Source organism: Primulina huaijiensis, chromosome 4, assembly GCF_012295235.1.
Source record: "Primulina huaijiensis isolate GDHJ02 chromosome 4, ASM1229523v2, whole genome shotgun sequence".
Lineage (NCBI taxonomy): Eukaryota > Viridiplantae > Streptophyta > Magnoliopsida > Lamiales > Gesneriaceae > Primulina > Primulina huaijiensis.
The window spans coordinates 25,539,766-25,596,582 of record NC_133309.1 but is presented as its reverse complement, the minus strand read 5'-3'; the positions used below and the strand labels follow the sequence as shown (position 1 = coordinate 25,596,582).

General features: G+C 33.8%; 9 protein-coding genes across 14 annotated transcripts; 6 read left to right on the top strand and 3 right to left on the bottom strand.

Moving 5' to 3' along the window:
• Positions 1–6,598: 6,598 nt before the first annotated feature.
• Positions 6,599–11,665, top strand: LOC140975774 (uncharacterized). 3 transcript variants are annotated; one of them, XM_073439678.1, is made up of 5 exons: positions 6,599–6,952; positions 7,406–8,401; positions 9,109–9,998; positions 10,846–10,902; positions 11,234–11,665. In XM_073439678.1, exons 2-5 carry the CDS (start codon positions 7,429–7,431, stop codon positions 11,477–11,479), a joined length of 2,166 nt encoding a protein of 721 aa, XP_073295779.1. In that variant the 5' UTR covers positions 6,599–6,952; positions 7,406–7,428; the 3' UTR covers positions 11,480–11,665. The 3 variants fall into 3 exon arrangements, with proteins under 3 accessions (XP_073295779.1, XP_073295777.1, XP_073295778.1); XM_073439676.1 differs by having other exon boundaries at positions 7,242–8,401; XM_073439677.1 differs by having other exon boundaries at positions 6,599–7,164; positions 7,242–8,401.
• Positions 11,666–11,713: 48 nt separating this feature from the next.
• LOC140975775 (F-box/kelch-repeat protein At1g80440) lies at positions 11,714–13,468 on the bottom strand. Its single transcript, XM_073439679.1, has 2 exons — positions 12,326–13,468; positions 11,714–12,199 (listed from the first exon to the last, which is right to left on the bottom strand). The coding sequence occupies exons 1-2, from the start codon at positions 13,017–13,019 to the stop codon at positions 11,820–11,822; spliced, it is 1,074 nt and encodes a 357-aa protein (XP_073295780.1). The 5' UTR covers positions 13,020–13,468; the 3' UTR covers positions 11,714–11,819.
• Positions 13,469–23,154: 9,686 nt separating this feature from the next.
• On the top strand, positions 23,155–25,819 carry LOC140975038 (auxin-induced protein IAA6-like). Its single transcript, XM_073438525.1, has 4 exons — positions 23,155–23,630; positions 24,003–24,030; positions 24,596–24,689; positions 25,488–25,819. Exons 1-4 carry the CDS (start codon positions 23,265–23,267, stop codon positions 25,585–25,587), a joined length of 588 nt encoding a protein of 195 aa, XP_073294626.1. The 5' UTR covers positions 23,155–23,264; the 3' UTR covers positions 25,588–25,819.
• A 4,261-nt stretch (positions 25,820–30,080) lies between these two features.
• LOC140975773 (aromatic aminotransferase ISS1) lies at positions 30,081–34,476 on the top strand. Its single transcript, XM_073439675.1, has 9 exons — positions 30,081–30,420; positions 30,559–30,606; positions 31,440–31,568; positions 31,833–31,892; positions 32,363–32,519; positions 33,173–33,279; positions 33,435–33,493; positions 33,578–33,686; positions 33,883–34,476. The coding sequence occupies exons 1-9, from the start codon at positions 30,358–30,360 to the stop codon at positions 34,333–34,335; spliced, it is 1,185 nt and encodes a 394-aa protein (XP_073295776.1). The 5' UTR covers positions 30,081–30,357; the 3' UTR covers positions 34,336–34,476.
• Positions 34,477–37,235: 2,759 nt separating this feature from the next.
• LOC140975037 (gibberellin 3-beta-dioxygenase 1-like) lies at positions 37,236–38,446 on the top strand. Its single transcript, XM_073438524.1, has 2 exons — positions 37,236–37,750; positions 37,849–38,446. The coding sequence occupies exons 1-2, from the start codon at positions 37,260–37,262 to the stop codon at positions 38,444–38,446; spliced, it is 1,089 nt and encodes a 362-aa protein (XP_073294625.1). The 5' UTR covers positions 37,236–37,259.
• Positions 38,447–38,965: 519 nt separating this feature from the next.
• LOC140975772 (V-type proton ATPase subunit c''2) lies at positions 38,966–41,465 on the top strand. Its single transcript, XM_073439674.1, has 4 exons — positions 38,966–39,155; positions 39,245–39,322; positions 40,785–40,955; positions 41,081–41,465. Exons 1-4 carry the CDS (start codon positions 39,043–39,045, stop codon positions 41,247–41,249), a joined length of 531 nt encoding a protein of 176 aa, XP_073295775.1. The 5' UTR covers positions 38,966–39,042; the 3' UTR covers positions 41,250–41,465.
• Positions 41,466–42,202: 737 nt separating this feature from the next.
• Positions 42,203–45,599, bottom strand: LOC140975771 (uncharacterized). Of its 2 annotated transcripts, none has more exons than XM_073439672.1 (8): positions 45,518–45,599; positions 44,920–45,408; positions 44,695–44,830; positions 44,364–44,445; positions 43,592–43,767; positions 43,136–43,273; positions 42,873–43,012; positions 42,203–42,567 (listed from the first exon to the last, which is right to left on the bottom strand). In XM_073439672.1, exons 2-8 carry the CDS (start codon positions 45,035–45,037, stop codon positions 42,320–42,322), a joined length of 1,038 nt encoding a protein of 345 aa, XP_073295773.1. In that variant the 5' UTR covers positions 45,038–45,408; positions 45,518–45,599; the 3' UTR covers positions 42,203–42,319. The 2 variants fall into 2 exon arrangements, with proteins under 2 accessions (XP_073295773.1, XP_073295774.1); XM_073439673.1 differs by having other exon boundaries at positions 45,481–45,553.
• Positions 45,600–45,700: 101 nt separating this feature from the next.
• On the top strand, positions 45,701–50,422 carry LOC140975770 (26S proteasome regulatory subunit 8 homolog A). The gene is made up of 9 exons (XM_073439669.1): positions 45,701–46,029; positions 46,760–46,857; positions 47,501–47,725; positions 48,310–48,372; positions 48,448–48,611; positions 48,744–48,900; positions 48,997–49,095; positions 49,448–49,558; positions 50,132–50,422. Exons 1-9 carry the CDS (start codon positions 45,831–45,833, stop codon positions 50,270–50,272), a joined length of 1,257 nt encoding a protein of 418 aa, XP_073295770.1. The 5' UTR covers positions 45,701–45,830; the 3' UTR covers positions 50,273–50,422.
• Positions 50,423–50,727: 305 nt separating this feature from the next.
• LOC140975769 (cytochrome c1-1, heme protein, mitochondrial-like) lies at positions 50,728–53,846 on the bottom strand. 3 transcript variants are annotated; one of them, XR_012175033.1, is made up of 3 exons: positions 53,530–53,615; positions 51,544–52,527; positions 50,728–51,102 (listed from the first exon to the last, which is right to left on the bottom strand). XR_012175033.1 is itself a non-coding variant. In XM_073439668.1 (3 exons), the coding sequence occupies exons 1-3, from the start codon at positions 53,817–53,819 to the stop codon at positions 52,284–52,286; spliced, it is 507 nt and encodes a 168-aa protein (XP_073295769.1). In that variant the 5' UTR covers positions 53,820–53,846; the 3' UTR covers positions 52,280–52,283. The 3 variants fall into 3 exon arrangements, 1 of the variants encoding a protein (XP_073295769.1); XR_012175032.1 differs by lacking the exon at positions 53,530–53,615 and adding an exon at positions 52,780–52,918; XM_073439668.1 differs by lacking the exons at positions 50,728–51,102; positions 53,530–53,615 and adding exons at positions 52,784–53,006; positions 53,780–53,846 and having other exon boundaries at positions 52,280–52,527.
• Between the last annotated feature and the right edge of the window lie 2,971 nt (positions 53,847–56,817).

Below are 56,817 nucleotides of genomic sequence, written 5' to 3'. Positions count from 1 at the left end.
ATCCAAAGGAGTAGGTCTCTTGTGAGACGATCTCACGAATATTTATCTGTGAGACGGGTCAACCTTACCGATATTCACAATAAAAAGTAATACTCTTAGCATAAAAAATAATACTTTTTCATGGATGACCCAAATAAGAGATCTGTGTCACAAAATATGATCCGTGAGACCATCTCTCACAAGTTTTTGTCTATCCAAAGTAATGATTTCATACCAATTTTGTATTATATAATTTATTTCTAATTTTATTCTCAACTTCTTGAATTAACATGTATACATAGAGGGTGTTTGGACACGAAAACTTTTCGATTAAAATCGCTTTTGATAAGTTTTTCTGCATTAAAATTGGCCCTGAAAGCAAATAGTTTTTCTTCTAAGAAGGAAGATGTAATCTTTTTGTTCTTTAACAAAAATATTATTTTGCACAGATTTCTGATCAATGAAATCAACCACAATATTTAAAGAACAGAACAAATTTATGGTTCAACCAATAAAGTGTAATCGAATTAGTTGCGTCACCGAACAATTATTAGAATGGTTATTATCCACATTTAGAATTATAAATTTCTTTTTAATTGGCACAAAAAAGTTTTTATAAAAAAATTAAAATTTACAGATTTTGGCTGCCTTTTTTTTTTTGACTCGCATAAATACACCCTCTCTATTATTATTTTTTAAATCTCTCTATCAGATTTAATATATTATCCATAAAACGGTGTCCATCTAAGTGCGGTGAGATAGCATTCACCTAATAGATATATAATTTTGATATGCTTCGATATCCACTAAATGAGTGTCACCTCAGCGATAGACACAGATGACACGGTTAGTGGACAACACACACACACACACACACACATATATATAGACACACACAAAAAAAAACTTTTGTGAGACGGAATAATACATTACCAAATGAATCATTTGATGGTAGTTTACATACATTTATGCATTCAAAATTTCATAACATATAAAACAAGAACACACACTACATTTGATGCTGTATTATTGTTTACTATTTAGTTCAAAATAGGAAAGACTATGCATTCAACTTGATGCACTCGTGGGAGCACAGATCCAAGCATCCTTCNGAAATCAACACGAAAATCTCAGACGTCGTCAACATCTGATTTAGTGACATAAACTTCTGTCAACAGAAAAATATGTAGATTTGATTCCACGTTAAAACACAAACCTTCGACCCCATTTTAAATATTAATAACAGATGTAAAAACCTTATCGTTTATCTGATATAAAAAACTTATCGTTTACCTGATGCTAATTTTTTGCAGCGAGCTTTTGCACAATCATTTGTGCATTGGAAATTAGGTTCGGAGATTTGCGGGGGTCGGCAATGTTTTATGCATTCGGAATCACACATGGGTCTTCGAATAAAAATGCACTCTAATTCACATTTTGTTACACATAGAACCCACCATCCTTCAACACTAGTCTCAAATCCACCCAACAAAAGTATCAAAATTGCAGAATAACCCCAAAAGATTGAATTCATGCTATTGTTGCCCATTTGGATTTATATATGAAATTATTCTGATTTATATATATATAGTTCTTGGAACTACTCGTTATTTATAGAGAAATATTGTGACACGATCAAAAGTGTAATCGAAATTATATTAATTTCAGGAAGATATTGCTTTCTAAAATTTCGGCAATTTATTATGAAATTTTTTTACTTTTAATTTACTTTTTTTTCTTAAACAAAAGTTTTTTTATAAAAAACATTGAAATTGATTTGCACAATCCAAATAAAAACCTTATTCGATTTAGGATTTTTTCGTAGTTGATTTACCAACCTTCTTTCCGACGATATTAATGTTTTCACAACAGTCCAACACCAATTCCGAACAAAAAACAATTGATTTGCACATTCTAAATTTTCAATATTTGTTGATCTCATTGTTAGTTATCTAGATAAAGATAGGAGTTCAGAAATTATCATATGGAGAAATAATCACTCTCTCCAACAAATTCATTTTATTCGGTCGAGTCGGATCAGATCAGATCAGATCAGATCAGATCGGTCTCATAAACGACCCGTGAACACATTTATATTTCTTCAATTTCCTACAATAATAATTATAAAAAACAAATGTTGCCACTTCCATTCCATAGCAAGGAGCAGAGTTGTTTCCAAGTCAAAATCAAATAAATTAAATTAATGTTTTGATAATGATATAAAGTACGAACAACGAGAAAAAAAAAACGAGTAGGACATTCAAGTGATGGTGTGATTGGGACTTTTAAGTTTTTCCATTTATCTTATCTACGATTGCTTAATTAGACTATCGATTATTTCCCAATTTTCTACTTGCCAAATAAATAAGCCATGTATAAGTTTGTGAATAATTAGAAGTATATATATACATAAAATGTGGCAATTGATGTTTCCGTGAACGGAAAGTGATTATCAGTCGATAGAGTACGTGAACGTTTGATTAATATATCGCGCATGATATGCACAATGCGGTTGATTTAGCTAGTTTTGTTTGTAGACTATTGCATTAACACAAATATTTATCTATCTTACATCGAAAAATAACAACATATACTAACAAGTAAAACTATCTTATAAAATTTTAAGAGGTAGAATTATAGTTAATAAACAGGAAAAATAATAATTATTAAGTTTCCTGCCGACAAAGTTGCTGCCTTTAGACAACAGGATAAGGCATTTATGATTTAATAATAATACCTAATTTCAATATTTAATTTTAATTTAATTTTGGCTATATTTTCTACCATCTTCATTGTTCTATTTCACATGTTTTATTTATTGGGAAAACTCAATGTCAACTCTCATATTTAGCACAAGTTCCGATTTGATTCATATTATCCTAATCTAGTCCTTAATCTTTCAAATTATGTCTAATATGGTCATTCAAGCTTAAATATTTTCAAAAATCCCCAAACAAACCCTTGTTGACAAAATTACTTAAAAGGGACATGCAAATGGTATCATAAAATAGGTTGAATATTTCAGACATATTATATTATTATTGGTGTATAATATATTTGTCCGATGATGAGATATTTCTCAAATTATAGATCTGAATATACATTCGAGATTTTTTTATTTTAAAATTTTATTTCAATATTTTAGATATGTAAAAAAAAAAAGATATTTAACTGATGTTAAATATTAGAAGCAACTAGGAACGTATAAGAGTATTAAGGTAGAATATGATTCAAAATAATAGATACATAGAAATAGTCCAGGATTCTTCTAGACTCTAAAGAGATCTTAGAGAAATGCAAAAGACAAAACAAAATTATGACAATCATTTACACTATGTACCACAAAAGGTTGAAGAAATACTCGAAAGCAAGAAAAAATTCTTGAAACATAGAAAGATATCCAAACAATAATTCAAAATCTAGAACAACCACCGAGTTCTAGTCAAAAAAAAAGAGAGAGGGCGATTATCACCATCATTTGGTACATAATCCTTATTACATCAAAAGAAGAAAGCGAGAATAATGCAAAAACCTCTAATCGATGAAGAAAAATTATCGATATTATCAAAATGTCTCATGAAATAACGATCATATAAAGAGTCGGTCTCAATGATCTTCAAGATATTGCATCATCTTTTGCAAATCTCAATATCATAGATCTAAAAATGATACAACTGAGGGTGATCAATTTCTAGTTACCCCTAGAAACATTTATCAAGAACCATACAGAAGTAAAAGTGTGGGATCCCGTAACACAAACATAGGAGAGAACCACATTGATTTCCAAGTTGGAGACGAATCATATCCAACGAGAATACAATGAAGAAAAAAATCAAATTCCCTTGAACCAATCACTCTATGAGAAGAGTGTTTTAGAACCAGTACATCATTGTGAGGTTATTCTTGACCTAGATGTAATGGACTTAAAAAACAGATGATATCTCATATATGATTGAACATCGGCTGTAAGAATGACAACATGAACACTTGATCTCAACATAGAAAGATTCATTGAAATTTTAGAAATGAGTCATATGATATCAGTTAAAATCATTTGAGACATGACTTTGGCATAAACCAAATACTCAGTCGTAGCCGGAGAATATCTTAGCGAGATACCTAGAAGAATGACTACACTATTTAAAACATAATTCATAGAGTTTGACTATCTTAATAAACAAGATACACAAAATAAAAATAATACTCAAGCTCTATATAACCTTTAATTTCATGACATCTATTTAGTGAATGAACACAATATTTTATTCAATAAATATAGATAGAATTAGGAGTCAAAGAAAGTACATCGATGCAACTTTTCTTCGCTAGAGGGAAATGCTAATAAGGGAATACATATCTGACAATCCAGATACTCTGGCTAGAAGTGCCTATTTTCTAAAAAAAAAATTGGCTGAACAATGTCATTTGATATAATTACACAATAACTATAAAATATTAAGGAGTATTAACAAACATACTCTATTATATTGTAGAGAAAATGATATTTCGACAATTATTGAAAATAAACCACAAATGAAGAAGATGAAGAGCTTTAAATTTAAATCTTATCAGAAGTAGTAGAAGTGGAAGAAGTTCTTGGAAAATAAAAACAGTACAGTTTACACAGAAAAGTCAGATTTTATAAATCTGAACAAATAAATAGATCATCATGAAGTAGGATGTTGTCCCAGACATCAAACTCATCTCAAATCATAGGATGAACACCAAAAAGAAACACTTTTAGGAGAGCTGAATCCAGAACTAATGAAAGTTTTAAAGATTGCAATTGCTTGACATATGGAACAAGATATCACATTTTGACCAACTATCCAGAAAACGATAAAAAATTCACTTCGAAAAAACTTCGGATATCGAAGAAGCGATTTATTGTCAAGACTTAATTCAAGTATTACCAATTTTAGGATATTCTCTCATACGAAAGTATATATGAAGAAGAAGTCCTGAATCAAGAAGAGTCAGATGTAGCGACATAATCAGAAACCGAATGAAGATGACGTATTTCAACCCGAAACACATGAATATTTGTCTGGTTTCTTTAGCCATAAATTATACCTCATAAAATTATCCAAAATATTATGAGAGAAAATCCTAGTCTACATATATATTAATGGTTCTATGCAGGACATTTAAAGAAATTATTTAAAAATCTTGGCCTAAGAAAAAAAATCATCATGTAATATATAGGGTTTCCAGAAGGTGAATTTCAATCCAATGGAACTTATGAGAAACTATATGGAGATGTACATTTTTTTTTTTTTGAAGAAATAAAATAGGAACCACAAAAACTCAAATCGGGAATAGCACATACCATGTCCTCGATTCATATTGGAGCAATTTAGATCATGATATAAGCTACTTTCAAAGAAGAAATAGATTTACATATTGATGTTGTTGTATGAGATAAACGAATGGGTAGTCTTCAACATTCGATATTGAGAACTATCTCGGAAAATATATGTCGGAGAAAAATTGTATGAGTACTTTATCCAAAAATTTCCAACAACTTAGTAGATCGGGATTTCAGTCGAGCCTTGACATTGTATCAAAACTTCAATGAAAAAAGGTTGATAAAAGAAATTAATAGACCATATTATATTATGTATCAAATTTCATATGCACTTTCATAATAAGTTGAGGGCATAATTCGTTCTCTTTTTCAAATAAACACTGTAATATTTCAAGTTTATGTGTATTGTATCTATAACTATAATAAGTAGCTGAACAAGTTATCTCCTCCTCTACTAGAGCTTGCTTATGTAATAATATTTATTATGTCTGAATAAAATTATCAAGTTTTTTTCCCTTCTCATATTGAATTCATGTATGTATAAATTAAATCTGTTACTACACACCTTGAGTAGGAAATAAAACAAGTTTGTGCTAGGTGTTATTGAAAAAAATCTGCGACATGAACCATTAGTTGCGACTAGGTGATTAAGCTGTAAAAAACAATATGTAAAATCTGTTTGACACGACCCAACGATATTTTGGTCAAAATGTGTAAGATTTAATTTACTATTAATAAACATGTTGGGTTTTTTTTTTTGAAAAGTAAATAAAAACTAAATTCAAGGATAAAAATAGGAACAAAAATGACTATTTTGGGTCATTAGGGACTAAATCGAGAACAAGCTAAAATATTAAGGACTAAATAAGAATTTCCCTCTCTTTTTATCAAAATCTTTAAAGCAAATAAAATCCATTATCAAAATTTGAAGTGTATGAAAGTAAGTACGAAATAGAATATGATATTGAAAATATTACGTATGAAAGTGTATTGTTTGATGGTTTTTATTTGAAAAATATCAATGAAAATAATAAAAATTCAAGATTCGAAATACTTGATAAAAAAACTGAAATTAAATATCTTTTTTTCTTTTACAAATTTCTTTTACAATGATTAGTTGACTTAAATGATTTTGTGTTCAATTTTTTACTTGTGTGAGTTGTATAACTAAATAGATTTCTTTTCACTCCTTGGGATCAATGTAAATTTGATTCGAGGTCAAATTTGACATTTAAAGAGGCTTTGCTCTGGCTATACGAAAATCGTTCTGGCGTTATCTTCAGCCTAATCAAATATCACTAATGACAATAGAACTTTACACGAACGAGCTTATTCACACATGCCACCCCATCCTTCTTACTGCTTCTACTTCAATTCCATTCCACAACGGTGTGGAGCAACTCCTCCTCTCTGTAGAACTCGCCGGAATTTTAGTCTGAGCTGGGAAATTCGGTGCTAAAGTTCTACCGATGGAATAATGTGAACATATTGATTGGATTTGTCGGTATTTAAACTCAAGATCTTCAGTTCCGAGATCTTCTTCTGTGTAGTTTTTTCAAGATCGAAATTTACTTTGTTTGTAATCTTGTTTACTTGCTGAAACTTTGTGCGAAGATCGCTTGGTAGCTGCTGCTGGCACAGCTTAATCCTATTGCACACCATTCCGTGAGTTCCGATGAGTTTTGGGTTCTGACGGTTGTTTATTTTCTTTTTTTTTTTCCCGTCTTTGTGTTGTTTATTAGTGGATCGACATTTCACCGTGTGCGTTTTTTTTTTTTGCAACGCTGGTTTGACTATTCAAGAATTGAGTGCTGTTTCTTGTTGGTAGTTCTTGCTGGACACCTTGATTTCGTATTTGCGTGAACTGATGTTTTCTGGTATAGTTAGGTCACATTTTCTTGAGGTATTGCTGTTTTTATTTCTTGATTTTTGGAACTTTTGCTTTCTTGGACAGGCAAGCGTTGTGCATTGCTGTTTAATGTTACAGAATCATTATACTGGTGTCTTTGGATGTCTAGTTACATGAAATAGTCGAAGTGATTGTCACAGTTTTGGCGTTTGTGATGATTGGTTTTTCCTTTTGAAATGTTGTTGTATGCGCATTTGGAATTGTGATAGTGGGGTGATCTAGAATTTCAGCGATGGAGGAAGGAAATGTGATTCGTCCATCACCTTTGAGGCCTGGGGGTGGTGCGTTGAAGTCGAGTTCGTCAGGGAAGTCAACACCGAGGGGTTCTCCGTCTTTCAGGAGATTGAACTCTGGTCGCAGTCCAAGAAGAGAGATTAGGAGTGGTTGGATTAGCTCTCAATGTTTCAGAAGCAACCGCATTGTGCTTTGGTTGCTTTTGATCACTCTTTGGGCTTATGCTGGGTTCTATTTCCAGTCAAAATGGGCTCATGGAGATAATAAGGAAGATCTTTTTAGTGGTGGATATGGCGGTGAGTCGAAAGGTGAGTATTCCGAACCACAACAGAAAAATAGAAGGGACTTGATTGCTAACGTCAGTTCTATGGCAGTTAACTTGCAGACTGATAAGAATCAGTCTAGTTTGAAGAATATGGATGTGGTTCTCTCAAAGAATGGAAGTCGTATTTCATTGAAAAAAAGCAATTCAAAGAAAAGAAGCAAGAAATCAGGACGAAGTTCTCGTAAAAAGAGCCCTGGTCAGCCAAAGGTGGTTCTGAAAGATATAGAAAGTGAAGATGATGTGGAAGAAGAGGAAGTTCCAATGCAAAATATGACTTATGGGCAACTTGTTGGACCATTTGGCTCTATAGAGGATGCAATTTTGGAGTGGAGCCCTGAGAAACGGTCAGGTACCTGTGACAGAAAGGGGGCATTCGCACGCCTGGTTTGGTCTAGAAAGTTTGTTTTGATCTTCCATGAGCTGTCAATGACTGGAGCTCCACTTGCAATGTTGGAGTTGGCTTCAGAGTTTCTGAGCTGTGGAGCCACAATTTCTGTCATAGTTCTGAACAAGAAAGGTGGTTTGATGGAAGAACTTACTAGAAGAAAAATCAAAGTGCTCCCGGACAAGACTGATCTAAGCTTCAAAACTTCTATGAGAGCAGATCTCATCATTGCAGGGTCCGCTGTTTGTGCATCCTGGATTGGTGAGCTTATACAGGAAGCAATTCTGTTCTCAAAGTTTACATTTTCTAACTATTTTCTCTGTTCTGTCATTATTAGTTATGTTATTCAAGGTAATAACGTGCATGCTACTTAAGTGAAAAAGTCCGATATCAAGGCGTGTGAGCTATTCTTTACTTTTACCTGATTATTCTAATCCACTATCAAATTGCTGAAAAGTATGATTATTTATACCATAATTTGTATGTGTCTTAAAACCTCATTTTAAGCCTGCAGTTGTAAACAGAAAATTCATTAAACTCTTCCACTTTCTGATGCTGTGAATAGAAAATTCACTGAACTCCGCCCCTTAGATTCATGTCTACTCCAACATGTCAGGTTGTGGTCCAAATGGTCGGCACTTATATAGTGGTTGAGGTGCAGTTGCACCAGAATTACTAGATTTCAACTTCCTTGTAATTTGTGATGCTTTCAGTGTCATAAAATCAAACTTGTCGTCTATACCTAACCAACTACTTGCTGTGACATCATATCCACATTTTGTTGTGCCTGGATTTATCAGAGTTATTATAAGTGACTCTGATCAAAAGCAAGTTATTGAGTTTTAGTACCGATTGGTTTAATATGACTTTCTTAGAATGTAGCTGTAAAGGTTTTCCATCTAAGCTAAAGATTTGTGTGGATAAATATTTGACATCCACTGTTTTTATCTTGTCAATCATGGTTTCAGAACAGTATCTCTCACGCACTGTACTGGGTTCTAGTCAAATAATGTGGTGGATCATGGAGAACAGAAGAGAGTACTTCAATCGAACAAAACTTGTCCTCAACCGAGTAAAAAAGTTGATTTTTCTTTCTGAATTACAGTCCAAACAGTGGCTAGCCTGGTGCAAGGAAGAAAATATCCACTTGAAAACTGGGCCTGCTCTGGTGCCACTGTCGGTCAATGATGAGCTAGCCTTTGCTGCAGGCATCCCCTGCTCTTTAAATACTCCATCTTTCACCCCAGAGAGAATGCTGGAAAAGAGACAATCATTGAGAAGTGCAGTTAGAAAAGAAATGGGACTGACTGATGACGACATGCTTGTTGTTTCTTTGAGCAGTATAAACCCTGGAAAGGGTCAATTCTTGCTTCTGGAATCGGCACGCTTGTTGTTCGAACAAGGTCAACTGCTGAATGATTCTGAAATCAAAGATCCAACAGCAATAGATCATGATTATTACTCAAGAGCTCTACTTCAGGATTCGAAAAATGTTGCTGGATCCACCAACAGGCGCAGTTCTTTTGATGTCTCTTCCTTACATCACAATACACTCGGGAAGAGATATAAAATGTTGCCCAAGATCGTCACCAACAAGAATAAGCCTGATCCGCGGGTGTTTGACAGAGATGCTGGCATGAGAAAGCTGTTACTCGAAAGCACTCGAGAGAAGAAACAGAATCTGAAATTTCTCATAGGTTCAGTTGGATCTAAAAGTAACAAGGCACTTTATGTCAAAACACTTCTTAAGTATCTATCTTCGCATTCAAAGGTGTCAGAGTCTGTATTGTGGACTCCTGCAACTACTCGAGTTGCCTCCCTTTATGCTGCAGCAGATGTTTATGTCATGAACTCTCAGGTACTTCATTACACATATATATCTATTTACGACAAGTATTTCTTGCTCTCATCGTATGATCCTACTTAACCTGTCATGTTGAAGAAATTATTATTATTTTTTTTTAACTTTCAAGCTTCGAGAAAATAATTCTTGTTGTGCATCAAACGACAAATTAAGTAGATATTAGGCAAAATAAGGATAACTGAAAATTCCAAAATGCAAAGGAATTTAACATGGCTGGTTTTTGGTCCACCCTATGGCCAGAAACAACGAAGGATGTTCCTCTATAAACTTTATTCGACCATTTAAATATGCGCCAAATTTATAGGCAAGAGAAGATCTAAAAAATATGGGCCTTGGTTTCAAGCAAAAATATTTGGGCTTAATTAAAAATTTAAAATCATAAGCAACTCTTCTTAAATTCTAGAAGTTTTTAACATATTGCAGAGAAAATCAAACATGTCACAAAATTGTGATAGTTATTGCTTGCATTGATTTAGATGCACTGTTATACCAGTATGAAATTCCCATGGTATAGATAATTTTTTGTCTCTTCGTAATCTGCTATTATGGTTGATCAATGAAGCGCTCATATCACCTCACACTTTAGTTCTTGACTATCACATTGCATGAACACTTCTGAAATTGATATTTCTCACATTTATGAAAGCTTGTATGTGCTCTTTCAGAGGCGACTAAATGATTGAGTGTAGACCGTACATTTATTTGTTTTTATCACATTTCTTGTAGCTTCACGCTCATTTACTTCATAGCATTGAAAATAGGTGAAATTTTTTCTACCTGATGAGATTAGTATTTAACTATTTATACAATTCTGGATTGTCCTTGCTTTACGTCTGTGCAGGGGCTTGGAGAGACATTTGGAAGAGTAACAATCGAAGCTATGGCATTTGGACTTCCTGTATTCTTCTTACTTAATTGTATTCTCTTTATACGACGGTGGTTATTTTTTGGGATGGTTGAAAATATAACCCTGGTCATTCTATTTCCCAAAAAATTAGTTGAGATTGTCCAAATTTCCCTTTTTTTTAATTCAAATAACACAATGGTCCATAATTTACTCTTTTGGGCAAGCTGCTTTCAAAGCATCTTCACAAGTCAATGCCATTCTTAGTAATAGATGGATACATGGTCTGAGAAGTCATACAGTTCCTTTCTTGTAGTTCTGTGGAGTTGTAAAAAATCGTGTTTTGTAATTTGACGCCCTCGACGAAAACTTTCTGGAATTGTAGGTTTTGGGAACTGATTCCGGTGGCACTAAAGAGATCGTTGAGCACAACATAACCGGTCTTCTCCATCGATTGGGACGTCCGGGGGCTCAAATTCTTGCAAGAAATCTTGAATTTTTACTTCGAAATCCCACAGCAAGACAAGAAATGGGGGCGAAAGGTAGAGAAAAAGTAAAGAAAACGTACTTGAAGAAGCACATGTTCCAAAAATTTGGTGAGGTCTTGTACTCGTGCATGAGAATAAAGTAGCCTTCGCCACAGGTCTACCCACAGATCATTCTTTTGTTGGTCGAAAATTTACAAAATTCTTTAGCCGCGGAAGTTTTCTTTGCATTGTTATCAAATTCAGCTCGTTCTCTTAATAGTGAGATATCTTGTGCTGGTTTCTTGATTGCCATACTTGGCGAGCCTGAACAACAGTCTATATTCTCCTTCCTGGTGTTCTAATATTTTAGGTAAATGATACTTGTGTATTGAATTGCTTTATATTTATCTTAATAACACTTCATTTATCAATATGAAACAGAATAGAATCCAATTTTGGAACAAAGTTATTGGCCTCGACTCGGACACACTGCTGAATATAACCTTAAAGTTCTAGACAACATCCTGATTGAACGTGGCCCGAAAATTCATCTGTCGCATTCACTCTTTCCGATCTGCAACTCTTCAGATCCAATATAAACATCTGGTGCCGTTCACCGGGCCTCCTAGAACCCATCACGAACACCTTGTCTCTGCACGTTGTCATGTGGGTCGTATTCTGCACATTATCTGGCTGCTTCGCCACTCCTTTCCATTCCGATCCTTGCAGTGCCTCCACATTACCGCTGCAAGACAGAAAGAATCTCCCATCTGCATTGCCAATACAGTTTCTTGGACAAATTGCACTGTTTAAGAAATCTTTTTGAACTGAACTCCATTGCCAAGAAGCAACATCAAATGTTTCGGCGCTTGTCTCGAATCTACCTGTAAGACCGGAAAACAGAGCAATATTATCAAAATTCAATTATCTGTCGAGAAATTATAATTTGACGTTCTTAAGAAAATATGTTCCCACATGTTCAAAAGAAGATCAAATCCCTAAAATGCTACCTTGCATGCTTGTGACATATCCTCCGACGACATAAAACTTTCCGTGATGGAATATCCCGGCTGATTCATCGCGTTCTGTTTCCATCTCCGGCAGCATAACCCATAAATCTTCCGTCAAATCATACGCCATGGCGCTTTTCAACGCAGATTTCTCCGTGTCGTGTCCTCCAGCAACGAACACGAATCGCCGATCATCAGACGCACATGCAAAGAAAGATCTCCGGCAACCAGGCATGGGGGCGCCTCGTCTCCATTTAGCAGAAACAAAGTTGTAAACAAACACATCATTGGAAACCTTCCATGTCGTCGGGTCCCAGCCGCCAATCACAACAAGGTTCGACCCGATTCCAACGAGCTGGCAGAACATTGGTAACCCATCATCCTTTTGATCCGGTATCGCCGGAAGTTCAGCCCAACGACCCGTTTCCGGTTCGCAAAGCGTTAACCTGTAAACCTGGGTGGGTGAATACTTCTTGGTTCCGGGTTCTTGCCCCAAGTCACCGACCTTGGCTTGAGAAAAGACGACAATTTTCTGTGCCAAATTCGCAGCTTTCCGCCGCTGCCAAAACTCCGGCAGGTGAATCGTATCCTTCCATTTCATGCAAGCTGATGCAACAAAAGGAAAATTCTCTTGAGAAATCCGAATCAAACATTCCAATCCAACATCATCCGGCAGACCCGGAATAAGCTCCATGTATCCCACAGGCCGAGTCTAAATCAGAATCCACCAAAAGGGTATGAGTTAATTTACTTTCTCTTCACAAAACAAAAAGATCAACCTTCTTTATGACAAAAAGAAAAAAAGCCAACAGAGAGCATACATAAATTTAAAGTGGAGACCTTTCTCTAGGTCTTTCTAATTAATTAGGCGCGAGAAAAATACAAAGCTGGTGATTTTTTCTCAGTCGAGTCAATTCTTGGCTTATGCTGGTCCCTAACTTTTTCCTGTTTTTTTTTTGGACTAAAGGGAACAAATCTTTTTCACGAAAATGAATGAAAACAAAGACAACACAGAGGCAAGGAGAAAACTTTTTGAGGTCGATTAGTTTTCAGTATTGTTCCTTAATATATACAGAAAAGAAAGCAGATACAGTGATTAGTTCTCGATAGCAGACAATCTGGCCAATAAAAAGTGCCAACTCAAACATCAGCCATTTGCAAAAAGTGTCGTTTGGAACTTCTGAACCAGTCGCAAACTTGGTGCACTATATCTCTCACATATTCGTTCCATTTGAAATATCTTTGGCCGTTTCTTAAATCTTTTCAAAGATCTTATCTTTATTTTATGACTATATATTTTACATGATCTTTTAGAATTTAAAATAAAAATCAGTCAATCATTTTTGACAAAACTTGTGTGAAAAGTTCACACGAGTCGTATTTTGTGAAACATATATCTTATTTAGGTCATCCATGAAAAAGTATTACTTTTTATGCTAATAGTATCTCTTATTTGGGTCATCCATGAGAAAATATTATTTTTTATGTTAAGAGTGTTACTTTTTATTTTGAATATCGATAGGGTTGACCCGTCTCACAGATAAAGATTCGTGAGACCGTCTCACAAGAGACCTAATCATATTCAAATAAGCTCATTCATTGTATATGTTACTCGAAAATCAGTATCAATATATTTCCATTTAGACATTGTATTTAAATATTTATTGTATTTAATGTTAAATGAGAATTCGGAACTTTATTACATATTCATTGTAAAATTGTTATAATAACAAACCTTTGATCCAATTAGGAAAACTCTTGGATACTTTTAACAAAAATAGAAATATTATCCCAATTTTCAAATTTTTTAAAAAATATTCGTCGTATCACACGATATATTTTCCAAGATAAGGAATTAACTATCCATTTTTTAAAAAATAAAATAAAAGCGCCAAACAAGCGAAGTATGATGATGATGTAGTCCTAACCAGCATGAGGCAGTTCTATAATCAATAGATAAATTCTATGGGCAGAAACAGTGTGCCCATTATATATATATATATTAGATAATTAATTGCACCAATTTTTAAAATTTATTTTGAAATGTTTCCGAAACAAATTTCTTCGATTTGAAATTGAAAAAGAAAAAGAAAATATATAAAAAAGGAGAGGTTTATATATTTTCGAAGCTTCAAATTTTTTAGGAGAAAATCCATTTTTGGTTTTGTATGATTGTTTATTTATGACTTTATTTTTATGTGTTATCAAATTTCAATTTTAGTAATATATATTTTGATTTTTGACAATTTTGGTCATTTTTATCGAGATTGTTGTTGTGTTAATACATAAATTTTTCATTATTATGTATCAGCATCACGTCGAAAAATGACTAAAATTATTTTAAAAAACAAAAATAACATATTGTTAATGTTGAAATCTGACAATAAAAAGATCAAATGATAAAGAAACCATTCGCGGCACAATAATAGTGACAAAAGCATTAAATTAAACAAAATAATAACAAAGCTGCGTGCTTCTTCACATAGAAATCCAAGTCAAAACCCTTCGGATCTTGTTGGACAAATATGTGGGTCAAAAAAAAAAACAAGTGTTTAACTTTTATTACTTTTTAAATCACTTTTGAAGCTTGTTAAGTTTTTTTAAAAAAATAATAAACAGATTCTGAAGGATTGTGATACTTAATAAATACTAGTTACTCTGCACACGCGATACGTATGTGTACAGTCTTTTTTTATCAATATCGATAGACTAAAGTGAAATTTGAAAAAATTATAGAGGGACTAAATTGATATTTGAATTGTTGAAATAAAAAATTAAAAATAAAATTGTGCGTTGAAATTTTTTAAAAAAAATTATAATATTAGTATCATATAAGGGTAAAGTTGGAAGAAAAAGTTGGTGTCCTCTCTAAGTGGTTACTATCATGTCCTCAAATTTAATAAAATAGAATAGATTAATGCCTAGATGTTATATTCATCAAATTAATTTACTTATACTTTGAGTTTAATATGCTCAAATGCTTTGGCATAACTCCGAGTTAAAAAGATAAAATATCAGTTGATTATACGTCTTTGTTTCATCTAATATTTAACGATATATTCAAATAACAGATATCCATATATAATGTACTTTCTTTATCATTTGTAGGCTTCTACCACTCTTTATTCTGTCTTATTCCCATTAATTCACACTAAATTTTCGGATATCCGATTTTTTCCCTATTCTTCTATACAATGGTTTGTACATTTTTTATTTTTATTTTTTTGAAATTAGATTAAAAATAATTAAATCATTTTCAAAAAAGCAAAAAACTTTAGTGGGCTTGGAAACGGGTTTATCCTTAATTTGTAAGAGGTCCAAAATTTCCTCTATATTAATAAATGGGCAGATCTTATAATATCTGAATTCATGGGCTGGTTTGATCCACACATTGACTATGAGTGGGCCTACGCATCAACGATATAGGCATGGCCCATATTACGTGGGCCCACAATTTCTTCACTAGATGTTACTTTGATCAATAAAAATATCTCAATTGTTTTCATATATCCCAATATAATTATTAATTTGAGTTCACATTTTCTCAAAAATATCAATATTTATTTAGAAAATTTTAATTAGCAGTAAACACTTGTATGACTTGACTATTACAGGAAATATGTTTTGTTTCTTCAAAAACAAAATGAAGAAATTAAAATATTTCTTCCTATCAATGGTATATTTTTGTTTTTACTACTGCACTTTATTAAAATTTGGTAATTAAGTCGTCAAAATATCGACATGACACCATATATGTTAACAAAATATGACGTCTTTCACTAATCATTGGCATAAGTCATAAATATCCAGTGTCATTACGTTATTATTCCAATAGAAAATGACTAAAATTAAAAAAAAAAAAATCAACTTACTGAATTAAAAATGAACTTTAACGACTTACACGACCAAAAGCAAAAATCGAGGGGCTCGGGTAGGGGGTACTGGATGATCCCGGGTCATGGGTTAGGTCCTGACAAGCTTTGGGTCGATTCAATAATAGCCGAGAAAGTAACTGTCCGAGACATCATCTACCCGGGCTGCCAGAAGTCGGGCTTCCAGACGAGTTACCGTGTGATGGTTCTTTATCCGGGTTACCTCAGTAAAAGCACCTCACTCGAGTGCACAAGTATACGATACCTTATCTTGGTAATCATTAGTGTCAGAATCGCATGGATTTGACAAGGCGAAAGGACAGTTTGGCGTGTCAGAGAAGTTGGTGTCAGAAAGTAGGGTATGTGTAACCATCTTACCATAGTTAGTAAGTGGACAGTGAAAATAAGGTCATCATTGATTTTCTTTCTATAAATATCAGGTTTGTCTAAACATTGATCCATTCACGATCTCGTATATATTTTACCCCCACCATTTACTCTCCCAAAAAAGACACCATTAATACAGCAGTTCTCCTTGCTATATTAATTCTCTTTATTCACCTGTTGATTTTGTCATCGGAGTGACCGCGCTGGACATCCCTCTCGTGTCCATTCACGTGGTTATCTTTGTGTTTGCATATAAGCATGAGATTTTTCTCACGAAAAAATCTCTAGTTTGGACACATCTCACTGTGCTCTCACATGTCATCATTTGCATAATCTGACCCAGTGAAATTGTCTTTGTCCACACATCTTGCACCCATTTTTATCCGATCACTTCAATATACAAAAGTCTCACTCTCCATATTAAAAAAAAAAACTTAAATTTATAGTCGAAATATATACAATTTCACAAACACAATTTCTCAAAGAACACGTTTCCAAAAAAATCAAACCAAAAACATATAACTAAACATCATGTGACTTCCAAAAATCATATTGAGAAAATGCTAAAAAAAATAATTTCAAAATTTTTGGAATAAAAAAATAATTGGAACCAACTCTCAGGTATGGCCAAATCGTGTCCTTTCTTTGAAGGATTCGTCCAACCATAAGCTAACCGTAGACTTTGTTTGGACATGACAATAATTATGTGGGTTTTTATAATAATAATTAGATTCTTAAACATATAATTCAAGGCTTGCATTGTTGTCTACATTTTAGCAGCCAAACACAGCCGTAACCCATGATGTGCTNTATGTGGAGCACATATCGTGTGACACTCATCTATTTGACATACAATTTTTTCACGTTTCATCACATCTAATAAACATCATTTATGAATTTTTTTTAAAATTTTTGGTTGAGATAATATCATTTATGAAAATCGCGAGTGCAATATGTCATGAACGTCGTAATGACTTTCATGCATGCAAATTTCTAATATCATTATATATTTAACTCCAAAGTTAATAGCATATAAAATATTATATTTTATATTAAAATTTAATATGTGTGTGTCCACTGTCCACACACCACAAACCGAGATTTACTAGGATACATATATTATTCTTAAATCATGTGATCCTTGTTTTCTTTTCTGTCTTTTGGTTATTGAAAAGTTTTTTTCTAAAAAAATATTGTGTTGCTCTGATCAATTCAATTATTAGCTATTCTTGGGTTGTGTGTTATTCCAAATCCGAGAAGATATATGTATATATTATTAACAAAATTTGATTCGTGAGATCTTCTCACAGAATTTTATGTGATAAAGTACCGCTCAACTGTGGAACTTTTGATGTGAGTTCCACATCAAAAGTGGGATTGGGTGTATTATCCAATAATTATTATTCTCGAAGTTCTTGATGTCTCCTAAGTTGTTCTATCTAGGGAGAGCTGTTGTTATCTCATATTGTAGTAGAAATTATTTGTATCCGTTATCGATATAGTTAAGATTTTTTTTGATGGACTTCAATCTCGTTGTTTTTCCCTAATTTGGAGTTTCCACGTAAAAATCTTTGTGTCGTTTTTTCTTCATAATTATTATAATTTTTGATATCGTGCAAAAAATTTGTTCCGAAATTATCGATAAAAGAAAAAAAAATCTATGCTTTCACTATACCAAAGTCATGTAATTGGCTATCTTTCCTCCAAAAAAAAATACACAAAATGTCTTATGTTTTAGAGTCGGAGATAGATCGATATAATCGTTCCAATGAAAATTCAGAGATTGCCCTTGTATCAGATCAAACGACCCAAATATATTTGAGGTTGTAGGGCTCTTTGTCTGGATATGTAGACCCTACAACACCAAATGTTATTAGGGTCCCTAGACCTACCAGGGTAGAACTAACCCTTGTTCCAAATTGATCTATCAAATAAAAAAATGAAAATATAAGCATTTAAACGAGTATCACATTTCTGTAATACAATATTTCACATCGGAACACTGGACAACATGAACATATAGATATAAGGGTGTTGGCTGATATTTCATGTCAATTTAGATTAATCATTTTCATAGATATAATGAAAGCTAATCATACACCATTTCATTTTCGCGAACTTCCGTCCCCAATCTAGGACCAGAATGTTACATGTTGAGATGGCCGTGGTAAGACAACTCCTCAATCCAGTTTGTGACTCGGGCCGTACCCCTATCTCATCATATATATATGGATCCCAACTATATATATATATTTATATATGCAGGTGACAGATAAGATTAATGTATATATAGATCCCTCTGCTTCAAAATAAATGTACAAATAAAATTGAATATATACATGGAATCAGATATATATGGGAGAAAGTGGGATGGACCCGACCCGTTTATTTTTGTGTACCATGTTGTTGCTTGTATGTGAGACATGCGGTTTTCAAAAGCTGCTTCGACCGCCCCCCTACGTCCAAATTCTACGCGCAATTCAATGTTGCATACGGTAAAAGATCAAGTCCAAGAAGTCAAAAGCCCGAACCCAATGTCCAAGCATCCAAAATTTCAAGCCCATAACAAATGTACATCTATGTCGAAAATCGATTTTGTTACATAGTCGAATAACTTCTATTTTGGATGTATTTGAATATCGTCGCTATTAAAATTGTATATTTTGATATTGATCGAGTGGATTTGAAATTCACTTTATCGTCGAGTATGTTTAGATGCAAGAAAGAAATCAGAATCACTCCTATAATTAATATGAAATGTGTAAAAATAATAATAATAATAAAAAAGTTATTTATCGGTCGACCTCGATGAATTAAGCAAATTAAACCATGCACATGCAATGTCGCGTAGGAGCACATCCAACGGCCACGATGAGGCCGTGGCAAAGCATTACAAATCGAGAGCCCTCGGATGTGCCCATATCCACCTTTGAATCTTGCCGGCCCATTCTTGTGTTTGAAGCAGCACACTACCTAAAATTAGTTGACCAAGAAGAATTCATAATTAATTATGTCAGGTTTGTTTGTTTTTTTTATTATTATTTCATCTTGGTCGATCAAACCAAGAAAAAATTCTTCTTGGTCATTTATTTTTGGTCGACCAAAAATGTTTGGTTGACAAATATGAACGATAATTACTTAATTTTGAAGGATAATTACACAATTTTGATCAAGGTTGCCTGTTTTTAACATATGAATCACATATTTAGCTGGGTCGACACAAAGTAGACTTTGTTTTTGGGTCGATCTTGTTGCTTTGCTTTTGGGTCGACACAAAGTAGACTTTGTTTTTGGGTCGATCTTGTTGCTTTGCTTTTGGGTCGACACAAAGTAGACTTTGTTTTTGGGTCGATCTTGTTGCTTTGCTTTTGGGTCGACCAAAAAGTATATCCTAAAAAATTCAACAAAAATTAAGATAAAAAAAAAATTAAAATAGAAAAAAATTAATAATAGTAAAAAAAAAAAAAACAGACATAATGATGGATTCTTCTTGGTTAACCAAAATTAGTTGACCAAGAAGATTTCATAATTAATTATGTCAGGTTTGTTTGTTTTTTTATTATTATTATTATTAATTTTTGTCTATTCTAATTATCTTATTCTCTTAATTTTTGTTGAATTTTGTAGGATATACCTTTGGGTCGACCAAAACAAGAACTTGGTCGACCAAGCGCTTGTTTTGGTCGACCCAAAGGTATATCTTACAAAATTCAACAAAAATTAAGATAAAAAAAAAATTAAAATAATAAGAAAATTAAAATAAACAAAAATTAATAAAAGAAATAAAAAAAAAACCTGATATAATTATGGATTCTTATTAGTAAACCAAAAATAAATGAAGAGCTTGGTCGACGAAGCCTCCAAGCCCAAAGGCTTGGTCGACCAAGCTTTTGGGTACATGGTAGACCAAGCTTTTGGCCTCCAAGCCCAAAGGCTTGGTCGACCAAGCTTTTGGGTACATGGTAGACCAAGCTTTTGGCCTCCAAGCCCAAAGGCTTGGTCGACCAAGCTTTTGGTTGGTCGACCAAACATTTTTGGTCGACCAAGCCTTTGGTTGGTCGACCAAGCTTCAATCCAAGCTCTTGGTCGACCAAGCTCAACTGGTTGGTCGACCAAATGGTTGGTCGACCAAACATTTTTGGTCGACCAAGCCTTTGGTTGGTCGACCAAGCTTCAATCCAAGCTCTTGGTCGACTCAAATAAAATGTTGTGTAGATCTACGACTTGTAGGTCGACTCTTTTTTCTTCAAGCGAGTCGAAGAAACAGAAAAATAAATCGAAATAAATGTTAATATTATCAGATTTTTGTCAGTCATTTGTTCGATTGAGTTTGCTTAGATTGGAAGGATCTGTATCGAAAATTGATAGGAAGAAAAAGACGATTTGCATGGAGAATCGTCGTCGGAAAGGAAATGAAAGGAGATCGACGGAAGAAAAACCTAATTTGAAGTCGACTGAATGAGATGGATAGATTTAATGTTAAAAATTTAAGTTAATGGTGTATTTACACTTAAATAAAAAGACATTTATGTAAATTGACTTGTGGATCCTTTTTTTTAAATAAGTCACGGTGGAATCCCATTTCCCTAAATTTCCCACCATGTTGTTGCTTGTATGTGAGACATGCGGTTTTCAAAAGCTGCTTCGACCGTCCCCCTACGTCCAAATTCTACGCGCAATACAATGTTGCATATGGTAAAAGATCAAGTCCAAGAAGTCAAAAGCCCGAACCCAATGTCCAACCATCCAAAGTTTCAAGCCCATAACAAATTTACATCTCTGTCGAAAATCGATTTTGTTCCATGGTATTGTAATTTTATACCTTCAAAAAATAGAATATTATAACTTTAGGTATAACAAATTTTTGTGTAGATATTTAACTAACTACACTACATGTAAAACATGTACATGATATGTAAAACAACTTGAGGTTATGTTTGAATTGATATGTTTTATTTAAAAGTAGGGATTTGATTAGTTAAGAGACGGATTTCGAATAACTCCTATTTTGGGTGTATTTGAATATCGTCGCTATTAAAATTGTATAATTTGATATTGATTGAGTGGATTTGAAATTCACTTTATCATCCAGTGTGTTTAGATGAAAGAAAGAAATCAGAAAATCGAGTGGATTTGAAATTTACTTTATTGTCAAGTGTGTTTAATATGAAATGTGTAAAAATAATAATAATAAAAAAGTTATTTATCGGTCGACCTCGATGAATTAAGCAAATTAAACCATGCACATGCAATGTCGTGTAGGAGGACATCCAACGGCCACGATGAGGCCCTGGCAAAGCATTACAAATCGAGAGCCATCGGATGTGCCCATATCCACCTTTGAATCTTGCCGGCCCTTTCTTGTGTTTGAAGCAGCACACTCTTCCGATCCCTACCATTGCTTCTCATGTGACCGACCACTAAGCTTGCTTGACCTGGCAATGTCTACTGATCTTCTACGCGTGGACTCATGAATTCAACTAATTTTATATATTTTTTGGGGGTACAACAATTATAATATATGGAAAATTACATATTTATAAATGTTAGAACTTTTATTTTCTGTTGTTAGCCCTTTTTCGACGATGTACTGAGGTGACGTTTGATATTAATATGTGACATCCGATGTTCTTACATGACGTTAGATATTAATGATATGATATTGGATAATGTTGTTAACACTACGGTGAAAAAAATCATGTATCTTATTTTCTTATAGTCATGGACAAAACCCAACTCTCTATTTGACCTTATCAACACCAATCCATGAGTATTTGAAAGAGATGATTTGATTTATTCAAAGGGAAATAATTGTGTAGATCATTAACTTGTTTTATTTTGAATTTTAGTCTACTAACTAGCTAGTATGAACAATAATAAGATATTCAAAGAAAAAACTATTTATTTGGCTCATGGGCAAAAACTTGTGTGGGACGGTCTCACCGGTCGTATTTTGTGAGACATATATCTTATTTGGGTCATCCATGAAAAAATATTACTTTTTATGCTTAGAATATTACTTTTTATTGTTAATATCGGTATGGTTGACTCGTCTCACAGATAAAGATTCATGAGACCGTCTCACAAGATACTTAATTACTCTTGGCCTTGTCAAGACACTTGTGAAGTGCTGATGTACGTAGCATTAAAAAATATATTGATGTGACACAAAAAATTGTTGATATAGTGTCGGAAAATATTGCTAGCGCGTTCAGTGTCACGTCAACAATTGAATTAAAATAAAAAAAATTAAAAGTTAATGCATGCATCAAAACCAAAGTTTGACAAGCGAACGAATTAAAATCCAAAATAACACAAACTATAGTGAACCAAAAAAGTTATTTCGATATTTTAAAATAGAAACTTATTCCTTAAAAAAAAAAACTGCAGTACATGAATTTAATTAATCAAGATGGTCAGAGGGATGACTTGTGTCCGATCCAGAAACACAAAGTACGTACTAGCTAGACGACTCGATGCATTCATGACCTGCGAACCCTATATATATTTCAACAAAATTCGAAGTATGAAGTGGAGACAGCCCTTATTTACCATACGGGTCCTACGTGTTTTGTTTGATTCATTATAAAACCTACTTTTTTTATTGATCTCTCAGTGAACATATTTCAAAACCAAAATACTAAAGAAAGGAAACCAAGTATTCCATCCATCATAAAAAAATGGAGAAAACCAATGGTTTAGGTATGGTACTCGAAACCGAGTTGAGGCTGGGGCTTCCCGGCGGCGGTGAATTGGGAGAGATCAAGAATGAGAAGAAAAGGGTGTTTTCCGAACTTTCCAGTGACCGTGGTGATAGGGAGGAGAATAAGAATCCGTTGGTGGGGTGGCCGCCGGTGTGCACTTATCGGAGGAAGAATAGCTTTAATGAGATGAAAATGTACGTGAAAGTGAGCATGGATGGAGCTCCTTTCCTTCGCAAGATTGATTTGAGTGTGCATAAAGCGTATTGTGATCTTGTCATGGCTNTTCTTTTTTTATATATTATATTCAGAAAAATGAGGCCAATTGATTTATTTAGGGAAGAAGTAAGCTACAATTTCATATTGAAAGAACTATTTAATTTGGCAAATTCCTGCCATGCAAAATTGGAATAATCGATGATCTAACGTATGTAAAACATCAAGACTATTCAATTTGTGATAAAAGGATTTTAAAATTATGTGAAATAGAATTCTCGCAATATTTAATTTTTGATACATTAATCTAAACTTTAATATTATACAACTTATTTTTTAAAATCATTCGATATTGGATTGCTAGTGTTTAATTGTTAGCATAGATAATAGAGATTTTTTTCCTTGATTATAATTTAAAAAAATCACACACACACACACACACAAATGTTAAACTTCATAGATTACCAATATTTTTGGAATAGTGCTTGCAACTTGAATTAGATTCAATATAGATCGGATCGGTCCGTCAGTAAGTTTAATTAGTTTTTGAACTAATTTTGTGTGAACACCTTTCATTTGGTGAGGATGGCTTTGGATTGTGACACAATTCTTGTGTGAAAATTATTATTTTCATATAAAAAATTATATTTATTATTTAATTTATTTATTTTTTGGTATATATAAGAAGTATTTAAGAATTGGGTTATTTAGAATGAGGCCAATCATGTCCATTTCGAGTCCAGAAAATTTACAAAAACATGTTTCCAAGGTTCCAAAATCCAAGCTGCAACATAGGATGCAGTTAACGTAGGACAGAACGAAATCAACTTTACCATCAATTTTTATGTAGAAATGTATGGGATCGTAGATAGCCATCGATAATTTGCGGTACTAAAAATTGGTATAAATATTTGCGGTACTCAATTACGAATGAAATCTCGTTTTCGAGATCCAATTATAACAAAACACTCTTTTCTTTCGATTTAAAAAACTAATTTAAATGTCGGGGACACGTGGTAATTTATAAAATGGTAAATTCTTTCAAAAAAAATAATTTTTTTAATTAAAAATTATTTGATTTATTGAAATATTAGGGGAGGGATCCAAAGATACAGACAATTGTGAGTACGTTCCAATTTACGAGGACAGAGATGGAGATTGGATGCTCGTTGGAGATGTCCCATGGGAGTAAGTCTCTCACTCAAAATTTATGTATTTATTTATTTTAAATTTAATTTAAATAATTTAGTTAATATTTTAAATAGATGTATTTATTTATTTATTTATTTATTGCCGACAGAGTTAAAATTGGGTAATAAATTTGATTAATTACAAGACAAGAAATGTGGAGAAGGACAACAATGTCTATTAAAGACAAACATTATCATGTACATATAGAAAGTTTTTAAGACCATTCATCATTTCCTTACACAGCCACATCATTCCCATGTAACACATTTATTATGAAATATTGTCACCAAAAAAATTTAATTTCTTTGCTGTAAAAACTAATAATCTAGGGTTAAAAAATTATAATAAATTATTATATAATTTTCATTTTCACTAAAAATTGGTTTTACTTTTACATATTATACATTTATTGGTATTCAATTTTAAATCAGATCAAGTTAAACCCACTGTATAAATTTCACGAGCCTGAAGATGTTTTTGAAAAATTAAATAAAATTAATACTTGATTCGTTTACATATCTATTTACGTTTGAACGGTACTTTATCATATAAACTTCCGTGAGATGATCTCACGAGTGAGACAGATATGAATCTTTATGCAAGATGGTCTCACTGTCAATTTTGTGACATAAATATGAATCTTTACATAAAATGTAAATTTATTTCAAATTTGTCATGATCTTTGCCGTTTAAGTGTACGATCGAATAACTCGTGTTACGACCTACGTACGTATTCTTCGTAGGTGGATACGAGGTTTACCTAAAAATAACATTTGGTAACTATTTAATATGTAGGATGTTTATTGAGTCATGCAAAAGGCTTCGGATTATGAAGAGATCGGACGCAAAGCTTCAAGCAAAGGACCTTCTCAAGGGACTCTCCAAGGACGAGTAATTAAACCCTAGGCAAGGGCATATCAGTCTTTTATTATATAAATTTTCCATCAGGGTTTGCTCGTAGACCAAGTAGTAATAATATATTAAATTTGTATTAATTAATTAATTAATTAAACTCGCGATATATTTATGATGAGTGATTGAGATATAACTTGATTACATCTACACTTTGGTACCTATATTCAAGATTATTGCTTGTGTGCTATATATTTTGATTGATATATAATTCATTATTAAATTAATGTATTTGCCAAGTTTGATAGTTAACTAGGGTAACTCACAATTTGGTCCTCAATATTTCAGGTAATTTTTTAATTTAGTCATCTTTCTTTTTAGTGTCTTAAAATAGTTCTTTTTGTTTAGATATCTGACTCATTTTAGTACGAATTCCCATTTTACAGCTGTTTTTATTTTTTATTTACTTTTTTAGCTCATTATTCTTTCGTAAAATAACTTAAACTTCATATCTTTTGACCAAAACGTCGTCGAGTCATGTCTACCAGATTTCATAGACTTTTCCTCATAACTTAACCACCTAGCACAATCTTATTTTGTTTCTTATAAGCACAAGACGTAGAGTAATATATTTAATCTGAAATAAGCATAACATGAGAGGGGTAAAAGCCTGATAATAATTTATTCAAATATATATGTTATTACATTAATAAACTCATGTAGATGAGGAAATAATTTGTTTTAGCTGAAAGATAATACACGTAAACTGAAAGAGAATATTACAATTTTTAGTTGAAAGATAATAGTCGATGCTTTCAACTTCTTCTGTCTTGATATAAATAGAGGTCTTTGGTGAATTTAAATTCCGCACTGCAGATTTGATTGATAATTTTACATTATTGCTTGCAAGTAATTGTGACAGCTACTTATAAAGTGGCCTCATTTTCTTTTGTTCTCCACATTTGGTAGTGGTTGAGTGATCATATCTTCAATTAATAGAGTGATTGAATCACATTTCTTTATTTGTCGGGACATCTTTTACTTTTTAATGGTCACCGAGGAAAATGTATCTTATGTGGCTCTTCACCACTTGAACTTGTTTATGCAATGTAAGATTTTGGCCTATTTTCGAAATCTGAGTCTTTTTGGTTTGGAAATTCTTGGTAGATCCCTTCTAACTATCTTTCAATGTGAGGCATGTTACCAAATTTTCGACGAGTCTTTTTGATCTCCGATAGTTTAATGTTTAATAATATTTTTTTTCTTTTTAAAATATTTATTTTGCAAATCCTGTAGTTTTTCATGTCATTTTACTTAACATGAAAAATCCGTAAATTGAATTTTGATAAAATTTAAACTGAAACTTGACTTTGTCTAACTATATGAACATGACCATAATACACACTTTTTCTGGTGGAAATGTCATATTCGGTAAGTGAATCAACAAGGGATATTTCATTTATTGGAGTATCGTTGATGAATTTCAGGACATTAATATATATGGGCTCCTGAGCTTGATGAAATGGAAAGTCTCGTGTGAGCCTTTCCCAGCTGTTCTGATACTGCACTAAAGACGTATAGCTCCAACATATCTCCATCAGATAATTACTTGTTATTTTCCCATATTTCATGAATAACTTTTTGGACCCATTTTGGTACTACAAATATCTATGAAAACTGGGTGTTGTGGTGTAGACAGAGGTAAAACCTCAAATTCATACCATGACTTGAACTCCTTAGGATAGGCATTAGGTTTCATCCACATCATTGAATATTTTCCTGTTATGTCAAACCTGACATGTAGTTGGGTTAATTCATATTCTATTTTTTAATTTCTTTAGTTCTGCTGATATACCTAGAATGGAAAAAACTATAGACTCATCGGTATCAACTTTAGATTTTCTCTTGTCTGTTTGAAATGGTTTGAGATCTAAGTTTGATTTCTCCCTTTTTAGTAACCGAGGTGAAGGGTTGACTTGATGACCTGAGATAATGCTATGAAGTCTCAATTTTTGCTTGAATCGACTCATTTATAGACAATCCTAATTTAGCACTTACGTTAAGGGTACTTGAATCCCCTTCTCCAAGTATAGAGACATGTACTCGAAAATTATCGTTTTGAGAAGTCAGTGGTTTCTCAATAGCATGGAGGGTAAACTTTTGCAATACAGACCATAACTGAATGTAAGCCTATAATCATCATGTAATTCGATTAGAGACAATGCTCTTATCAATTTTTTTATCATACCCGCAATTTATGCATTCACGATAAGCTTTTTGAACTCGTTTTGAAGCATCTCCAGGTGTTCTCTAAAATGCTTTTGCATTTTCATGATGACATCGACATCAATGTTGTACATCCCTTATTAGAAATTCTGAAAGAATATTCTCATGAGATTTAACAATAATAATATTAAAAATATAATTTTGAAATAAAGCTTGCCATATTAATAATATAACATTCTCGAGTTTAGATTCAATTCTATTTTTCAAGAAAGATTTAACATGTGTATTATCAACTTTCAAAGTAAATTTCTTTGCATGTCTAAATAATGACTATTTTTTCAAAAGCACTTTTTAATGCATTCTTTTTCGTTGACATGAGATCGTATGACTTGCATTTAAAAATAGTTCATTGCACCATCTGCATGATTTTTCTCATTCTGATGTGAGCTTCGTAAGAACTTTTACTAACCAATTATCAATTACATCTGTGTATAATACCAGATCATCTTCATTTTGAGAAGTAACTGTTTTTGGAATATTTTTGCAAATCTCTTTCAGTTGGCCGAGTCCTTTAGCGTGTTCTTCTGTCCACTTGAATCTTGCATTTTTATTTAGTAATTGACTAATACTTTTTTGTGTTTTGCTAGATTCTTGATGAACATTCTATCAAAGTTAACAACTCATAAGAAATTTTGGATTTGTTTCTTGTCTTTGAATATTTCTAGAAATTTCTTTACATCAATGTGTTCTTGCAAAATTATTTCTGAATCATCTATTTTACCCTCAAGAAATTAAGTTTTCCTTGTAGTGATATTATTGTATTCTTTTAAAATAGGACAAATAATCCCTATTTAAAAATTTATAAAAAATCTCTAAATCTTTTATAAGTTCATCCATATTTTTAAATTTAATTAAAATATCATCAGTATAGAAAAATATAAACTCGATAATTCTTATCCATATTTGTTTAAAATATCTGGAGTGCATTGATCAATATTAGTAATATTTACCGAATAAAGCGACCTAGTGTTGTAGAGAAAGTTGTGAATTTTTTCCCTTCATTCGAATTTGATAGAATCCGTACTTACAATCAATTTTTTTTTAAAAATAATATAAAAATAACATTAGTTAGAAAATCAATCCAAGAGAAACTATATATTCACCTTACATATATAGTTATTGGTATTTGTTACATATTTGTTAATATATCAATAAACACATGATTTATAAAATTCAATTAAATTTTAGCCCTCTCGTCTCTCGATATTGTAAACTGACGTTATATGGAGTATAAGTTATCGATGATATTATATATGATTATATATATAAAAAAATATATTTTTTTATTAAATTTATGGACCGAGTCGGAAATCAATTTCATAAAATTTATTCGTGAAACATTTTTACAAAAGTTTTTGCAATTAATATTATGATTGAGGCAAGAATAAATAGTTAATCCTCAGCTACAAGTAAAACATATTCAAAACCTCCATAAGTTAAACCAAATCAAAAATCGATTGAGGACTTGTTCCTCGAGGAAACCAAGATATGTCCTATACTTAACATGTTAGAAAAAGACATGAAGAGAAAGGATGCCTTTATGCTTGGTCAATTCAGTTTCTTTGTGTTACTTGAGAAGTGATGTTTTTTTACTAATTACTGATCAACCATTTTGTGCGCTTCCGCGGGTGACGAAGTATATATGTTTATGGATCCTATGATAATTCTGATTCGAGTTGTTTTGATATACGCAGAATCTTCGCGTTGTGTTGCTGTTTTTGTTGTTATGAAACCTGCGAATGCTGTCTGGATATCTGCTGCAACTGTGCCTTAGTCATTAGATATTATCTTTTTCTTAGGATTTCTTGTTTCAATTTTGTTCTTGGAAATCGTTGATTGTTTTAATTTCATCTCATTGAGTTCATTTGTAAAGATGAAATAATACATAAATAAAAGTTTGCTGAAATTATTCAGAAAGCCTGAAGTTTTCAGAGATTTTCATCGATTTTTTTTTATATATATACACGAAATTACCGTCGTTAAACTATATAAGCTCGCGGCTCCTCAAAAGAACACAAACCGTTCAATTAATAAAATAAAAAAAAACAAATATTAAAAAAATGTATTAATTTCACGTAATTATATCAGAGAAATAGGCTCTACACGCGACTTTATTGAAAATTTATTATTAATTTTTTTGAAGAAAAAAATTTATTTGATATAATTGTAACAATAACAAAGTAATAATGATGAAGATGATGATGATAACGGAAAAAGAAGAGCGGGTCATCTTTTTGCTTTTCTTTGACATGACTTTGATGGATTTCAAACAAAATGGTTGACGGTGATGATAGGTTTTATAAACTGAAACGAATCTGAATTTAAACTTTTTATTTAATCTTTTCTGAAACTAACAATTTAATATGACGCTTCGCCAATCTTTAGGCGTTGAATAGCAATAATCTTTTGATGGGTAGCTGAGAATAGGCCAAAAGTTGTAAGCTTGGTCAATATAATACTTCCGTTTCTCATTTGGAATCATCTGCGTTATCGGGTTAGAGAAAAAAGGGTGAAAATTTTCAGCGAAATGGGTTCTTACGGGATTCTCGCGAGAAGGGCTTTGCTTACTGATACTCCTGTGATGGTTGAGGTAATCAATTTGTCGATTTAAAATGAGATCCATCTCCATTTGTTTGTGGAGCAGTTGATTGTCAATTGCTTTACTATTATGAAAATGGAGTGTGTTTACTTGAAGTGAAATAAATGGATTTTATGTTTCGAATCTCAGATACAAGAATTGATCCTTGGTTTGAAGGATTATGTTTCTCTAGCTCAGGTTAGTTTCACTTTTCCCTTTTTTTTAAATTTTTTTTTTTAATTTTGTATGACTTTGTAGAAAACATGTTTGTAGTGATATTCATGTGTCTGCGTATGGAGTTCGAGATTTAAGAACTGTGAACAGGCCTTCCCTGTTGTTTTTTTCCGGGGAGTTGATACATGAAGCCTATGGTGCCGGATTCTTGGGAAATTTTTTTTTTTCATAGTAAACAAGGATTCTTGGGAAATTTTATTCCTTAATCTTGGCATTTGTACAATGGCAGTCTTCTTTCTAAATGATGAATGTGATTAAAATAATTGTCTTTCGACTTGTGTTGGATTGCTGTTGACAAGATGATTTATTCTTGTCAATGATTTCGTCGAGTTATTGATCGCATCACTGACTAAGATATATCCAAATTTTCCATCCGAAACTGTATTACTTGGCTGGCTAATGGTGGTGCGATGGCTTGATCCATGAGAAAAGATCTTGATCTGTTGACTTCCTACTGTTGTTCTGTACGCGATTCCAAAATGCTCGTAGTTCTCTTTCTTTATGTTCGAAAACTAGCTCATCTCTTTTTTTCTTTCCAATTTTCTTTGAATATCCAGACATGTGACAGAATTGCTATTTAAGTGTCAATCACTAGTAGATATAAAAAAATATTGTGCCCCTGATCATCGTTTGATTATGGTCTTGGTACATTTGCTTGTGCAGTCTATCTTGTACCACCTGGCCATCCAATCAAAGATTTCATGAAAATAGCTGTTTTTCCATCTAATTATCTATTGGCATTGCTATCAAATCATTTTGCCAGGTGCTGACTACATCTTGGACATGTTGCTCAACAGGGCATTGTGTATTGGCAACCACCAAAGAAGGCATTAGAAAAGGTGCAACAACTCGTATGGGATCCTTCAGTTAGTCGATATGGTGCTGATGAAGGTCTGCCTGAGCTGAGGGAAGCATTAACTAAAAAGGTGGCACTTGTTACATTGTTGTTTTGTGCTAAACTTTGTTTCCTTAATCACTTATTGCCTAAATAGGCGCGTGATTCAGAATACTGTTTCATGCCCTTATTGTTAAAATTATTTTCGTGTACCCAAACTGACTTCATGGATTTATTTTAATGGCATGTCGTCTTCTCTCTAAATTATAACAAGTGAAATAATGTAGAGACCATCTTTTTTAAATCTTTGTCTTAATCAGTCTTATGTGACAATATTTTTTACCTTTCTTTTCAGTTGCTCACTGAAAATCGGTTGTGCAATTCCTCTGTGATGGTCACTGCTGGAGCTAATCAGGTGGGTAGGCTGTTTGGATCTGAAAATTTTACTTTAAAGAGTATAAGAGGCCTAGCTTGTCATGTCACAGCACTAAGGATTCTAACATTTCTGTATGATACCTTTGATATTTATTTGCCTTTCTATGATGCTCGTCCACTTGTCTCTGTGCCCTTTTTCTTTGGACCTCTGTACAGATAGTATGTCAGTTTCTTGAGCTTGAAAACCGTCAAATGAGATTATTCTTGAATTGGTTTTAATCTTGCACGTTATGATTTTCCCACATCACTCCTAACTGTTAATTTGCGCATTAATAAATTTTGATGATGCATTCCAAAACTCTGGTCACTTTGTGTCTTACATAGTTTCACTGACACATGGTAATTTTTGTATTTCTCCAAACAACTGTGTCATTCATTTAACATTCATAGCAGTCACTGGGACTTCATATCCAAGTAACTTGAAGAAATATCATCGCCAAATTGATGCAGGCTTTCGTGAATATCGTTTTGACACTGTGTGATGCTGGAGATTCTGTCATCATGTTTGCGCCATACTACTTCAACTCATACATGTCATTTCAGATGACCGGGGTAACTAACATTTTGGTTGGTCCTGGGGATTCAAAGACACTCTATCCAGATGCAGGTTAATATCTTAGTTCCATATATCAGACAAAACTGATTGTAATAAGCATGCTTTCTTTGATTTCCTTTGTTGCGCTGAATTTGTCTGTTATCGATGCCAGGCTTATGATTTTGCATCTACTGATGAATTTGAATTTTTTTTTTAATTTTAAGTTATCAACTTCCATTTTTCCTTTGGCCAGAATTGAGGGATCCCTTAGACACGAGAAGGTTGATTTTGTCGGTTTTGGACTTGATATTTCTTTATTAAAAATGTGAATCAAGGTTTAAAGAAGTGGAGGGACAAAGAGGCCTTGAACACAACATATATAGAGGATTTATTAAATCAGAATGTTTCAAATCCTTGAGTATGGCAGTTCCCGTACGGGTTTTCTATCGGGTTTTCTATTTGAATTTAGTGGAAAGCCCTGTGCAAATTATTGAACAATATTGTTGGGCATTTAAATAATGAAATTTGCTAAATAGGAATGTAATCACATTACACCTCATCAAGTATACAGGCAACAACGTTGAGGAATGAAAATTTTCTAAGACGAATTCATGCACAAAAACTAATTTATTGTATCGTTCCCGTGCTCTTTTTATAGCCGACCACACTTAGTAGGACAAATGCTTGTTATTGTTGATAAATTTCAAAGTTTTTTTCTTCTTCAGACTGGCTAGAGAGGACCTTACTGCATACCAAACCGACTCCGAAGCTTGTATCTGTTGTAAATCCTGGTAATCCATCAGGAACCTACATCCCAGAACCTCTTCTTCAGGTCTCTCTCGCTCTGAACGAGCTTAAATTTCATTTGAATATTTATCAAAATGAAGCTAGTTTCAAAGCATTATTTGCTATGTGGATTATATATTGTCTAATTTCCAATTTACTAATTATGCCATTTTCTTGTGTGGATTTATTGTCTTTAAGCAGAAAATATCAGATCTTTGCAGAAATGCTGGATGTTGGCTTGTAGTTGACAATACATATGAGTGAGTCGACGTTTTTTCTTTTTATCCTTTTCGTCGATACATTTCTGGTGTGCTATTTTTCAAACTAGTAGAATCGTGTTGCAGGTATTTTATGTATGATGGTCGGAAGCATGTATGCGTTGAGGGCGATCACATAGTCAATATTTTTTCGTTTTCAAAAGCTTATGGGATGATGGGATGGCGAGTTGGATACGTAAGTGAAAGCTCTCCAATCTCATTGTTTTATTTGAAATCTTCAAATTAATTAATTCATTATAGGCTTTTCCCTTAAACTCAAGTTTTTACCCCTTAAACTTGTATGTCATGAAATCAATCTTGACTTAAAATTTTCGAAGAACTTGGTTTTTTCATATCTACACATCATAATCGAACTGTCTTTCCCATTTCAGATCGCGTACCCTACACATGTACAAGGTTTCGCAGCTCAACTTCTTAAAGTCCAAGACAACATACCCATCTGCGCGCCTATAATCTGCCAACGGCTAGCTCTCCACTCTTTGGAAATGGGACCTGAATGGGTCGCCGATCAAGTCAAAAACCTTGTAAAAAACCGAGAACTATTATTAGATGCACTGTCCCCGTTGGGGGAGGATGCCATCAAAGGTGGAGAAGGAGCAATATATTTGTGGGTTAAGCTTCCGGATGTGTATACAGATGATTTTGAAGTAGTTCGTTGGCTTGCTCGTAAACATGGGGTGGTTCTGATTCCTGGAAGTTCTAGTGGATGCCCCGGGCATCTTAGGATCTCGTTCGGGGGGTTGGTCGAGGATCATTGTCGTGTCGCTTCGGAAAGACTCAAGAGAGGGTTAGAAGAATTGGTGAGTGAAGGAATGATCCCTTGATCTAATTATCTAGCTAGAAATGGAACAACTTTGTGCTTTTGCAATTTCTAACGTTTGATCATTACAGTGTAAAAGAAATTATTCAAATACTCCAAATTATATTTTCATCAAATGAATACACACCATTAGTTCGCGACTTGTGCTTTGTTATTTAGAACAAATGGCATATACTAAGTTTTTTTGGTTTCTTAAAACATCCCTTCTCGCTTTTGTTTGTGAAGGATAAATATGAACGAGATTGCTAGGCTCTTTCTTATTAAATTTTTTTTATTTATAAGTAATTTAAATTTGAAAAACCTATGCACACAAAAGAAAGAGGTATTGATGTCTTCATAATTTAAGATTTTATTTAGAGAAAATTTTGATTTTGATTTTGATTTTGTATATTTGTCTCACAATTTTAGCATTGTTTTGACGTGAGTTCAATGTGGTGCTGATATAGAACTATGTAATGCTAATATGATGCTAATGTATTTAGCGTTATATCAGTACTCCAAACGAAAAAATGACCAAAATGGTAAAAAACCGAAAGGTGTATAGCTAAAACTGAAATTTAACATAAAAGTACCATAATGGATAAAAATCAATATATTTTTCTTTGAAAAAATTGCCAAATTTTCCTTTTGTTTATTTTCTTCTCTAGTTTGGTTCTTGATATTGACAAAACTCTACACACAAAATTGTCATCCTATTAGGCGATTTTGTGCGCGTATATCATTCGAAATTTTTTGTTCTTTTATTTGGTAAGATTAACAATATTCAAGCATACAATATAATCAGAACATATTATTTCTATATTTGTCGTCCCACTTCCCAAAACTTCCTTCATGATGATAAGATTCTCAGAATACGATGCTACAAAAACATCTGGGAAAGGATAAAATGTCAGAAAAATCGGTGGGAGTGATCGTTAAATGATTGAATTGCAATTTAACTAAATATTTCTATTTTTAAAACAAAAATCCAAACATTTTTTTTTCTATNATGATTTGAAAACATCCCATTTCATTTTTTGTTACTTTCCGTTTGATATCTTGGAAATGAGTTCATGTAAAAACAAATTCACCTATGTATCTAACTATCACAAAATTCTCCATATATAGAACATGGCATATTGTTAAATTTAAAAAAAAAAATTTGTTCGATTATTGTGCAATTAATTAATGAGTAGGTATCATATGAGAATGTTTCTCATATTCATATGTTCGTAAGACAAGTTGACCAAATCTATAAATTCAACGAAAAATAAAAATTTTGACATAGAAAATAATAATTTTCATGTGTTGAGTCGGGTCAGAGATATGTTTCACATAATCGACTCGTGAAATAGTCTCACAAAAATTTTAGTATTAATTAATATTGCTACCGATTGATAGCTATTTAATATATTAGAGATTTTTTTTTTACAATGAAACATACAACACTATCCTTTTGTGCACACTGAATAAACTTCGAACGCAATAACTTGCAAACTAGGTCGTGAACTCATAAAAATATCGAAAAGTAGATATATACATGCACATAATAATAAGCGTTCCGATCGAATTTTCCGGTACTTGTATAGATAATAATAATATATAAAATTTTGAAAAGAGAGAGTAAGTGAGTAACCAACCGTCAGTGAATTTTAAATTTGTGGAGCCTCAACCGGAGAAAGTTGAGTGACCTTCGGTGTTGTCCAAGGTACACAAAGTCAAAATTTGGTCAATTTGTCCATATTTCTACTTTGTCATTTTCGTGAACTGATATGTCTTTCGTTTGCATATGGTCATTTCCACTTTTCCCCTCTGCCTAAGCTACTCTACAAGTGATCATGCATTTCCATTGCTTCTCCTACTTATATAGTATATATTTCTCTTGTAACTAAACTTAAATATTTTTCGTTTGCACAAACTCTCAGTTGAGTAGATTCGTCGCTCCTCCACAAGCCAGGGCGAAGACTCTTTTCAGTGCAATTTTTTTTTTATTTTTTAAATCGATACATAGATTATGATAATAAGTTCCGATAATGAAAATTTATCCATCAACTAATCAATACACTCGATAAAAAAATATTATTACTGAAAATAACAAGATATAAGGCTAAACTTGAAATTTGATAGATCAAAATTTTAAAAAAAAACATATATACAAAAATAAGAAAAAGAAAGATATTTAAAAAATAATAATAAAAAGAGACAAATGTCAATTAATTAGATAGAGAGGAGAATAGACTCGTTGACCATCTTGTACTAGGGTTCTCCCAAATTCAGGAGAAGTAGTCTTCCAAAATGGTAGTGACAAATTGGTCTTTTCATCATGCATAGTAAGCAGACAAAACAAAGGCACATATATGTACAAGAGGGGCCCTTCCCATGCCTCGCTTGCCTTCGTTTTCTGGAGCCTATCACGTCTACCTTTCCTTAAAGGACAATATGGTCCTTTCGCCTTTTGCATTTTCATCCGCTCAATCATCTGTACTATTTTTACCATGAGTAACAGTCTCACGAATTTTTATATGTGAGACGGGTCAACTTTACTAATATCCACAATAAAAAGTAATACTTTTAACATAAAAAATAATATTTTTTCAATTATATAAGAGACCTGTCTCATAAAATACGATCTGTGAGACCGTCTCACACAAGTTTTTGTTNCAAAATCGAGGGGGCGATCGAATTCACTGCCTCCATTTGGCTCCGTCTCTTTTATATGAGGTATTAATTTTAAAAAAATTCAAAATCAAACTCAACCCTAATTAATTAATATATAGACACCAAAAAAAAAAAATTCAAAATCCACCCTTAGATTTTACCTATAGAAGTACATAGACCTTCTCGATATAAACACCATAGTCAACAACACAATCTCTTACATTGATAATCAATTCTTTCTCCTACATATAATAATTTACGAACAATTCGACTTTCCAACGAAAAGAAACTATGCCTTCTAAAGGACTTGCGGATGTATTTAGCGCACACTCACTCAATCTTCAACACAAAATCCTGGATTTTAGCTCGCTCAACGAGCTACCCGACTCTCATGCATGGACACCCCGAGAACTCGACCACTACCCTACCTACGGAGGTGGCACGTGTGATCCTGAAGCAGTCCCGGTCATCGACCTACACGACGAAAATGCTACCGAGCTCATCGGCCATGCATGCAAGAGATGGGGTGTGTTCCAAGTTATAAACCACAATATCTCAAGGAATTTGATCGATGAGGTTGAAATGGAGGGGAAAAGGCTTTTCTCTTTGCCGATGTATCAGAAGCTTAAGGCAGCGCGGCTCCCGAATGGTGTATCGGGATACGGGGTGGTGCGTATTTCTTGTTTCTTTCCCAAGTGTATGTGGTCTGAAGGGTTCACCATTGCTGGCTCAACGATCGAACATGCGCGCCAACTTTGGCCAAGCGACTATCACAAGTTTTGGTATGTGCTGTATTAATATTATTATTCTATGATTTGAGATGTGTAATCCTCCATGCACGTACAAGGTTTGAGTCATATTTCTTCTCTCAAATTTTCAGTGATACAATAGAAGAATGCAAAAAAGAGATGAAAAACCTAGCGCATCGCCTCATGTGGCTTATGCTCGGGTCGTTGGGCATAACCAAAGATGATGTCAAATGGGCCGACCCAAAAGGAGAAGTGGAAGGTGGAAACGACGTCTTACAACTGAACTCGTACCCGGCATGCCCGGAACCAGACCGTGCCATGGGCTTGGCGGCCCACACGGACTCCACCATCCTCAGCATTATCCACCAAAGCAACACAAGCGGTTTACAAATGATCCGGGAGGGTGGCTCGAGTTGGATCACGATCCCACCCCACCCGGGAGCCTTCGTGGTCCACGTAGGTGACCTCATGCAAATTCTGTCAAATGGGTTGTACCCGAGTGTGCTCCATCGGGCTGTCGTGAATCGGACCCAGCATCGGTTATCGGTGGCCTACTTTTTTGGGCCCCCATCAAGTGTCAAAGTTGGCCCGTTTAAGAATCTTATTGACAAGTGCCACCCCCAACTTTACAGGCCCATCACATGGAGCGAGTATCTTGACATTAAGTCTAGGCTTTTCGACAAAGCCCTTTCATCTTTGCGGCTTTTCGACCCTCATCAACGGTCGTGAACTGATTCCTATAAAAAAAAATTGGCCTATAATCAACAGTTTCCTACACATTTACAAAATTCTACTGTAATAAAAATGAACTAATTAGCAATTAATGTGTCATTTTTTTAAATAAAATATTCATGACTATTTATTTAATTTTTATATATTTTCATAAAAAAAATTTTCGTTCAAAACATAAATAAAACCTCGTGAATTAATTTTTAAACCAAAACGACGGATGCTTAATGAGGATTGAGCTATTTAAGCTTAAAAATATTGAAAATGATTAATATATACTAAATAATAATTTATCAAATTCTTAAAATAATTATTTTAGTGAACATAAATAGTATTCAAAAAATTTATTATTTACTATTTATAAAAATTAAATATCAATTTATCTTTATATGTACGGGAATTGTCGAGCGCGTAGATCACGGGTCGCATGCTAGCTTTTTAGGATACAATCGCAAGCGGCCCAAATAATAGACAGGCCCAATTAATCAGCCCACCCAAATTCATGGTGCTCTCTCCCTCGTTCGTCTGTCTATCCACTGATTATTTTTCTTCCTCATCTCACCCCAGAGAGAGAGAGAGAGAAACTGTATAGCACGATGGTGGCGTCATCGAGCTCATGGTCACGAGCTTTGGTTCAGATCTCTCCGTACACCTTCTCCGCCGTCGGAATCGCCATCTCAATCGGTGTTTCAGTTCTCGGCGCCGCCTGGTATGTTCTTATTTCCTTACGAGATCTATCTGAGTTTTATTCTTCAGTTTTGCCCCTATTTATCGTATTTGAATTGTTGAAATATACAGGGGAATATATATAACCGGGAGCAGCTTAATAGGCGCTGCCATCAAAGCCCCTCGCATTACTTCCAAAAACCTGATCAGGTATTTCCTACATGATTGTTGTGCTAATTTCGTTATAGTGTATAACGGATGAGTTTAATTTCTTGTGTCCAGTGCTCTTGTTTACTTATTCGATGTTAGTTCGATGCATCTTATCCGAATTGAATTGCTGCAGTTTTGCTGAATGTACTTGCCATCTATTTGTGTGTATATTATCTGTATTGTTAAAATCCGAAGTCATGCCTTGCAGTATTGCTCGGTTCGACCAGGTTTTATTCTAAATTCATTGCTAGAAATTTTGGACTAACGAAAGGTAAATAGCAGAAAGCCAGAAACTACTAGCTGCTGGCAATAACACTATTACAAGATTCAAAGAGCTCTGTGCTTGGCCGGAAACTATATTCGACAGCCTTTCAATTTTTTAGGATTCCCAGAATAATGCTTTATTTGCTAAAATAAATTTTTGGCAAAAGATACTTTTGTGCAAAAGTGGATGCACGACCAATATGTTTGAGCCAGGACTTTTTACTTTTCCAATTTACGTAAAATTTCATGTCAATTCATATTGATTCTTTTCAAATTGGATGGGAAGTGAATCATTATATTCAAGTCTTATACTTGAGTCTTCAGAAGTATTGAGTTAAGAGAAGTGATGGAACTTGAATGCTCATCACTGTTATGAACGTCATCATCTTCGTCATCTCTCTTTCTCCTTCTCTTTGTTTGGGGATGATGTTCATTGTCCGTCCTTCTCTTTGAGTGTAAAACATCCACAATATTATTAAAACAATCTCAGAGTTTTGACTGCCTAGCCACGCAAGTTTTATTGACAAAAATGGAATTTACTATTAAATTATCTGGAAATTTGTAGCTGTATGCTCAAACTCTCTAGGATAAGGGATTAAGTATATTTTATGCATTTTTTCAGGATTTTTTAAATATAATTTCTGGATCCATGATTTCTTGGTATATATATGCTGATTATGTCCAGTGCCATTGGCAGAGTTGAATTCCAATGTGTGTTTAGTCTTTTTTGGTGGTGTCAAACTTATGTGTTGACGGGATCAAGGGTTTTGAAGAGATGTATTTGAATTGTTTTACCAATAATGTAATATAAGGACCAGCGGGAGATTCATCTGCATGTAGATGATTGACTACCTCAATTTGATATCCAAAGTAAGGTTTTTGTCACATCTGTGATTGCTAAGGAAATTTTGTCAAGAAGCCCCCAAGTCCTTGGTAATTTTATGTTTGAGTTTTTACCCAGGATTTATTGCTGTTAAGAAACTAATATGGAGCAAACCAACAGTCCCATCATTAAAAGCTTGCATTTTTGCTTGTAAAGTTTTTTATTCGTCTTTTACTGTAGGAGCCTAGTTGAGTTGCAGCTATGTGTATCTATTCCTCATCATAATTCACATGAACGCTTTAGCTTGAAATACGTTACTTTTTTAACTTATCGATGATTACTGTGGAGTCTTCTAAACATGAACCATTCATTCAGTGTTATTTTCTGTGAGGCTGTCGCCATCTATGGAGTTATTGTGGCTATAATTCTTCAAACAAAGCTGGAGAGTGTACCTTCTTCAAATATTTACGAACCCGAGTCCCTCAGAGCTGGTTATGCCATATTTGCATCTGGAATAATCGTCGGTTTTGCAAACCTTGTTTGTGGGTGAGACTCACTCTCCTCTTATGAGTTATGCTTTATGTCAGGGGCAGTTAATAGACTTGACACTTTGTTTAAAAGAGTATCCACCAATTTATTTAAATTCATGTTCTTTTTTGGCTTTTGCAAAGGCTATGTGTCGGAATCATAGGAAGCAGCTGTGCGTTATCTGATGCCCAAAACTCGTCACTTTTTGTTAAAATCCTTGTTATCGAGATATTTGGCAGTGCACTTGGATTGTTCGGTGTCATTGTAGGCATCATCATGTCAGCTCAAGCAACATGGCCATCCAAGGCATGATCTCTTTTTTCTCACTATAGTGTTCACTAGTGTTGTTTGTTAGTCATGTTTTACGATTTTTTTTCATTATCAGCGTTTGTATTTATTATCTTGTTGCTCCCGTGCAATGTTAAGCGATGAAATTTTGGGGGTAAAACGAGACGAGAAAACAAAAAATCTTTGGTTATAATGCTCTGCTTGTAATTTACTTATGTTGAATAAGTTTTANTCTCGAAATGTAAGAGTATTTTTCTAATTCTGGTTATAATTTTGTGAATGTTCGGTTTTTGATTTGGATCTGAAATTGGAACATTTATGGTTCTAGTTTTTCTGAGATTATTTTGGTTTAGATTCACATTTTTATAAAGGAATCATGCTTGTGTCTTAGACATACATTTCCACCCGCAACAACCAACCACAAGACCGGTCAGACCTAACTCATTTCGAGTAGCTCTATTTATAACACTCAACTTACAATAAAAGACTAATCTACCAATTAATTGTATCAATGGACTCAAATTAGCTACATATAATCATGATATTTGGATTTTTTTAAATTGAAAAACATAAGTTTTGAAAGTGAGTTCTACGTCAAGGAACGGAATCATAATTTACGTTTAAAATTAGAGTGAAGATGCGAAGTAGCGTAAACTTCAACCCAAGCACACCATTTGTGAAAGTTTAAAATCGTTTATTGTACCCTTCAATCAACAAGTTCGTAGTATGATATAATCACAAATAAGGCCTCTCGACTCACAAAAGGGGATAAAAAGTAGCTGCTTCACGTAATTCTTGTAGTTTCTCCGAGTGTACATAATTGATACAAAGTGACTCATGCATTCTAAATCCGTAAATGTTCCTTATTTTAGTATATAAGAACTCATCAAAATGCTTTTGTACCACAAGTAAATATAGTGTATAGTCGTAATATATGTTTGTGGTGCGCGCGAGGTGCGTAAAAAGTTGGCCAAAGATGTGTAAAAGCTTACTAATCATAGCACGTTGAAGCCCCCACACTGACAACTCCTAAACAGGCAAACCATAAGACGAGACATGCTGACACTGAGACGCACACAAACATTACATATAAACTACTGAGCATCCAGGGTCTTTTCATTGATAGTGTTCTCGCTTGCATCTCTCATCTCTTCTCTGGCGATATGTGCATCCTCAAACCGGTGAACAAGCTCGCCGTCTACAGGAATATCTTTCTCATTGTCACCCAATGGACCAGTCTGCCATATTCTGATAGTACCATCTTCAGATCCAGAGGCATAAGATTCACCTCCAGGAGAGAAACGCACACAATGAACTGGACCATGGTGTCCCTTGTTGCATCCTGTGTACCACAAGATTTAAAAACGTTGGCTCCTATGCACACAGACAAATGAAATCTGTACTAAAAAAATGACTAAATAGAACATGTATCATTCTTCTATGAACATCGACAACAATTCTGAATTGGGAAGAAAAAAGATACTTCAGAAATGAATTGAAATTTGGACACTTCGAAAAGGCATGAAAAGGAACATGTAGAAGGACCCCACAAGCAAATAAGAAATTCAATCATAAAAATAAATGAAGAGCTAATTTTTATATTTAGCAATAGAATTTTTTTTAAAACAATCCATAACAAGTACTTACCAACTTCTACTCCTGTGTGAAAATCGAAAACATGAATCCACATGTCTTCTCCGCCTACAATGAACTTGCTACCATACTTTGGTTCCAATGAAGCTGATTCCGCAATGCAGGGCATATCATAGCTCTTTACCAATCCAAAGCTGGTAAAAGAAAAAAATTGGACCATTGGTAACAAAACCAGTTTGTGTAAATTCATCAGTGCATATTGAAACAGGATAAGATTGATGCATCCAAGAAGTAGATACAGAAAACGGGAGACATACTGATTTGCATCCCAAAACTTGACCGTTGACCCATCTGCAGTTGTTATATAGCGGCCATCTTGACTCACTTCAGCGCTGGTTACCGAGGACTTGGTTTCAAGAGTTCTAACAATCTCACCAGTTCTCACATCCCACAGCCTAGTGTTATCATCGAATAAGAAAGACTTGGATTAGACTGACATCAGTATATTACTAGCCTATTGCACATTGAAGGACAAAAGGATTCAAATGATTTTTGTAGCAATGAAATATCTAATATCTTAGGTAACTGCAATAAAAAAATATTACTCAATGATCTGACTGTTAAACACATTGAAGCAAAAAGGAGAAAAATGTTTGAGCAGCACTTCTCATCCTGTTCAATTTCGAGCTATTTACAGAGTGCACTTATTCTATAATCAATTAACATATTAAAGAGGCCATGATCACCTTCAAAATTATCAGATTATTACGTACCTCACCCCTCCCACTTCAGTACAGGAACCTAGGATCGTTTGATCACTGTGGAGCCAAGAAAGAGTCCTGACAGAACCAGGAGATTTTTCGATTTCCCGCGGAAGTCCATCAGGCCGATTTAGATCGAATATGCGAAGAGTTTTTTCCATCCCTCCAGTTAGCAAAAGATGTGTATCCTGTAATTCAATCAAACTTGGTATAAATAGACAAAAATGCCATAATACAATAACCACCAAGCCCGACACAGCACAGTAAATTCTAACAAGGACCGAAGTAATGCAACAGACACCTAATACCTGGGCACATTATAGCATATTAATTCTTCATTCTGTGAGACATAAATCTACATATGTTGCAAACTGTGAAACAAGTGTTTTCAGCTGATAAATGGATAAAGGATTGGAGATTCAAACTAAAAAGGAAACCATTTGTCCATGTATAGGACCAAGACAAACTAATGAAACGTACTAAAGAACAAGGATGAAGATGTTGTTCATAAACCACTTTGATAGATGAAAAAACATAAAATAAATAGCACATACTGTCGAGGTGAGCAACCAATCCCTCACATAGCCACATTACAATTATATTTCTTTTTTGAACAGGTATTGACACAGAAAATGTAAACTGGTGCATAGCAGCAAATATAAAAATTTTGAAACCTTGATCTTTTAAATTACATACAAAAATTGGAAAATAATTTACACCAGAATCACTAAAACTACGAATAGGTAAAAAATTAACAGAGATATTTGAAATACATATGGCTTACCTCTGAGAAGGCACAAGCACGAACAATGTGCTTGTGCTCAAATGAATGCAGTTCATCCCCAGTTATTGCATCCCATAATTTCCTGCAGTCAATAAAATAAGAAAAAAAAACCATCTCACGTGTTGATAAAGTCAAATATTTCAGAATAAGTCTCTATTATCTCTGTGTTTACTGCAGACAATTAAATTAATTCAATCAGATAATGAGATTTAAGATACCCTGAGTATAGAAAAGTTCCAAATCCATATTTAAATGAGGATGCCTATTATGAAATGCCTTGATAATTTTTGGTTACTAAAAGCGACAAGAATCTTCATGACTCCCCACTTACGCAGAAAAATCAGCTGAAGCAGAGGCAGCACGCAATCCAGGTTTATCTAAGCAACAACTCCACACTGCACCTTTATGCCCTTGAAAGGTGCCAATCCAATCTCCAGTCTCCCCATTCCTCAACATCGGAGTCGAATCTGGAAAAAGCCACCAACGCTCATGAAACTTGGTATGATTTAGATCTAGTTGCAGTAATAATAACCAACCATCGCAGGTAAAATCTTACCCTTGCTCGCGCTAACAAGAAAGAAACCATCAGGTGTTATGGGGCTGTAGAATACATCAACCACTGGACGCGAATGCCCGTGGCAAACCAGTGGAGCTACAACCTTCTTCTTATCCATATTCAACTAGTTTAAACGCAAGTACAAAAGCAGACTTTCGTTCCCAAATATAAATAACAAAAAATTATCGATACCACTTTCCAGGCCTCAAAATGCAAAAAATGGCTTAACTTTAACAGTCGAAACAAAAAAAAAATCCAGGTAAAAATGGTCAGAAACTCAGATTACAAGAACGAAACTTATTCTAATTTCGGTGCAACGATTAGAATTATAGTCTAAACTCAATAAAGTGTCGAAACTTCTTCAGTAGAAACTAGAATCTATAAGCTTATAAGTATAAAGTATATTGGCGGTAATACACAGGTGGGAAACCCTAATCTTCGGATAATTCCAAAAGCTTACAATTCTCCGCGGATCCACACCTCCTAACCCTGCAAAGATCAAAATCAACAATTAATTTGGCATAATCAAGAATAATTCAAGAAAAAAAATGTAGAAAGAACCGAGCAATGGAAATGAGAAATTTCTCTCAAACGTAACTGTGCTACAGGGCTAGGCGCAAGAAAAAACTCGGACATTGTCTTCTTATTTATAGAACTTTGTATGTAATTTCATTTATTTTATCAATTAAATTAAATTATTAAATTAAATTAAATTAAATTATTAATAATAAAATATTAATGATATTATATGAGAAAATATTATTATATTTGAACGATTGGGTTGAAACGAGAAAACCTATAAAATCCAGGTGCAGAGGAAGCGATCTGAGAACCTATTTAGCTTGAAGAAAAAGAAAAACCAAATTCCGTCATCTCCGATCCCAACATTTTACCGTTGTTTATCACATAAAATGGCGACGGCGGCGATAGATTCTCGGCCGGCGGATAAATCTAAGCTGAACCACCAGCAAGGCGTTAGTGGCCCTGGTGGCGGTGAGGGGCTTCGGCAGTACTATCAGCAACGTATACAGGATATACAGCTCCTTGTTCGGCAAAAAGGCCACGATCTCCAGCGCCTGGAAGCGCAGCGCAACGACCTTAATTCCCGAGGTTTGACTTGTGCTTTAATTGTTCTGTTTATTGCTAAAACCCTATAAGTTGGAAATAACTTTTATTTACTTCATGAAAACTTGTGAATTTATGGAATTATTACTCGGTAGTGATTTATAGGGTTTCTATTGGTTATTTTATACGTGAATTGTTGAGTCTTCTAGGCATCATCTTGTTAATATTGTTTTGTAGAGAAGGTGCTTTTGTGTAGCTAAGTCTATTCACCTCAGTTTTATGCACATTGATTGATAAGGCTACTGGAATGTCCATTGATCCCATCCCATGTCGATATGAGGGGGTGGTAAGTGAAACATTCTAGCAATTTCCATAGGGCATGGGCCTTGTCAACGAGGAATAGGAAGGATCTTTAAATAAAATTGAAGATGAGTCGGATGAAATAAGTAATCATCTCAAGCTGGAATTTTGAAATGATTGAAGATTTTTAACACTTTGCTTAACTCATGAATGGAATAGGTATTCAGTACTCATCTCATACTGTAATATTGAATAATGAGATGGTAAAGGAAACTTTCTTTGGCTTGTATATGTCTGTGAGTATATTATTGTGTCTATTTATTTTTTAATTGATAGTTAGTTGCCGTATCGTTCTTCATGTCCTAAGTTGAAGTTGAATCAAAGACTGGGTTTCATAAAAGTAACATGCAACCGATAAAATAAGATTATGAGACAGATTTCAAACATTTTTTGGTTCCAATCGTTTGATGTTCAGTGCGGTCACTGAAGGAAGAGTTGCAGCTCCTTCAGGAGCCTGGATCCTATGTTGGCGAAGTTGTCAAAGTCATGGGGAAGTCAAAGGTCCTTGTCAAGGTTTGTGATAATTTATTCTGTTAACATCATCTTTTGGTCATGTGACTGGTTTTTTTATTGTAGTTTAACTTTTCCTCCTTTTATTTCGCTGTCCCAGGTTCTAATATTTTTACTTAGTGTGAACTGAGAACATGACGGGGTGATTCCTGGTTTCCTTTTTGCATCATTGTTCATCCTAAGTGCATTTATCATTTCTCATTTAGACTGGATAGCCTTTCAAAAAAATGGTGTTCAACTTTGTATCTCAGTGAATTTGGAAATTGCTATAGTTCTTTCTCTCCCTTCTTTATTCTTTTTTGTTTTTGTTTTTTTTTCTGGGGGGGTGTTTAATATCTGAAATCTTTTCTCAAACGCGTAGTATTGGATCCAAATTTATATGGTTTAATTTGAAATGGTTGGGGGTCTCATTATGACACTTGAGGTTGAAGGAAGGTAATCTATTTGTTACCTTTATGAAGGATAGAAGATTGCTAACTTTCTGTTTCAGTTATTGAATTTTGTTCACGTCTTCTGTTCCTATAAGTTTTGGTCCTGCATAACTTCACTCTATTCAAATTTAGTTATAAAGATGTGCCATGTACTGTCTTCTTCATTTCCCAAACTGGATATTATATTCTGTCATTTTGTTCTATTTTATGTCTAGGTTCATCCCGAGGGGAAGTATGTTGTTGACATTGACAAGAGCATTGACATCACTAAGATTACACCATCAACAAGGGTCGCCTTACGTAATGATAGCTATGTGCTCCACTTGATTTTGCCAAGTAAAGTTGATCCACTGGTGAACCTTATGAAAGTTGAAAAGGTTCCAGACTCTACTTATGACATGATTGGTGGTCTTGACCAGCAAATTAAAGAGATAAAGGAGGTCCATATTTTAGAATTTTTGTTTTTTTTATGTTGAGGATATGCTTACATGCAGTTTCAAATTGCTAGTATCTTGATTTGGTTGTCTTTTTGTTCATTTGAATTTCTCAGTTTCATCATTTTAATCTCTGATGAACAAAATTCAAATCATATGAATTACATCTCCATGAGAAGTATTAGTTTCTGTGTTATGTTTCTATAAGCTTTCTAGTCAATAAAGCTAAGGTGGTGTATTATCTTTGGCTTTGATACATTTCTTAGGAAGAACTGCATTAATGATTATTTAAGATTCCTTCGAAGGTGACAAAAATCTTCATGGTGTGAAATGGGAGTTGAAGAGTGATTATTATTGTAAGGGAACTTAAAGGTGCTATGAAGGGAGCATGGTGCACACCCTTGGTTATTATTTATTGTCTTTAAGGAACCTCTTATTAAAATTAAATGGTAGCTATTGATGATCAAACTAGGTCTTAACAACTGAGAGCTGGTATATATTGGATTTTCCTTTTTTAGTTTTCTCAGCAGATTTTGTGTACTTGTGTTGCGTATTACACCAATTTTAAAATATGGCATCTTTTTTAGTAGGTGATTGAACTTCCTATCAAGCATCCTGAATTGTTTGAGAGTCTTGGAATTGCTCAGCCAAAGGTACAGAGAAATTGGTGACGGTCATTATTTGACATTTGAAAGCATTCATGAACTTGTTATCCTTTTCATGTGAAGGGAGTCTTGCTATATGGGCCTCCTGGCACAGGTAAAACTCTTCTTGCAAGGGCAGTGGCTCATCATACTGACTGCACTTTTATCCGAGTTTCTGGGTCAGAATTGGTTCAAAAGTATATAGGAGAAGGCTCCAGGATGGTGAGAGAACTTTTTGTGATGGCCAGGTTAGTTTCATCTAATGTTGTTGTTTAAGCATGATTTTGTTTTCGTATTCAAATAGTATAACGTTTATTTTCAATTTTTCTATGTTGTGCACCTGATTATGGTTTTCTTTTTCTTTCTTATTTTTTTGACAGAGAGCATGCCCCTTCCATTATCTTTATGGACGAAATTGATAGCATAGGGTCTTCACGTATGGAATCTGGAAGTGGCAATGGGGATAGTGAAGTTCAGCGGACTATGCTGGAGCTTCTCAATCAACTTGATGGCTTTGAAGCATCTAATAAGATTAAGGTATCTTAAAGTTCTTGTCAACTTTATACCTTGGCTATTGTTTCCTTTTGGTTCTGCTGTGAAAATATCGTGGTTTTATGTATGATATCTATACAGGTATTGATGGCTACCAATAGAATTGACATCCTGGACCAAGCTTTACTTAGGCCTGGAAGAATTGATAGGAAAATTGAGTTCCCAAATCCCAATGCAGAGGTATACATACCAGTTATCGTTCTTGATAATTCCTTTTTTTTTTTTTGTGTTCTCTCTTGCTTGCATTCCCTTATACTCTTAGTTTTGATGAATTTGTTAGCGGGATTGAGTTACCAAATATAAATGACGAGGCATGCTACTTTTGTCCAGTGATTTCACTTCAGATATTTTGCTTATGTTCCCTATCCTTCGTTGCTTTTACGTTTTAAACTACATTTAATTATCACAGCAATCACAATTTATTGCCCCTCCTTTTCTTTTTTCTATTTCTATCCAAGATATTTAAACCACCCTCCGTGACCGAACTACACTTAGTTGACTTTCACATGGCTAACGTGAAAATTCTTTTCAGTCTCGGTTTGACATTTTGAAGATACACTCGAGGAAAATGAATATGATGCGAGGGATCGATCTGAAGAAGATTGCTGAGAAAATGAATGGTGCGTCTGGTGCAGAACTTAAGGTATTTCATGACTTTTTGTGAACTTTAGTTAACAGCCACAATATTATGAAAGGCATGTTTTTACTGGCAACAACGCATCTGTTCCTGTCCATGGTCATTTTTTCCAATAACAATCAGGTCATCTACCTATATGCTTTCTAGCAATGATTGGTGTCAGATTTAGTTCAATATGCATTATTTCTTCGTTGAAGGGAAGCCTGGGATGCCATTCATTTTGGGGAATAAAGTTTCTCAGCACGTAATAATTATACTGAATTTGTGTGGGATGGGTAGAGCGAGTAGATCTATCATTTACTTTTGGCCGAGGCGAAACCTTGTCGAAATTGATAGGTATTTGATGAGTACCTGTCAAGTTGTTGCATATCTAAAAACATAGAATCACGGGTATAGCTTAGCTGCACTTCTTGACATAAACTTGAAATGATGCAACAGAATACGAAGGATGTCAGTAAATTCCTCATAATCGAAATTAGAATTCAAAGCTGCTCTGGGTTTTTACTGCCATCATGTTGCCTAATTGTCGCAACATCAACATATCGTCTCGCTTATGCAAGTAATGGTGTTGTTTTGCAGGCTGTTTGCACTGAAGCTGGGATGTTTGCTTTGAGAGAGAGGAGGGTCCATGTAACTCAAGAGGACTTCGAAATGGCTGTTGCCAAGGTCATGAAGAAAGAGACTGACAAAAATATGTCTTTGAGGAAGCTTTGGAAGTAAATTGTGTGTTATATATCACCACTCGAATTGGCAAACTGCTACTTTTCTGCTCTCGATTTGGGCTTACACAAATTTTTATTGATATATCAATCAGCTGAGACTATATGTTTATTTCGCAAATTATAATGAATCTTCTTACTATTTGTTGCACTCCATATCTCCGTTTTTTTTTAAACATCTATTCCCCTTTTTGGCTTTGCAAAATATTAAAGACTGATAAACAAAAAAGGCTCAAGCTTTCCAAAGCACAAACTGAGAAAAGCTTTAATTTTTTTTATTTTTTATCAAAACATAAATCCCATCTCTCAATACAAGAAATCACCCTCACAGCCTTTTTTTTACTCTATAGATTTCTTGGATCCGTAATATCTAAATTTTTGCGCTGAGCACATTAACACAAGAAGTGATAACATGTGCATTATTAAACGCTTACCGAATTGAGTGATTCAAATTTCATTACAACCCACGGCGCAAATAATTTTGACCCATATTCAATGATAATGATATTTCAGGCCGTAACCTAGGATTATATACAACATTTCTTGAAAATACAAAAATTAAGACAATAATTAGACAAAACCTCGCCAACCCTCTACACATATGAAGCGCATCCAATTACAAAAAAGTTATATATATACATATATATGGAATAGACACACAGACATGTAACCGCAAACTACACCTCAGGATCAACAATGAAGATATTTAGAGTTCCAGTTGACAACATCAAGGACCAATTTCCGGGACTTATGACCTTACCATTTCAAGCGTCTGTAGTAGCCTGCTTGGAGAAGTGCGAGCGACAAAACAAGTATCCATTTGAAACCCATCTGTCCCAATTCCGAAAGGGAAAGGTTTAGGCTAAATTGCAGCGATCTATCTACACTTCATAAGTTTTGTAGGAAAAACTGTTTTTCACACCAAACGTGAGTTATCAAGAATATTAAGCAACTGAAAAAGGATATATAAATGATGCATGCATAAAATTCATCTAAAATTAAGACTTATACCACAACTACAATGTTTACAGTAGTCATGCCATCAATTTGCGTACGTTGTTATATGCATATACCCATTGGATATTTCCAAATATCTTTATAACAATTTGGTGTTCATAGCGCTCCTTTACGACAGGTATTTTTAAGTTCTTTCCCCCGAACGACTTGACAAATATTCTTAACGCATATATCGCTAGAACTGCTGTGATTACAGGAACAGATTTAAATAATAATGTGTCTGAGACAGAGAGACCGGGGAAGACAAATGCATACCAGTTTTCGTTCTTCCATTTCTGATTCAGCAGACCATGACAAAAAGCTCACAACATCTTTTCCCATCTGCAACGTGAGGAGACAAGAAGTTAAGGCGTTTGATACAGCACAATCAATAAACACAAATTGTAAAGAACATGTCACCTGTGTTTCGATTGCAGGCGTACCATCTTCAAACAATAGCACCATCATTAAGCATTTTAGGCATCACAATTTCTCTACCAGGGAAGTAAGAATTATGGTAAAGGCCCTTGTGAATCTGCTATTTTCTTGCAGAACCAAGGCAACAATTAACTTTGTCAGAAAGGAAATACATGGATCATTGCTTAAGTGATATTTTAACTAGCTAGACCAAAACAACATGGAATTGCACGAAAACAAGCAAAAGATAGAACAAAAATAAAAAAAATGTGTGAATGTCAAAGTCGCACTAATATAAGAGAACGTGTGGGCAAGACAGGGTTTCAAGTATTAAAGTACAGATTTTACAGACTAGCTCATTTCTAGCACACCCAAGGAACAAACAGATGGAAAAGCTCAGAAATTACCGTTACACCAGCGGGAGGATCACGGTACCCTGTTAGAAGAGTACAAACAAAATTCTGACCATTGTGGCGGGACTCATGTAAATATAATCAGGATTAGATGGTTTGCTTTTAGAATAAACAAATAAATATCCAAATCTTGGAAAATCAAGATACTGCCTTAGTGATAAGACTTAAATCAGGAGGATATACTCCTCAGTTAGCAAATCTTGCAGCCTGTTCATTAGTATAAGGTTCAGGAAAGCGATCACTCAGCTTTCCTGGGCAATTAAACATCTCACCCTCATCATTTGGGCCATCAGTAACTTCAACCTCTGCTGCCATAGCCTTAGTTTCTTCCTCAGTGTAAGCCACACCAACAGGATCACGATACAAAATAAGTGACACTGAGTGGCATGATGCAATAACTTGTTGGTAGACCTGGTGACCGCGGCGAATACTGCTCACCTAAAATAAAATTTCATCGGCAACAATAAGGGTTTTTTATATTAAACGATATGATTAACATATCCTCGGTAACATAAAATGCTTGAGGAAAAGAAATTTAATGTTATGGAAACCATAGTTTTAGTTTTTCTCCAAATTTAATAAGTGTGGTTAAGAAAAAAATGCTTGGAACCCTAACTTTATGTCAAAAAGGGATCCATATCTAAAGCTTCTCAAATTCAAAAATGTGTAATGATGAATATACTTACGAAGCAGGGTCATATGAACCAAGGATGCCTTTATTAGGCCGGGAATAGCTAGGACACTCCAACCCATGCTCAGCCTCATCAGAGGCATAAGCTACTGTTGCACAACTCAGAAGCCCCGAGGCTCCCACTCCAAAAACTGCAAACGATTTGAAGAACTTGGAGCCAGAAAATTCAAATCCTCCCTCACTATGTTTTGGAAGAAATGTTGGTAACAATGGAAGAGCTTGCAGATTAAACTAAAAATGTCGTTATATAAGGAATAAAAGCTCATTTCAGAAAAATTTTACAGCTTTCCACTTCATCTAATATCATGTGACGCCTTATCTATATTTCCATAACGTAATCGAATATTAACTGCTGCGAACCATATTACAAAACCACTATTTCATACTCTGGCCGGAACCAGAATTTTCTCATAGGTAATGTGAAACTAAAGCTTAAAGCTCGAAAATTTAAGGCCGGGTGGGGGAGAACCTATATTTTGTCAATATAACACATAAAAATATCACAATTTAAATAAAAGTTGACAACGGAAGGAAGGAATGAAGGGTGTTCGCAATGCCTGCCACAGTGCCACTCCTCCATTTCTGCCCCTGTGCCAAGACTCGAAGTCCAAGGATTCATCATTCATGTGTAGGTGAAATAAAAGCTTTTTGCTTGAGAATACTGGTTAAACCAACAGCAGAAAATGCTCAATCAAACCAAATTAGATTCCGATAAAACAGAATTTTAAGCCTTAAAGTAACTTGAAATCGACGGTTGTAAGAGGAACATCGTTCACTACACTCCTGCAGGTGAATTGCACAACAAATTTATTGAAAATCCCAAATCCTGATACATTCAAAACCAAATAAAAGGTAACGAAAATTCCTTGCCTACGATTATTTTATACTTGTCCAAGCCATCACGATGAACACAAAATCGTAAAAAAATCCAATAAATAAAATTGTATAAATGGAAGATAGAAGCTTGGAGCTGTGTGAGAAAGAAGCTCACCCATTTTCTTCTTCTTCTTTCGACGTGCACAGTAATGCATGGCGCTGGCAGAGAGAATTTGAGCGACTCGAAGCTTGGAGCTGTGGATGAGAACCGTGCAAATGAACGGTCCATGCTGCAGTCTCTTAACCGGTTCTATGTCGGGTCCAATATATCCGACTATCATTTGAACCGGGGATGCTACTTTGAATCGAGCCGGTAAAATTATATGAACAAATCATTATGTTTCACTAGCATTGGTATCATTTTCATTCAATTTATATTATATAAGTAAAATTCAGTATATTTATATTATGTGCCCATGTCATTATTGTATTGTTTGTCGTAAATCCCCATGCTCTCCTCGTTCTATTACGGAAAAAATTGTCATCCGTACCATGAACTGATTAATATGTGCCTAAATAAGTCACCTGGAATAAACTAATTCCAACTCTCGTTAATATGTGCGGGTCCAATCCGATCTAACCCGAACTCGAAAATCTCAAATTCAAACTTGATTTTTTTCGGGTTGAACTGTATCGGATTGGTGGGTCGTGTCTGATTTTAACACCCTTATCGTTATTAAATATTTTTTGTTAGCTTTTGAGTGTGAACCTAAAAAAAGCCATTCCGAACTTGGTTCATGTATAACTCAAAAAAAAAATATCAAACTTAATTTGCTTATGGGATGAGATTAAATATCCCATTGATGATATCTCAACAAACCAAACATTACTTCCACCTCTGTGTCCACTAATGAGGTGACACTCTCACCTATTAAATATGATAATATATATATAAATTATATATTCAATATATAAGTGTCATCTCATTGACAAAAACATATGACCATATGACAAAATTGTATACATTTATATATGTTATAATTATATGTTTGTGTGATGTATTGTCAACCTCTCCAACCTGGCCTGGCCCAATTAATATTGTATATAATTTTAATATATGTGTGGGCCTAGCGATTAAGTTAGGTTAGGCCATCGGTTAAAAGCCCATTACTTAAAATATTAGAAAGGAATCCCAAATTTTAAACTAATTCATACAATTTAATTTAGTATTTTTTTTAATTTTCTATTTTTTTGGTATACTACAATAATAAAATAATGGAATATACAGAGATTCATGTGTAATAAAATGCATATCTGAGATGAAAACGAATGAGTGTTAATTGATAGTAAATTCTGAGATTTTACTATCTTTTTATTTATTTGGAAATTAAAATACATTTTATTTCATTGTTGATTTTGCATAGAAAATCAATACTAAAACATTTTTGAAATTATATACATTCTCATTAATTTTAATTTGAAAATATATTCAAATAAGAATTATTACACGTCTCCATCATAGAGATTTGAATTAATATTTAGTTGATTTTTTACGTTTATATTCAGTATCCGATAATGTTCGTTGTGAGATATATAAACGTATATGACGACGATGATAACAATGATTTCACCAATTTTTCAACAAATATACATAGCAGTCAAATACTAGCAAAACTTAAAACTCAAAATCTATGTTTGCAACCACATTCAATCGTTTTATGTACATAACTTAGGTAAAAATTTGTGTGATACAGTCTCACGGGTCGTATTTTATGAGACAGATATCTTATTTGGGTCATCCATGAAAAAGTATCACTTTTTATGCTAAAAATATTACTTTTTATTGTGAATATCGGTAGGGTTGACCCGTCTCACAGATAAAAATTCGTGAGACCGTCTCACAAGAAACCTATTCATTTATAAATTCTACTTGATCTAACATGCATACTAATTAATTAATTATTGCTAACATTATCTATAAATAAGAATAATTAATGGCATAAAATATACTTTCAAGAAGATAAAGGCAGCCATTATAATTATTATACCTGAAAAGCAGAGAAATGAAACTAAGCATGGTTTTAAAGGGAAAAAACAATTGGTTTATTTCCCGGCTTACCCGGATTTCTTTATTTTACTTCACGTCTTTTTCTGCTAATTGTAATAATTTAAAATATTACTTCACCCTCTCCTTGTTTTCATTTATGAATTTTTTTACTCGTCGATATTTCATGGGTTCGTATTTTGTACGTTTCTATTTAAAAGTAGTCGAAATGACGAGTACTCATTGATATCAAGACTTCAAATTTAAGATGATGTTTGGAGTTCGAAACTCTACTGTTACAACAAAATGATCTTATTCTGAGTCCAAAATGAAATTTCTGAAAGTTTATATAAGCAGCGACAGAGCCACATACTATAGTCCAAGTGGTCCAATTTGTTTTTTTTAAAAATTATATGTAAATTTTGTATAATTTTGGAGTAATATGATATTAACCCGGGTAGATCAATTTAAAATATTAAAAGATTCTAGAGATTAAAATTCTAGCCCGGGCAGAGCCATATTTCTGGATCCGCCACTGTATATAAGAGAAAAAAATATAATTATATTGTTTGAATCAGTTTAAATATACGTGGCTTTTGATATGGATTGAGTTTTTAAAATTGGCTACTCCAATATCTATATCACATAATTAGTAGAAAATATATCAATTTTTTTTTTTTTGCAATATTTTGCATGCTAAACCCAAACTCCCATAATATAAAGAAATACAAATTAAAATCTTAAATTGCATGAATTAATTTTTTGTTAACATATGAAATTTTTTGCAATAAATTCAAATATAATTTACCATAACTTCATGATATATAAAATGTGACATATTTAAACTTAACTTTAGATTATTTTTTTTTTATAAAAAAAACACAAAAAATTCTGTGAAACGACCTCACAGGTCAATTTTGTGAAACATATATTCTATATGGACATCCACGAAAAAGTATTAATTTTTATGTCAAATACATTAATTTTTATTGTAAATATGGACATGATTGATCTATCTCACTAATAAAGATTAGTGAGATCGTCTTATGAAAGACATATTCATAAAAAAAAATATATATATAGTGTGAGTTTCGATGATATATAATTATAGTAAAATAAAAAATGATTGTGGTGACAGCACGCCGCGACATGGTTAGCACAGGTTGGTA

Bases quoted from the DNA above. Each gene is read 5' to 3' on its own strand.
- LOC140975774 (XM_073439678.1), top strand. From the start codon at position 7,429: ATGGAGGAAGGAAATGTGATTCGTCCATCACCTTTGAGGCCTGGGGGT. The intron at 8,402-9,108 runs GTGAGCTTATAC...TCATGGTTTCAG, and splicing joins TGTTTGTGCATCCTGGATTG to AACAGTATCTCTCACGCACT. The intron at 9,999-10,845 runs GTACTTCATTAC...ACGTCTGTGCAG, and splicing joins TTTATGTCATGAACTCTCAG to GGGCTTGGAGAGACATTTGG.
- LOC140975775 (XM_073439679.1), bottom strand. From the start codon at position 13,019: ATGGAGCTTATTCCGGGTCTGCCGGATGATGTTGGATTGGAATGTTTG. The intron at 12,200-12,325 runs GTAGCATTTTAG...CCGGTCTTACAG, and splicing joins ATATGTCACAAGCATGCAAG to GTAGATTCGAGACAAGCGCC.
- LOC140975773 (XM_073439675.1), top strand. From the start codon at position 30,358: ATGGGTTCTTACGGGATTCTCGCGAGAAGGGCTTTGCTTACTGATACT. The intron at 30,421-30,558 runs GTAATCAATTTG...TTCGAATCTCAG, and splicing joins ATACTCCTGTGATGGTTGAG to ATACAAGAATTGATCCTTGG. The intron at 30,607-31,439 runs GTTAGTTTCACT...GTTGCTCAACAG, and splicing joins ATTATGTTTCTCTAGCTCAG to GGCATTGTGTATTGGCAACC.
- LOC140975037 (XM_073438524.1), top strand. From the start codon at position 37,260: ATGCCTTCTAAAGGACTTGCGGATGTATTTAGCGCACACTCACTCAAT. The intron at 37,751-37,848 runs GTATGTGCTGTA...TCAAATTTTCAG, and splicing joins AGCGACTATCACAAGTTTTG to TGATACAATAGAAGAATGCA.
- LOC140975772 (XM_073439674.1), top strand. From the start codon at position 39,043: ATGGTGGCGTCATCGAGCTCATGGTCACGAGCTTTGGTTCAGATCTCT. The intron at 39,323-40,784 runs GTATTTCCTACA...CCATTCATTCAG, and splicing joins ACTTCCAAAAACCTGATCAG to TGTTATTTTCTGTGAGGCTG. The intron at 40,956-41,080 runs GTGAGACTCACT...GCTTTTGCAAAG, and splicing joins TTTGCAAACCTTGTTTGTGG to GCTATGTGTCGGAATCATAG.
- LOC140975771 (XM_073439672.1), bottom strand. From the start codon at position 45,037: ATGGATAAGAAGAAGGTTGTAGCTCCACTGGTTTGCCACGGGCATTCG. The intron at 43,768-44,363 runs GTAAGCCATATG...ATTGAATTACAG, and splicing joins GTGCTTGTGCCTTCTCAGAG to GATACACATCTTTTGCTAAC. The intron at 43,274-43,591 runs GTACGTAATAAT...TGATAACACTAG, and splicing joins ACTGAAGTGGGAGGGGTGAG to GCTGTGGGATGTGAGAACTG.
- LOC140975770 (XM_073439669.1), top strand. From the start codon at position 45,831: ATGGCGACGGCGGCGATAGATTCTCGGCCGGCGGATAAATCTAAGCTG. The intron at 46,030-46,759 runs GTTTGACTTGTG...TTTGATGTTCAG, and splicing joins CAACGACCTTAATTCCCGAG to TGCGGTCACTGAAGGAAGAG. The intron at 46,858-47,500 runs GTTTGTGATAAT...TTTTATGTCTAG, and splicing joins AGTCAAAGGTCCTTGTCAAG to GTTCATCCCGAGGGGAAGTA.
- LOC140975769 (XM_073439668.1), bottom strand. From the start codon at position 53,819: ATGCATTACTGTGCACGTCGAAAGAAGAAGAAGAAAATGG. The intron at 53,007-53,779 runs GTGAGCTTCTTT...TTAATCTGCAAG, and splicing joins AAAGAAGAAGAAGAAAATGG to CTCTTCCATTGTTACCAACA. The intron at 52,528-52,783 runs GTAAGTATATTC...TTAGGTGAGCAG, and splicing joins GGTTCATATGACCCTGCTTC to TATTCGCCGCGGTCACCAGG.